Consider the following 60,948-nt stretch of genomic DNA (forward strand, 5'->3'; position numbering starts at 1 on the left):
TGGTTGAGAATAAATTAAATTTATTACAAATTATTATAAAAATCAGTAAAATTATATAGATCAAATAATTGGTAAACGCAAAGTAACATTAAAATACTTATTTTATGATGTAAAAAAATTATATATATAGAAAGATATGTATCACAAATTTTAAATGTACTTATATTTTTAATATGTAAATAGGTTTTGTTACAATAAAATAACTTACTAATATCACATATTAAAGAAAACTATTATCATAATCACATATTAAAGAAAACTGTTATCATATAGCAATTTTTTTAATTGATCAATTTAATTAAAAAATATGATATAACTAATTTTGAGATAAATCTCAACTTTTAATTTATGATTGTTATTAAAACATTTTAGAATATTACTATTCCATATAAATTAAATTATATCATCAGTCTAATAAATTATTGATAATTGGATTAAATTTTAGAAAACTTAATCTAAAATAAACCTTTTAAAAATTTAATAAAAAATATAAAATATTTAACTTAAAATTAAATATATTACTATTAACATCTGCCAAATTAATTTCAGTTTTAATTTAAATATCCTAATAATAATAATAATAAAACTAAACCATATAAATATATATATATATATTATTATACCAAAACTTATAAATATTAATATTTTTTTTTAAACAAATAAATTTATCCCGAATAGATGGTGAATTCCATATTACAAACATGTACACAAAAGTCAGCTCCATATTCGAAAATAGTGACTAGTCCACCAAATCAGGACCACTACACTAGTCCACCAAATCTGTCACGTCCCCAAGCCTGCGGTAGTCTTTCAACCGCTCTTAGCGAGGTGTGGCACCACCGAACACTTTCTTTTCACCAATACTTATGTTCGTGGACTACACCTAACCACTTACTCCTACTTAGTTTGTGTTTCGCAACCAAGTATTATTACGTTATCCTTTATACCAATGAACACCCATACACATTCATTAACATCAGTAATTATAAACGAGAACACAATTGCACAGTATAAAGGGAGGGGAAACTCCCTGAACAATGAGTTTGCCCAATAATATATTATACAACTTTACAAGGTTACAATGCTTTACAAGTATACTTGGAAACCCCAAGTTTCATACTTAGCCAAATTTACAATCCAAGGCAAAACTCGGTTGCCTAGCTCGTCGATGCCTCCGCACGGTCGGCACACGACTCACCAACGCTTCATTTGCCTTGTCGCACAATCATGTTGTTTGCCCAACTTGGGCGCGCCTCCAAGTCGCCACACACGGGCGCCTCTGCCCGAGACACACCTTCATTCACAATCTCAACACTTCAACAAGTCACCATGCACACTTGCATGACGGGCGGGCGCTCACCTGAGTCACCCAAGAACCCGTACCAAGTCGTCGCACAAACCGGGCGCTCTTTCGTTTCACCGTCGGGCACCTTCGCACAAATCGAGCGCCACACACCCGTGCATGCCCTCAACCAACCGCCAAGCACTCCTGCCCGCACCCTTCACCCACAACCGAGTTAAGCGTTCTTTCACCGTGCAACCAAAACCAAGAATGGGTGCATCCAAATCTGCGCCTTCTTCTCCTTAGTTCTGCGCACTAGAACTGCGCCTTAACTCCTTGAGCGAAGATGTTGAGTGAGTGATCGATGTCAAAATGACTCAATGCATCACCAACATATACCCATGGCAGGGCGAGTTGGCTCACCCGGCCGACTCGTCCACCATGCTACACATGCCATCAAATATCATGTCGGCCCCTTTATCAATGTAGGTCGGCCTCCATATGTTTACCGCCATGCCACCATGCATATAAACACTCGCTCGCCCTCCACATATGCGCATAACACTATCGCATCCTCAAGAGAGAGCTCGCACATCGTCCAACCGCAACTCGTTCAAGCCTCACCCGTGGTCGCACTTCAACTGGTAGAACGCAGGTCGTTACATCCTCCTCCACCTAAAATCGTTGTCGTCTTCGACAACATACCATCTTGGTAGCCATCCACCAAGATCATCATCAATGTCTGTCTCATCCTCGGTCCATGATGTCAACTCCTCCACATACTGCAAACATCCCTGCAACATATGTAGAACTCCATCTCCACCATGTGTCGTCCTCATCCTGTGAACTGTCCTCCTTGTCTGCCTGATGCCAGCATTCCTCCGTGCACTTCCGGACCCCATGTTTGAACTAGTTGGGTAGCTAATCCAACTGTCACGCTCGAACCATGAGAGTGAACATCCTTATGCCTTCACCAGTCTATCTCGGATTCTGCCACATCCCGGACTCACCAAGAATCTCTCCACCATGTTCAGGTCCATGGAAACTCCATCCCATCTGCAACATGTCATGATGCTTGATGACAAGCCATCCCTGCACCATCTGCTATACCTGTTCAACCTGTTTTAAGGACTCACTTCCATGAGCAACTAACAATGAGCCCCATCTTCTTGTCATCTAAGAAGATGTGGAGGGGGTAGAGCCTGAAGGCTCACCCTCACTAATCATCTCAATCCATCTGTCAGGATCTTCTATCTCCATCCTCTGTAGATAAGTGACCGGGTCCTCCTCCCGGACATTCGGCCTCACATAAGCCTCATCATCATCATCATCATCCTCGACCACTTCTAGTCTTTTTGACAAATCCAAGATACTATCTGAAAGTGTCTTGATGACCAATGACTGCTCGGTAAGCTTTGTCTCAACTGTAGACAACCGCTTACTCATGTCTTCCATCCACTTCTCATCCTCCATTTGCATCACTTCCAACTTACAATCAGGCCTTGTCACTCCAATGGTTGGTACACCAATGGGTACATCTTCCCTTCCATCGTAAATGTACAGCTTCCTCAAATGTGGAACAATCATAGCATCAAACTGTTTCATGAATTCCATTCCCAGCACAGCTTCGTAGTCATCTATCCGCACTATAGTGAAGTTGACCTTCCCTGTCCACTCACCTAGTGTTGTGTCCACTTTTTCAGCTACACCAAGAACATTGTCAGGAGGATAATTGACTGTCTTCATCTGTGCCTTCACTGGTACAAATTTCAGCCCAATTCTTCTCGCAGTATCTTCTCCCATGAAGTTGTGAGAAGCCCCACTATCCACCATAGTGAGTATATCAGCATCTCCAACCTTCATTCGAACATACTCCAACCTGTTCCTCTCAGGATCCCTCCGAGAGACCACCTCCGTAGCAGCAGCACCACCAAGTATCTGCATCATCCCCACAGAAGCTTCTTCATTCTTCGTATTAGATTGTGCAATCACAACCACTTTCAGTTTAGAAGGACAATTCTTCACCGTATGTGGTCCAGCACATATCCAACACTTCAAGGCTTTCTTCGTCTTCGAATTATCATCTGATTTCGAAGCATCATCCTTCTTCTTATCTTTCGGCTTATCAGACTTCTTCTTCCTATCATCAGAAGTCTCATCATAATGCTCCACCAACCTATCCACAGCAGCAAAAGCTTCTTCAAGTGTTCTAATCCTCTGCCTCTTCACTTCATTGCATGCCCAAGGCTTCAACCCAATAATGAAGTTGAACACCTTGTCCCTCTCCGCCATGTCAGGAAGTTCTAGAACCGCACTTGCAAACTCCCGCTGATATGTCTGAAGGTTCCCGATCTGCTTTATGAACTTAATTTTCATCCTTTCTTCGCACGTTTCATCCTGAGGACTGAAATGGGTCTGCAAAGCTTTCTTCATCTCATCCCACGAAGTAATGTCACCAGCAATGCCATTGGCAATCTGATCCATCCATCTTCACCACCACATCTTAGCATCCTTTGTTAAGAACTGAGCAGCTACCTTGACCTTCGTCTCATCATCAGATAGACCCAATCGTTCCAAGTATTTCTCCATGTCCCATAGAAAGTTTCCAAGGGTCTTTGCACTCCTTGTACCATCGTAATCTTCCGGTTCCTTGATTTTCACATGAGGCACTCCTCCACCTGAGTTATGCCTCACGGCCTTCTTCAACACCGTGATCTCATCTCTGGCTTCGTCAAGAGATTTTCGCAAGCCCACGATCTCTGCAAGACCTTGGTCTCTTTCCTCTTCAACCTCCTTGACCCTTACTTCAAGTTGTGTACACATAATATCAGTGTACTCGTGTTGAGTCCGAAGTTCATCGAGCTCTTCCTTCATCTTCGAATTGGCCTCTTGCTCCTTATCGAACAAGTCCAACTTCTTAGCCCAGAAAGCTTCCAAGTCCTCCATCCTTTCCAACACTTTTTCCATAAGTGCTATAGTAGCATCCTTCACACCGTGACTAGACCCAGCCTGAGATTCAGCTACCATTGCTAACAGCTTCCTTCTTCTTTGCGATCTAGTTTCGACCATCCAACAGCTTCACCAAGATGCCTGCAACCTGAACCAGCCCTTGTTCCACTTGTATGTGAAACAGCTTCCTTCACCTGCAAGTACCTGCTTCACTATCTTCAATTGTCACCAATTGTCAAGCTTCTTCAACCCTGAATCAACTTTTGGCTTCCTGCAAGACTTCTCCAAGTCTTCAGACTAGCTCTGATACCACCTGTCATGATAGTGCAGTGGGATCAGCACTTCATCGTCAACCCAATCATCAGCCTGCTCTAATACCAACTGTCACGCCCCCATGCTAGCGGTAGTCTTTCAACCGCTCTTAGCGAGGTGTGGCACCACCGAACACTTTCTTTTCACCAATACTTATGTTCGTGGACTAAGCCTAACCACTTACTCCTACTTAGTTTGTGTTTCGCAACCAAGTATTATTACGTTATCCTTTATACCAATGAACACGCATACACATTCATTAACATCAGCGATTATAAACTAGAGCACAATTGCACAGTATAAAGGGAGGGGCAACTCCCTGAACAATGAGTCTGCCCGATAATATATTATACAACTTTACAAGGTTACAATGCTTTACAAGTATACTTGGAAACCCCAAGTTTCATACTTAGCCAAATTTACAATCCAAGGCAAAACTCGGTTGCCTAGCTCGTTGGCGCCTCTGCACGGTCGCCGCACGACTCACCAACGCTTCGTTCACCTTGTCGCACGATCGTGTTGTTTGCCCAACTTGGGCGTGCCTCCAAGTCGCCACACACGGGCGCCTCTACCCGAGACACACCTCCATTCACAATCTCAACACTTCACCAAGTCATCGTGCACACTTGCACGATGGGCAGGCGCTCACCCGAGTCACCCAAGAACTCATGCCAAGTCGTCGCACAAACTAGGGGCTTCTTCGTTTCACCGTTGGGCACCTTCGCACAAATCGGGCACCACACACCCGTGCACGCCCTCAACCAACCATCAGGCACTCCTGCCCGCACCCTTCACCCACAACCGATTTAAGCGTTCTTTCACCGTGCAACCAAGCCCAAGAATGGGCGCATCAAATCTGTGCCTTCTTCTCCTTAGTTTTGTGCACTAGAACTGCGCCTTAACTCCTTGAGCGAGTGATCGATGTCCAAATGACTCAACGCATCACCAACATATACCCATGGCAGGGCGAGTTGGCTCACCTGGCCAACTCATCCACCATGCTACACATGCCATCAAATATCATGTCGGCCCCTTTGTCAATGTAGGTCAGCCTCCATATGTTTATCGCCATGCCACCACGCATATAAACACTCGCTTGCCCTCCACATATGCGCATAACACTATCGCATCCTCAAGAGAGAGCTCGCACTTCGTCCAAGCACAACTCGTTCAAGCCTCAACCATGCTCGTTCAAGCCTCACCCGCGGTTGCACTTCAACCGGTAGAACGCAGGTCATTACAAAATCAATCTCTAGCTCGAATTGAGATGATTAATTGAACAAATACACAATTATAAAATGATTAAAATTCATTTTGAACATTAATAATCTTGAAATGTGGAATTTTATTTTTCATCAAACAATAATAGTATTTGAAAACCTACTTTTTAAATGTTTGTTTTTTATACCATTTATATTGTGTTTATTTTTTAGGATTTTTTATTTTATTTTTTTTTCAATGGTCATTATTGTTTTCTGAAAATTTAGGTTGAATTTAAATTAGGGTTAGTCTATATATTAAATAGAAAAATCAGTGTATAAGGTTTTTATTATGATAGTTTATATATTTTATAATTAATTTCAATTTTCAATTTATTATTTTATATATGAATTTAATATTTGAATAAAACTAAATTATGTAGTCTAAGGTTGTTTAGAAGAAGCAAGTTGTGCTGGCACGATCTTAGCTAGGATATTGATCATCTTCTTGTCTATGTTGACGATATTGTTTTTCTCGCAAAGTGCCCATCTTATCTTAATAAGCAACTTAGACTTCTTAAAGATTTATGCTCTACCATGGGTATGATTGTTAACATTGACAAAACAAAATTTATGATTATCAAACCCAAGAATGACACTAATGTTAATTTTATGTATCACAATAGTAACTTGGAGGGAGTGTCTTCTTACAACTTGTTTCGAAGAAGCAGGTTGTGCTGGCACGATCTTAGTTGGGATAGTCATCATCCTCTTCTCTATGCTGACGATATTGTTCTTCTCGCAAGGTGCCCATCTGATTTTGATAAGCAACTTAGACTTCTTAAATATTTCTTCTCTCCCATGGGTATCACTGTTAACACTGACAAAACAAAAGTTATGATTATCAAATCCAAGAAGGACACTTACGCTAATTTTATGTATGACAATAGTAACTTGGAGGAAGTGTCTTCTTACATGTACCTAGGAATTGATATCCATCACAAGCTCCACTGGAACTATAGCATTGAGAAAAGGATTAATGGGGAGTGGAAAGCTTATTTTGGTTTTGAAAATAATTGTAAAACGGCAAACCTCATTATGTGGGAAAGAAAGAAGTTCCTCTTTGAAACTTTAGTCACTCCTGTTATCTTATATGGATGTGAGGTTTGGGGTTGCAATATCTCTAAAGAATGAGAAAGATTGAGCAAATCCAAAAGCGTTTTATAACGTATAACCTCAAAATTAAAAGCAATACACCCTATCATATTCTCCTTATAGAAGTGGGTCTTTCCCCCTAACGAGAGCCTAACTATGACTAGGATTTTGTTGTACAAGCACAAACTCAATAACATAGGAGACCATAGACTTCCTAAGCTAGCTTTAAATTCCAGTGAAACCCACCTAAGGCTCAAACCAGGTTGGTATAAAGACACCAGGGCCTGGTTAAACCATTGGGAGATCAACGAGAATGTTGCATTGCAAAACATTAATAACATTAAAAATATTGTTACTTCTAAGTTCAAAGAAAAAATGTGGTGTGAGAAAGATTTAGTAGCTAACAGAAAATTAAGATATTATAATGAAGTCATCAAACCCACCCTAGAAGATCAAAAGTACCTCTCGATTTTAACTAGCTCAAAGAAGAAAATTAATATAGCCAAGATTAGAACGGACTCTCATGAGCTCCATAGTGAAACGGGTCATTGGGCAGTTCCTAAAACACCATGGATGGAAAGAATCTACCATCTATGTGAGAATATGAACATCAAGGATGAAAATCACTTCCTCTTAGAGTGCCCCGCGTACAACCACATTAGATCTTAGTTTCATAATCTTTGTTGCAGTATTGACCTTCCTAGCCTTTTACGATGTCAAAATTATTGTGAGCTCGGGAGGCTTCTCGCTAAGCTTTTTGAGCATTGGAATAAAATCTTAAATCAAAATAATTAATTCGTTTTCTTTAGGTCGAATAGACCAAAGTTTGGTCTCAATGGACGTAAACACTCATCATCATCATGATATAATTAATTTAACTTTAAGTAGTATAATTAAATTAAATTATACTGAAATAAAATTTATTGAAGAAATATATACTTTATAATTAATAAATATTTATCATAAATAATTATATATATAATTATAAATCTAAAATATTAATATATACTACTATATATACGGAAGAAAATAGTATTCGATAAATTTTACATAAAAATATATTATATAATTTAAAATTTATATAAATGATGAATAATATATATATATATATATATATATATATATATAGATATAATTTACCATTTATATAAAAGACGAATAATATATATATATATATATATATATATATATATATATATATATATATATAACTTTTATTAAATAATAGTAAATTTTAATAAATTTAAAAATTATATAAAAAATAATATATAATAAATTTAAAAAGTTATATAAAAAATAATATATATATATATATATATATATATATATATATATATTTATTTATTTATTTATTTATTTATTTATTGATAATGTAGAAATATGAGAAAGACATACTACACAGTATTAGTGTAGTGTTGGAAGGCAGAAATATTATTAAAGTCAATTTCAATATGTGATTTTCATAATAATTTTTTAAAAATAATTTATATTAATTTTTTATAAGAAAATTTTAAAAATCAATTTTAAAATTAATCATTATTTTATAGTTAAACTTTCAATAAAAATAATAGATCTCTTAAGGCATTTCACAATACCTATGCAAGAAAAAGCAAAAACAACAACGATAATGATTCAGAAACAAGAAACAAGATACCGAAAATTGATGAAGTCAAAACATCCCCAAGAGATAGCAAAAACAACAACGATACTAATTAAAAAACAAGATACAGAATATTGATAATAAGGCTATGAAAGAGTCTGCCAGTGCTGCTATCTATCCATATAACACGCTTTCATAACGTTTTCCAGTCAAAACTTTTTTGGTTTTTTCATGTGTCAATAAATGAAAGAGTCTGCCAGTGCTGCCATCTATCCATATAACACGCTTTCGTAACGGTTTCCAGTCAAAAAACTATTTTGGCTTTTTCATGTGTCAATAAAACAGCTTCTTCATTTCCACGGCAATGGAACAGGCCCACTGTTTTCAGTAGTTGGCAAAACATGAAAGCATGCACAATGTCTAGCTCATCTGATTTCCAATGCATTGATTAGATGGTTGACCAGCACTTCTCACATTACAGGGGTTATCCTTTAAGGGTCAAACGACCTTCTGCCGCTGAATGCTGAATACCTTGCCAGCTTCATAGTCATTGGAGATTGCCCTTCCTCGGCGCCCACCCTTCCTCTTGCGCGATGTAATCGCGTCACCAACCCACCATGCAGATGTAGATGATTCTGAGCCAGAAACCTCCTTTTTCAGGAATACAGAAGAAAGGAAGCGCTCGTCCTCCATAAACAACTGAAAATTCATACACTGAAGCATGACATCCACTGCTTCCAAGTTGAAATTTACAAAACAACCATCTTTAATTATCTCACATAGTCCTGCCACTAAATCAGGAAATTCTACTAACAGACCATCCGAGACTACCTCAACAAAACTAGTGACAAACAACATCATTTCTTTTTTATTGTGAGGATGAGGTGTTTGTTTGAGGAAACGCTTTTTTTCCCTCTCCCATCGCACCATTGTCGTTGTTTTCACTTGGATATTCTCCGCTTCACCAGTTTCTCTTGCCAATGACAGAGAATATTCCATCATGAGGGGTTCATTCACTTCATAGACTGGACAATCCATGAGCGCTTTAACGAGCTGATGTCTCTTATCAGCTGGAATTTTGAGCGAAGGTTTTGCAAGATATGCAATAAGTATTTTGCACAATCCCATCCCCAATAACCCCTCTCTCGGTGTTGGCTTTTCCAAAAGCAGATTCTCAGGAGCAGAGATCTCTATTCTTCTCACCCATTGTGATAGATTTTTAACTCCAATATTATTATAAATTGAAAACAAAACATCCAAAGGTATTTCAGGATTACAAGGATTCGGCTGCAAAGTAAAATTTAATCTTGCTGAATATTCTTTGAATAATTCTTTCAGCTGCAAGTCATCAGGGACAAATGCTTTGTATTTGATACAAACACGAATATCTCCCTGATCTGTGCATACTGGCACTTTACAGACACCGTCGCTTTTAAGATATTGCTTCATCCAAGAGGAGGAACATGACCAGTTTTGTACAATATGCTTCCAGATCAAACAACATTCTGATTCCAATATACGATGCCTGGAATTCGCTACCCATTCCCGCCACAGGGAGCAGTAGTCTTCCATTCGTGGATGTCTAGGCACACCCAGAGGTTTCGAGAAGAAATCAAGCAGCGATGGCTCATCATACCAGCCTTCCAAGACCTTTAGCCTTGATTTGAAAATGCCATCCACATCATGCACAACACATGAACTTGCATCATGCCAACCATCATTTGGAATCCAAATTATTAACAGTTTGCTCTCGTGAGACTTCCATTTTGAAGCCTATAGATACTTATACAGCCTTTTTATCGCGTTAAAATCTTTATGCTTTCGAATATGATGACCCACAATTATGTCACATCCTTTTCCAAATTCAGTGACCACTCCCACCTTTTTAAAAGTGTCCTTGAATTCATGAATAGTTTCTCCATAGTAGTCCTCATCAATAAATGGAATATCATCATATTGAAGGGGAGAGGATTTCCCCTTGGAATCAAATAGCAAAGACCTTGATGGGAATTTCTGATAATTCTAAACAACAATGAACAGAGAACAAATGCTTTGTTTCTTAGCACAGGGAAGCTAAAAATTTGTTTGATGAAGACAGAGTTTCAGAACACACATAAAAGACTTGTATTCATTAATAGAAAACAACTGTTACATAAAAGATATCTTCCTCTATCAGAGAACGCTTCAGTTCCAACAAGAATTTACTCTATTTCTCCAAAAAACTAACACTGCTGAAACACTCTGTTTCTGCTTTCAAATTTTACACTGCTGTGTGTAAAATTTTACTCCTTACACTCACGCTGCTGCACATTACATTTTACATATTCTCCACAATAAAAATTGTGATTCCACGCTGCCCTGTTCCCTCCTTCGCACTGTTGTGCGTATTACATTGCATATGTAACTAAAACAAAAAAACAAAAAAAAGACATTAGATATTACATGTCCCATGAATAAAAATAAAATTAAAGACTTCACCTAAAATCGACCAACCACAGTAAATTTCCTTAATTACTTCAACATGGTGTTATATTAATTTCTGGAACGAAGGTACAGTCAGCGAACTAGATACGGCTTTTCAATCAGCGTACTTCAATGTACATTGCAGTAAACAAACAACATGTTGCCGCTAGCAAAACCATAGATTTGGTCCACTTTAATCGGACGGCTGTTGGTAATATCGCGCAGCCTTTTCTGCTGAAGTTTACGCGCCGGGGAAATGGTTTTTCCAAAACTACTCAGTACATGTGGCAGCTGATAACTGTGATCGCTGCCCTCCAAAAATTACCGATGTTCGTTGAAAGGCAGTGCAGGGAGCTGACGGTGGTTTTCTGCTACATGGTAGTTGAAATTACCATTTCAACACTCCTCTTTAATTTCAACTGTTGGGTTATCAGTCATACCCAGACATTTCCTCAAAAACTCAAAACTTTTATGCCCCAATGGTTTGGTCAAAATATCTGCAACCTACTCTTGAGTTCTGCAGTGTTGTAAAACAATTTCTCCATTGTTTACCAATTCCCTGATGTAATGAAACTTTGTGTCAATGTGTTTCATTCTCTTATGAAACACAGCATTCTTGGATAATGCAATAGCTGAACTATTTTCACAAAAAATCACAGTTCCTTTTACTTACTCTTGGCATAAACTCCTTAACATCCTTCTCATCCAAATTGCTTGACACGCTGTTGTTGTAGCTGCCACATATTCTGCCTCTGTTGTAGACAATGCTACAATAGGCTGTTTTTTAGAAGCCCATGAAATGGCTCATGAACCCATGTGAAAAACATAACCGGATGTGCTTTTCTGATCATCTACACTTCCAGCCCAATCACTATCAGTGTATCCAATTAAATATGAACATTCTTAAGCAGTGTATAAAATGCCAAATCTTTTAGTACCTTTAACATACCTCAAAATCCTTTTTGCTACCTGTCAATGTGCTTCTTTTGGCCTCTCCATGAATCTGGAAATTAAACTAACAGCGTGCATTATATCCGTCCTAGTTGCAGTCAAAGACATGAGGCTGCCAACTATGCTCTTGTACAAACTAGGATCAAAATACTTTCTATTGTCCTCTTTGTTGAGTTTTAATCCCATCACTGTGGGAGTGATTGTTGCTTTGCTCTCCTGCATATTAAATCTTTCCAACACTTCATTAACATATTTTGCTTGTGAGATAAAAATTTCATTTCCATTTTGTTCTACTTCTATTCCTAAGAAGTATCTCAGCAAACCCATGTCTGTCATTTCAAATTCTCCTTTCATGACTGTTTTGAAATTTTCAATAAGATAATCATCATTACCTGTGAAAATAACATCATCAACATATAACACAACAATTAGTAATTTACCATCATTTTCTTTGATGTAGAGGGTGGGTTCTCTCTCACACTTTTCAAATCCATTTTCCAGTAGATAGGAATCTATCCTACTGTACCACGCTCTTGGTGCTTACTTCAGCCCATAAAGAGCTTTCTTCAATCTACACACTTTGTGCTCTTGGCCTTTCTTTTCATAGCCTAGAGGTTGCTCAATGTAAACCTCTTCCATTAACACTCCATTTAGGAATGTTGACTTCACGTCCATTTGGTAAACTTTCCACTTGTTTTGTGCTGTTATGGATAGCACTGCTCTTACGGTTTCCATTCTAGCAACCGGTGCAAAAGTTTCCTCATAGTCTCTTCCATACTGCTGCTTGTATCCTTTGACAACCAGTCTTGCCTTGTGTCTTTCTATTTTGCCTTCAGTATTACTCTTGGTCTTGTAGACCCATTTAACTCCAATGACTTCTTTTCCTTTTGGTAGTTCAACTAAATCCCATGTCTTGTTTCTTTCTATGGCATTGATCTCCTCATCCATATCTTCTATCCATTTCCTATCCTTAATTGCTTCTTCGAAATGAATAGGGTCATCAACATGACAATATAAAGAAAACAAAGAGTTCATACCTTCATTTGTTGCCTCTTGTTTATAAATATCACTTAAATTTCTGAACTTCTTACCTCTTTCATTTGGTGTACAAGTGCTTGAAGAAGCACTTGAATTTCCTTCTTGTGGTGTACTTGGAGAAGCACTTTCATTTCTCCTCAAGGGTATCTCTTGCTGCCCTTGTGTTGGTGCTGTTGTTTGGGGATGTATTTCAGCCATCTCCTCATCATTTTCAACATGAGACAAAGAGTTTTTAACATTCACTGTTTTCTCTATGCTTCCATCCCAAGCTTCCTCCTCAGTGAACTGAACATCTCTACTCACAATAAGATTCTTGGTGGATGGGTTATACAACCTATAAGCTTTGAATTCCTCACTGTATCCAATGAAAATACATTTTTCCCCTTTGTTGTCCAACTTCTTCCTTAGCTGATCTAGAATGTGTGCATAAGCCACACATCCAAAAACTTTCATGTGGGTGACTCCTTGCTTTGTCCCACTCCATGCTTCTTCCGGCACTCTGTTCATGACTGCTTTTGTAGGGCATCTATTCAAAATGTACGCTGCACAATGTACAGCTTCAACCCAATAATCATTTGGCAAATGCTTTGCCTTTAACATACTCCTCGCCATATCCATGATTGTCCTATTCTTCTTTTTGGCAACTCCATTTTGCTGCAGAGTGTACCTAGTGGTAAATTGCTTGTGAATTCCATTTTCTCTACAAAAACGTAGAAATTCTTTGGAGATATACTCACCTCCTTTGTTAGTTCTTAGAACTTTGATATGCAGCCCACTTTGGTTTTCTACAAGTGCCTTAAAATTGTAAAACCTTTCAAACACTTCACTTTTGTTCTTAAGGAAATAAACCCAAGTTTTTCTAGTAAAATCATCAATGAATGTTAGTATATAGTGGTTGCCTGCAAGTGATGGAGTTTGCATCGGTCCACATAAATCTGAGTGGACAATCTCTAAGGGTGCTTTTGCCCTTATGCTTTTCCCAGACGGAAAACTTTCTCTGTGTTGTTTCCCAAAGATACAACCTTCACAAAGGCTGTCTAGTTTCTCTATCAATGGTAATCCTCCTACCATTCCTTTTCTATTCAAAAAATGAAGACCTCCAAAGTTGATATGTCCAAATCTCAAGTGCCACAACCAGTTTTCATCCTTGGGTTCGCTTTGGAAAGCCTCTTGAGTCACTGCTGCAATTTCTTCTTTATTTTTTAAATCTACTTTCATCCTGAGAGGGAACATCCTATTCCTTGTCATCTTTACTTCAGCAATACATTGTTTGCTGGGTTTTTTTATCCATGATGGTGCATAGATCATTCACAAAGAAAACATTGTACCCCTTTTGAATAAGTTGTCCAATACTTAAGAGGTTACATTTCATTCCAGGAACATAATAAACATCTTCTATGGTTTTCTTTTCACCTTTCTTTGTTAAGACATTTACTTCTCCTTTTCCCATAACAGAAACTTTATTATCAGTCCCTAGTGTGACTTGTGACTTCACACTCTGATCTAACATAGAAAACAGGGCTATTTTTCCTGTCATATGGTTACTGCAACCGGAGTCTAGAAACCATACATCTTCACTCTTTTCTTCAGCCATATCATAGACTAAAAACAAATTATCTTGGCTGATATTTTCTCTAGTGAAATTTGCACTAGTTCTATTATTCATATCATGCTGCTTCTTCCTACATTCATTTGCATAATGCCCGTATTTTTTGCAGTAGTAACATTGGACATTGGATTTATCATACCTTTGTCCTTGAGCATGATGTTGTCCACTTTGTTGGTTGTTGCCTCGACCTTGGTTCTGATTTGGATTGCTGCCTCTTCCTTGAGAATTTGTTGGACTGTTTCTTCCACCTCTATTTTGGCTTCTGCCTCTTCCTCTCTTGTTTCCTCTGCCTTGACCTCTTCCTCTTCCAAAGAACATTTGGGTCTTAAAAGCATTTTCTAGAGATGAGTTTTCATTTCTACTCAATCTCTACTCATGTGTTATCAGTGATGCATGTAGTTCATCAACTGAGAAGTTTGTGAGATCCTTTGTCTCTTCTATGGTGGTGACAATCACATCGAACCTTGAGGGTAGGATCCTCAATAGTTTCTCCACAATCCTTCTTCCTTCAAGAATCTCTCCATGAGACCTTATCTGTGTGACCAAACCAATCACATGTGTGAATAATGAGTCAATATTATCTGACTCCTGCATGCAAAGATTCTCAAAATCTCTCCTCAGCAACTGTAGTTTTGCTATCTTCACTTTCTCCATGCCTTGATAGGCTATCTTGAGAGTTTCCCATGCTTCTTTGGATCTCTTGGCTGCTGCTATCCTTGGAAACACATTCTCATGCACTGTTTCATACAAGAAGTAGAGGGCTTTAGAATCCTTCTTCTTATTGCTCTTCAACAGATCTTTCTCTGCCTGAGTTAAGTTATTAAACTCATTTTCATCTGCTAGTTCTTCAAAACCATCCTGAACAAATTCCCATAAGTCTTGGGAAGCAAGCAAAGCTCTCATAGTTATTACCCAATAGTCATAGCTTTTTCCATTAAATTGTGGGAGCTGAGTATTACAGATACCCATGCTAGTGCTGGCTCCAGCCATTCTTGCACTCTTAACTATGCTTTAAAATACTTGACTGTGTATTTAAAATAACTGACTGCCTTCAACAAAAAACTAATCTTGAGAAATACCTTGGATTTTTTCTTGACTGAGTCTTCACTCTGCTGGAGAAGCTGCTGCAATAAGAAATCCTTCCTTCAGCTTCTTTGACACCTTCAAAGAGCCTGGACAAGCTCTGATGCCATGATGGGAATTTCTGATAATTCCAAACAACAATGAACAAAGAACAAATGCTTTGTTTCTTAGCATAGGGAAGCTAAAAATTTGTTTGTTGAAGACAGAGTTTCAGAACACACATAAAAGACTTGTATTCATTAATAGAAAACCACTGTTACATAAAATAAATCTTCCTCTATCAGAGGGATTACAACCAGAACGCTTCAGTTCCAACAAGAATTTACTCTGTTTCTCCAAAAAACTAACACTGCTGAAACACTTTGTTTATGCTTTCAAATGTTACACTGTTGCGTATAAAATTTTTACTCCTTACACTCACGCTGCTGCACATTACATTTTGCATATTCTCCACAATAAAATTTGTGATTCCATGCTGCCCTGTTCCCTCCTTCTTCGCACTGCTATGCGTATTACATTGCATATGTAACTCAAAAAAAAGACATTACATATTACATGTCCCGTGAACAAAAATAAAATTAAAGACTTCACCTAAAATCTACCAACCACAGTAAATTTCCTTAATTACTTCAACATGGTGTTATATTAATTTCTGGAACGAAGGTACAGTCAGCGAACTGGATACGACTTTTCAATCAGCATACTTCAATGTACATTGCAGTAAACAAACAACATGTTGCCGCTAGCAAAACCGTAAATCTGGTCCACTTTAATCAAACAGCTGTTGGTAATATGGCGCGGCCTTTTCTGCTGAAGTTTACGCGCCGGGGAAATGGTTTTTCCAAAACTACTCAAGACAGGGCAGTTGATAACTGTGATCGCTGCCCTCCGAAAATTACCGGTGTTCGTTGAAAGGCGGTACGGGGATCTGACGACGGTTTTCTGCTGCACGGCAATTGAAATTACCATTTCAACAGACCTGTTTGGAGATTCGAAGCCTCTGGATGTTGCTTTCCATTTGCCTTCCGAAATACTATGTAGAAAAGCATCAGGAAACTTGCGTTTTTTTTTCAAATATCAGATCCACTCTAACAGAAGAAATGCATTCTCCTTTTCCAAAGCATGGGAAACAGCAGGAAGCTTGGCATTCAGAGGAAATAGCTCCGGAATATCTACAACATCGAGATCTCTTCTAAAAAATGTAACCAAATCAATATTTGAATACATCGAACCTCTTCCACAAGGTGGGAGCATAATGGAATCTCCAGAAACCAAATCATTGCCCGAATACATCAAATCTTCTGCACAATGTAGTAGTTTAAGGTAATCTTCAGAAAGTGTTTCAAAATCCAGAGTCCAGGGATTCTTTCCCATTAAGTTGGCCCAGTTACCCGTTGAGGCAGGCAAGAGAAACTTTCGTGATTGTCGTTCCCTGATTAGATACCCATCCTCAACAACCAGGGGAATATTCTTGCAAAGGCTGACAAGCTGTTTGTACAAGATTTTGTTATTTATATAGGAATAGTGCAAAAAATGTGCAGTGGTGATAGCAAGTTGACTGTCTTTCTATTTTGATACAACATCCAGTCGCTGCTTCGCAAACTTTAAGGTAGAAAGTTCTATAATTTCAGGATGTTGTTTCAACCACTCACACGGTTTCTTACTTTCCTTGGGATTAAGATTTGTGATTGCTTTCTGAGTAGATTCGGGCATTAAGTAATATTCAACAGCACTTCCAAGTTCTCCAGACCATTTTGTAAGCCATGATATGTGCGATTCCTTCAACGAGAGATAAATTCTGGTGTGGCCTGCAGCATCTAATACACTAGCAAAATATGTGGTTTTGGAGGAACTTATATACTTCAACAAAGGAGTGTCTTGTAGGTGATTTGAAAGTCCCTCCCAATTTTCAGCAATAAAACAAAGAAGTTCAACATACAAATCTTCAAGAAGGCCTTCCAACCAACCAGACAACCGAATACAGGGAGCATACCAATTATAAGAGACCTAAACTACGCCCAAGAACTTTAAACCATTATAAAACTTTTCTTTATCAAGGGAAGGATGGACTATGTGTACATTACAACAAAACAGATAGGCTTGTTCACTTCGCTGACCTTATTTACTTGCTCTCTCAAGAATGTGTTTAAACGCCAGGAGTATTGTCCGAGCTTCTACTGGCTTACATAAGATTTTACCCCCAAAGCTGACGTCGCATAAAATCACATCCTCTGCTTTTAATTGTGCCTAAATGGCATCTCTGACTTGTGTTAGCTGTGGATAGCAAGAAATATCACATGGAAGGTACCCAAAACCCCAAACTTTTGAAGATAAGGGTGACTTAGCACTTATCAGAGTACGGAATGCTGAACAAAATGCTAACGGGATACAGTGAAGGATTCCCTGGTTCCAATTGTTATTGAAAATGATGCTTCCTCTTGATGAAAGCAGTAGAAAGTCTGCTTGTATAATAAATGGAAATCCAGTGACCATTTCGGTGGGATGTAAGGCATAGATACCCGCAGCTATCATATTTTTTCTTGTAAAGCGTTTGCTCAATGGAAAAGCTAATGTAATGGCCCATTTTGCAACATCTTTCCTCTGCTCAACTCGATACTCATTTTCCACGGGAAACCATTGCCTCCACATATAATAACTTCATTTTCTCATCGAAAATTGATCTTCTTCTCTTACCAAATGCAGAACAAAGGATTTGGTGTCATTGGTCCGAGAGCTTCGAATGTCATTTTCTCAAAAAATAGAGATTTTATAAGTTCTGTTAAGATCACCGTGTTTCAGTTCACGAACTGAGAGCTTCTTTATCTTATACATAAACAAGAGAACTTCAGGATGAATACTCGAGAGCTGTTGCTTTACAGCTTCAACCTTCTCAGGACGTAGGGGTAGAACTATAACAGTATTGGAAGTTGGCAACCATAAATTTCTTCGAGTTGTGCAGTGCATGTCTTATCTTCTATCCATTCGGGGATAATATATCCAATATTAACATCAGGGGGAGGGATTTCATTGAATATTATCTTATATCTGTTGCTGAATATGCAAGGTTGGCTTGTGACCAAGAAAACGCTCTTCATTCCAATGCCTAAAATGAAAACAATAATTTTCCTTTCAAAAACGAAAAACCACACAATCATCTAATTGGACTGATGTCTAATTTAGAAACAAGGCAGATGTCTATTTCATTGCAGGAACAGAGTGACTAAAACATATGTTTAATACATTTTTCTCCAATATAACCATCTCCCTTGTCATTCGTTTTGGTAGATCGTCTCACGCTGCACATGAGATCTGACGGTGGAAGATATGTTTGATTTAGGGTTTTTTTCCCTAGAAGTCAATCCTTCTCTATATACGAGGGAATTATATTGCGTCTATGTAGATATGTATTCTGAGTGAGAAAGAGAGAGGAGATTGTGTGAGAGCAAAGAGGGAATTACAACGGATCCACTGTAGGTTGTATCTCTTCAGTTTGTTGGATAATATAAAAGGAATGACTGTTTTTCTGTGGACGCAGCCCAAATTGGATGAACCCGTATATCTGTGTCTCTCTTGTTTTATGTGTTTTCTTTGTTTATATTTCTGCAATATATTTTGTGTGTTCCATTGTTCTGTAATATATAATTTTCTAACAATTTGTATCAAAGTTGAAGGTCTATTTGGTGGATAAACTCATAGAAGAGAAGGGTTCCTGGTTGGGGTGGGAGCAATGGCGGAAGATGGTAGGTTTAGGGTCGAAAAATTTAACGGCCAAAACTACCAGCTATGGAGGATGCAGATGGAATATTATATTTTTCATAAATATCTATAACTTCCATTGAGCGGAAAGACAAAGAAGCCGACGAATATGACAGACACAAAATGGGATTATCGATACAAAGGCACTTGGAACAATACGGCTATGCCTAGCAGCGTCGGTAGCCTTTAATATTTCAAAGGAAAAGACAATAGAGGGTTTAATGTCGACATTGGCCAAACTATATGAAAACCCTCTGTCTCAAATAAGGTATTTCTTATGAAACGTTTATTTAAGATGAAGATGCTAAAAGGTGGATCTGTTGTTGATCATTTAAATGAATTTAATACAATTATCAGCCAATTAAGTTATGTAGGGGTAACTTTTGATGATGATGTTAGGGCTCTGTTATTTCTGTGCTCATTGCCAGAAAGTTGGAATGGTTTAGTTATGGCCATTAGTAACTCTGTCTCTGGATCTAGTACTTAAATTTTTGATGATGTCGTCAATGCAATCCTTAGTAAGGAAACGCGACGGAAAAACTCTAGTGAGACATCAGGTAATGCTTTGACTGTAAAGACTAGGGGAAGAAAAATGGAAAGAGGAAAGAGCCCAAGATATCACAATAAGTAAAGGAAAGATAGATCCAAGTTCAGATCGGGGATAGTGTGCTGGAAATGTGGGAATAAATGACACCTGAAGAAAGACGACAAGTCTCAAAAGGGAAAATAAGGAAGCGCACAACAAGAAAACAATCATAAAGCGAATGTGACAGGGGATGTGTTGCAAGATGCTTTGATTCTTTCATTAGAAAATATTATTGATGCCTGGGTGGTAGATTCAAGGGCCTCATTCCATGCCACACCTAATAGGAAACATTTTCATGATTATATTCAAGGAGATTTTGGACAGGTTCGATTGGGTGATGATAAACCCTATAAAATCATCGGAATGGGTACAGCTTTCATAAAACGGAAAAATAGAAATCAATGGCTATTGAAGGAGGTAAGGCATATTCCATATTTGAAGAAAAATCTAATTTCAATTGGGTAGTTGGGAGGTGAACACTGTGAAACTACTTTTACAGATAAAACCTGGAAGATCACTAAAGGAGCCCCGGTAATAGCAAAAGGAGAAAAGGTTGGTACATTGTATTTATGCAATGGTATTTCTAATTCTGTTAATGTTTTAACCTCTACAGGAGAAGATATGGCATTGTGGAATCATAGACTTGGGCACATGAGTGAGAAGGGGATGTAGATTCTTCACTCAAGAAATTCGTTGTCGGATTTGAAGCATGTTGATTTAAAATTCTGTGAGAATTGTGTTTATGGAAAACAAAAGAGATTCAGATTCCTCTGAGTTGGGAAAGAAAAGAAGAGCGAAAAATTAGATCTTGTACATACAGATGTTTGGGGACCTACTCAGGTATCATCTCTCGATGGCTCTTGTTATTATGTTATTTTTATTGATGATGCAACCAGAAACCTAGATTTATGGTATTCGAAACAAATTTGATGTATTTAATACTTTCAAGAAATAGAAAGCTTTGGTTGAAAATGAGACAAGAAAAAGGTTGAAGTATCTTAGATCGGACAATGGAGGTGAATATTGCAGCAAAGAGTTTGATAGGTATTGTTCAGAGAATGGAATTCACAGAGAGAAGACAGTTCCAAAAACACCACAAGAAAATGGTGTGTCAGAAAGGATGAACAAGATAATCATGGAGCATGCAAGGTGCATGAGATTGCATGCAGGATTGTCTTTACAATTTTGAGTAGATGTTGTAGATATTGTTGTTTATCTAATAAACATAGGGCCTTCAAGTTCCTTAGATGGGGATATTCCAGAGGAGGCATGGATAGGTAAAAATGTAAACTACTCATTTTTAAAGACTTTTAGTTGTGAAGACTTTGTCCACATTAATAAAGAAAATAGAACAAAGCTTGAGGCAAAATCAAAGAAATGTACCTTTATTAAATATGGTATTAATGATTTTGGTTATCGCTTTTATGATTATGAAAAACTCAAGATCATTAAGAGAAGAGATGTCATATTCAATGAAAAGGTCTTGTATAAGGATCAAATGCAGGAAAAGAAACAGGAAAAAGAAAACAAAGAATACATAGTGCTTGATGAGATCACAAAAAAAGTGAAGGTCCATGAAAATCATAATGATCAACAATCAGAAAAACAACAACAACAAGCACCTCAAACACCTGAAAGTGGTATTAGAAGATCTAACAGGAGAAGTAAACCCCCTGAACGATATTTTCCTTCATTATATTATGTATTGTTGACTAATTCTGGTGAACCAGAATGTTATGAAGAATCAGTACAGGTAGAAACCAGGAAGAAGTGGGAGAAAGCCATGAAAGAAGAGATGGACTCCTTAGCACATAACCAGACTTAGGACTTAGTCAGGTTGCCTGTAAGTAAAACAACATTGCAAAATAAATGGGTTTACAGGTTGAAGGAAGAAGATGGAGGTAAAAAAGGTATAAAACTAGACTTGTGGTGAAGGGGTTTGCACAGAAAAAGGGTATAGACTTTGATGAGATATTTTCTCCTATTGTTAAAATGACTTCAATAACAACTATTTTAAGTCTAATAGCAGCTGAAGATTTGCATCTTGAGCAGCTAGATGTAAAGACAGCCTTTCTCCATGGGGATTTGAAGGAAGAGATATATATGCAGAAACCACAAGAATATGAGGTAAAAGGGAAGGAGAAACTAATGTGCTGGTTGAAGAAGAGTTTGCATGGCTTAAAACAGGCTCCAAGTCAGTGGTATCATAAATTTGACAGGTTATGTTTGAACAAGGTTATACTAGATGAAACTCTGATCATTGTGTTTATCTCAAAAGGAAAAATGATGGCAGTTATATTATATTTTTATTGTATGTAGATGACATGCTTGTTGTAGGTTTTAACATGCAGGAAATAAAAGTGCTCAAAAGAAAATTGGAAAATTCATTTTCAATGAAGGATTTGGGTGCTGCAAAACAAATCCTTGGTATGAGAATAACTAGAGACGGGAAGAATCGAAAATTAACATTGTCTCAGAGTGAGTACATAGAAAAGGTGTTAAAAAGATTTAATATGCATAATGCAAAACCTATTAGTATAAATTTGGCTAGCCATTTCAAACTAAGTAAAGAGGCGTGTCCCAAGACTCAGGAAGAAATGGCTTATATGTCTAAAGTTCCATATGCATCAGCAGTTGGAAAATTAATGTATGCAATGATTTTCACGAGTCCTGATATTTCACATGTGGTGGGAGTTGTAAGAAAGTACATGAACAATCCAGGAAAAGAACATTAGATGGCGTTGAAGTGGATTCTCAAGTATTTGAGAAGTACCACAAATCAATCATTATGCTTTGGTGGTTCAAACATTGCTTTACAAAGATATGTTGATGTAGATATGGCGGGTGATAAAGATAACAGGAGGAACACCACAGGGTATGTGTTTACTGTAGGTGGAACAATTGTCGGTTTGGTTTCAAAACTGCAAAGTGTTGTTGCACTCTCAACGACGAAAGCGGAGTATGTTGCTGCTACAGAGGCTAGTAAAGAAATGATTTGGTTACAAAGGTTTCTGGATGAATTGGTTAGAAACAGGTGTTGGGCAGGTTATACAATGATAGCCAGAGTGCCATACACCTTGCAAAGAAATATGCATTTCATTCCAAGACTAAACATATACAGCTCAAGTACCATTTCATACGATTAGTGTTGGAAGGTGAACAGTTGACGCTGGAAAAGATACACACTAGCCAAAATCCTGCAAATATGTTAATAAAAGTTGTAACAAGAGAGAAATTGAGATTCTGCTTGGTTTCAATTGGTCTTCAAGTTTGATGACGAAGATGAGAAACAAACAAGTCCAAAGTGGAGTCATTGTCCAGCAAATGAAGCAGCGTCGGAGTTGCTATAATCAGTCTCTAAGTGGGAGATTGTTGGGCGTGGAGCCTAATTATCTTCTTTATTGATAGGTATCGTTGCATTGGACCCCATTTTGTAATGTGGCGGAACCTCCACCCGTCTATGTACACTGCCAGGGGGGTCCAAGGGGGGCGAAGACGATTATTTGGAGCTCCCCCTTGGTGGGGGATCAAGGGCAGGGCCCCCAAAGCTAAAAATAGATGTAAAGTTGCCTTGTAAAATGTTGTAATTTCGTAGTCAATCTGGATCGTTCATTAGGCGAAGATCTGACGATAGAAGTTATGTTGAATTTAGGGTTTTCTGCCTTAGAAGGCAACTCCTCGCTATATATGAGGGAATTGTATTGCGTCTATGTAGATATGTATTCTAAGTGAGAAAGAGAGAGGAGATTGTGTGAGAGCAAAGATGGAATTACATCAGATCTGTTGTAGGTTGTATCTCTTCAGTTTGATGAATAATATAAAAGGAAGGATTGGTTGTTTCTCCGTGGACGTCGCCCAAATTAGGTGAACCACGTATATCTGTATCGCTCTTGTTTTATGTGTTTTATATATTTATATTTCTGCAATATATTTTGTGTGTTCCATTACTCTGTAATATATATTTTTCTAACAAATCTTTCCCTCACTATCCTCAATACCATTATCAATGTTATCCATACCATTCACCTCCACCACAACATCAGTTTCACCCTCAGTTGACCTCAATTCAACCTTTCCCATTACCACCCACACAAACACCCCAAAGATCCATTCCCACTCCACTACCTGCACAACCATTTCGAATTCCAAACAAAAAAACACCTCAATCCACTTACAATGATGAGGTATTGCAAAATGATTCTCTAGGTTTCATTGAAGAACAAAACCAGAAGAAGAAGATTCAGATAAGGTCCAAGAATCATGGATGCATGTCGATAAAGAGTAGTTGTTGTAACATGAGATTGAAAAGTTTCAGGCATGCCTATCACCAAATTCTATGAACAGGGATCACATCTATGAAGACTTGCATGGCGTGAGAACAAGAAGCCAAGGAATACAATATTACATAGAATATTGGTTGAAGACATCCATTGGAACTAAGTATTCCATTCTTCAGTATCTTCTGACATCATCTCAATTAAGGCAGTTGGTCTCTCATACACTGGCACATATCAAAGAATATATTTCAAACTTGCATATGAGTTTATATTACACGCATGGTTCCATTGGAAGTATTCATATACTTGAATGGGATTTATTTTTCAAGTAGATTAGGATATATAAAAAATAAATAAATAAAAGTAAACAGAAAAATAAGTCCTACTGTGAAAACTAACTTGCTGGCGCAATTGGACATGAGCTTTGCTTGAAAACCAGGAAACTAGCGAGCAAAGTTCACAATAAGTTCTGCAATTTTATGATGGTTTCAATATTTTATTATGGTTCTTCAAATCATTTTTGGTTCTATGCTCGAGTTGGCTGATGTGGGATTCCTTAAGACCCACCTTCCAACAGAACTTGTGCCATCGACCTCAACACCTTATCTGGGATCAAGATTAGAGATTGTTTGGAGTGCCTTGGAACTTGCATACATCAATTTCAAGCCTTCTCATTGACAACATTAAGAATACAACAATGTATCTTGATTGTCAGATCTTGCAGGTGATTCGACTTCAACACATCCATTCGTCCCTGTCAAAATGCACTCAGGTACCTTGACACTTATTTACATTATCGATGAGTTGTCTCAGATTGGTTAACGATTTTCATCAGTGATTGGTAATCCAATGATTTCTTTCCATGCTTGACTTTGGCACATTCATTCGCATGGTAAGAATTGTACCATGAATTTTGGTTTTGGATGAAGACTATATGGTTTTATGGAATCAACAACAACTTGCAACAATATATTTTATTGGTTTCTTGTAGCAGCATGTTCATCTTTTTATCATTCAACAGCAACATGATGACACCATTACAATGTTTTTTCATTCATTTCATTTTCAATAAAAACAATAAAATTGGGTCTATTTCAGTCAATATGCATTATGTTTCATGGTTTTTACTTCATCATGTCGTACACAATCCAAATTAGAAATTCAAACTCCAAGAAAACAACTTTCTACAAAAATTGACATTTTCTGCAACAACTACGAAAAGTTACAGTTTATGCATCTATTGCTCTAGCAACCCTTTTTTTTATTGTAGCACCTTGTTCCAGAGGCAATTTTGGCACAAGTATTACAAGAGATTGGAGCAAAAAAAAAAAACTGAAGTTTCGGGTTTTTTTAGAGTATGATAAATTGAGTAAGATGTGGACAGAATTCCAAAAAAGTGCAATTTTCCAGGACTTTTCAGTGGATTTTTAAGGTAGATTTTCAATTTTTATCATTGTGCACAAATTAAGACAAAATTTGGTATTTTTTCATAGCATCTCCTGTTCATCATCAAAAGAGGATTTTGAAGGCATGTAGCATAAAAAAATGTAAAAAACATTGTCCTTTTGAATCACAAAATTTGGCCTTAAAATTAGTTCATGGCATATGTTTTTTTTGCAACATTGGGCAACGTGAAGGCTAAAACAGAGCAGAAATTGATTTGTGTTAGAAAATTATCTATTACGGAGCAATGGAACACATAAAATATTGCAGAAATATAAACACAAAAAACGCACAAAACAAGAGAGACATAGATATACGTGGTTCACCCAGTTTGGGCTACGTCCACCCCGAACAGCCAGTCCTTCCTTTCTATTATCCAGCAAAATGAAGAGACACAACCTACAGCAAATCCGTTGTAATATCCTCTATTTTCTCTCACAATCTCACCTCTCTGTTTCTCGCTCACCGAATACACATCTATCACACAGCCTCAAAATACAATACCCTCATACAAAGAGAGGGGTTTCCTTCTAGGGCAAAAAACCCTAAACTAAACATAAGTTCTACCGTCAGATCATCCGCCTAATTAATGGCCCAGATTGACTAGAAATTATTATACTTTTACAAGGCAATTTTACAGCTGTTTTTAGCTTTGGGGGCGCTGCCCCCGAGCCCCCGCGGGGGGGACAAGTCCCCCCCGCGTGGAGGGGTGTACAAGACTTCCTGGGGTATACATCTGGCTGAAACGAAGACCTTTGAACAATCATGCTCCACACACAACAATCTCCCACTTGGAGAATGATTATAGCAACTCCACTGCTGCTTCATTTGCTAGACAATGACTCCTCTTTGGACCTGGTTGTTTTTCATCTTCATCGTCATCCCTGAAGACCAATTGAAACTAAGCATATTCTCAGTTTCTCCCTGGTTACAACTTTTGTTAGCATATCTGCAAGATTCTGGCTAGTGTGTATCTTTTCCAGCTTCAACTCTCCATCTTCCAACACTGATCATATGAAATGGTACTTGAGCTGTATGTGTTTAGTCCTAGAATGAAATGTTGAGTTCTTTGCAAGATGAATGGCACTTTGGCTATCACTGTATAACGTGCCCATATCATGCTCCTTACCCAATTCACCCATAAACCTTTGTAACCAAATCATTTCTTTACTAGCCTCTGTAGCAGCAACATACTCTGCTTCTGTTGTTGAAAGTGCAATAACAGTTTGGATTTTTGAAATCCAACTGACAGCTGTTCCACCAACAGTAAATACATATCCTGTAGTGCTCCTCATGTTATCCCTATCACCTACCATATCTACATCAACATATCCCTGTAGAGAAATGTTTGCATCACCAAAGCATAATGCTTGATTTGTGGTACCTTTCAAATATCTGAGAATCCATTTCACTGCCATCCAATGTTCCTTTCCTGGATTGTTCATGTACCTGCTTACAACTCCCACTGCATGTGCAATATCAGGCCTTGTGCAGACCATTGCATACATTAAGCTTCCAACTGCTGATGCATATGGAACTTTAGACATATAATCCATGTCTTCTTGGGTCTTTGGGCACATTTCCTTACTAAGTTTGAAATGGCTAGCAAAAGGTGTACTAACTGGTTTTGCATTGTGCATATTAAATCTTTTCAACACCTTTTGTATGTACTCATTCTGAGACAATGTTAATTTGCGATTTTTCATGTCTCTAGTGATTCTCATACCAAGGATTTGTTTTGCAGCTCCCAAATCCTTCATTGCAAATGAATTTGCCAATTTTCTTTTGAGTACATTTATTTCCTGCATGTTAGATCTTGCAACAAGCATGTCATCCACATACAATAACAATATAATATAGCTGCCATCATTTTGCTTTTTCAGATAAACACAATGATCAGAGTGACATCTAGTATAACCTTGTTCAGACATAAACTTGTCAAATTTTAGATACCACTGCCTTGGAGCCTGTTTTAAGCCATACAAGCTCTTCTTCAACCTGCACACTAGTTTCTCCTTCCCTTTCACCTCATATCCTTGTGGTTGCTGCATATATATCTCTTCCTCCAAATCCCCATGGAGAAAGGTTGTCTTTACATCTAACTGCTCAAGATGCAAATCTTCAGCTGCTACAAGACTTAAAATAGTTCTGATTGAAGTCATTTTAACAACAGGAGAAAATATTTCATCAAAATCAATACCTTTCTTCTGTGCAAACCCCTTCACCACAAGTCTAGCTTTGTACCTTTGTTTTCCTCCATCTTCTTCCTTCAGCCTGTAAACCCATTTATTCTTCAATGTAGTTTTTCCTGCTGGAAACCTGACTAAATCCCAAGTCTGGTTATGCATTAAGGAGTCATCTCTTCTTCCATGGCTACCTCCCATTTCTTCCTTCTTTCAACCTGCATTGCTTCTTCATAACATTCGAGTTCACCAGAATCAATCAACAATAAATAATATAATGAAGGAGAGTATCGTTCAGGGGGTCTACTTATCCTGGTAGATCTTCTAACACCACTTTCAGGTGTTTGGGGTGCCTGTTGCTGTTGTGGTGGTCATTGTTGTTGATTATTATTATTTTCAGGCACCTTTACCTTTTCAGTGATTTCTTCAAGAACTGCATATTCCTTGTTTTCTTTTTCCTGTTTCTTTTCCTGCAACTGATTCTTATACAAGACCTTTTCATTGAATATTACATCTCTGCTCCTAATGATTTTGTGATTTTCGTAATCATATAAGCGATAACCAAAATCATTAACACCATATCCAATAAAGGTACATTTCTTTGATTTTGCCTCAAGCTTTGTTCTATTTTCTTTATCAATATGGACATTTAAGGCCTCACAACCAAAAGGCTTTAAAAAAGAGTAGTTTACCTTTTTACCTATCCATGCTTCCTCTGGATCAGCACCATCCAAGGAACTTGAAGGCCCTCTGTTTATTAGATAAACAGCAGTATCTACAGCATCTGCCCAAAACTGTAAAGGCAATCCTGCATGCAATCTCATGCACCTTGCACGCTCCATGATTGTTCTGTTCATCCTTTCTTACACACCATTTTCTTGTGGTGTTCTTGGAACTGTACTCTCTCTGCGAATTGCATGTTCTGAACAATACCTATCAAACTCTTTGCTGCAATATTCACTTCCATTGTCTGATCTAAGACACTTCAATTTCTTTCCTGTCTCAATCTCAACCAAAGCTTTCCATTTCTTGAAAGTATCAAATACATCAGATTTATTCTTAATACAATAAATCCAAGTTTTTCTAGTTGCATCATCAATAAAAGTAACATAATAACGAGAGCCACTGAGAGATGATACCTGAGCAGGTCCCCATACATCTGTATGCACAAGCTCTAATTTTTCGCTCTTCTTTTCTTTCCCAACTCTGAGAAATCTGACTATCTTCTTTTTTCCATAAATGCAATTCTCACAGAAATCCAAATCAACATTCTTCAAACCCAGCAACAAATTCCTTGAGTGAAGAATCTTCATCCCCTTTTCACTCATGTGTCCGAGCCTATGATGCAATAATGCTGCATCTACTCCTTTGGAAGTTAAAGCATTAACAGAGTTAGAAATACCATTGCATAAATACAATGTAGCAACCTTTTCGCCTTTTGCTATTACCACGGCTCCTTTGGTTACCTTCCAAGTTTTATCTATGAAAGTTGTCACACAACCTTCACCGCCTAACTGCCCTGTTGAAATCAGATTTTTCTTTAGATCTGGAACATGCCTTACCTCCTTTAATAGTCATTGGTTTCCATTCTGCTGTTTTACAAGAACCTTACCCATTCCAACGATTTTACAAGGTTTATCATCACCCAGACGAACTTGTCCAAAATCTCCTTGAACATAGTCATGAAAGTATTTCTTATCAAGTGTGGCATGGAATGAAGCCCCTGAATCTACCACCAAGGAATCAGCAATATTTTCGAAAGAAAGAATCAAAGCATCTTGTAATACCTCACCTGTCACATTTGCTTCATGATTGTTTTCTTACTGTGCATCTCCTTCTTTTCCCTTCTGAGATCTACAGTCTTTCTTTAGGTGTCCTTTCTTTCCACATTTCCAGCACACTATCCCCAATCTGGACTTGGATCTGCCTTTCCTTGATTTACTGCGATATCCTGAGCTCTTTCCTCTTTCCATTTTTCTTCCTCTAGACTCTGCACTCAAAACATTTCCCGCTGTCTCACCGGAGCTTTTTCATCGCATTTCCTCGCCAAGAATAGCACCGACAACATCATCAAACTTTAAAGTACTAGATCTAGAAACAGAGTTACTAACAGCCATTACCAAACCATTCCAACTTTCTGGTAATGAGCACAAGAATAACAGAGCTCTAACTTCATCATCAAAGTTTACCCCTACAGAACTTAACTGACTTGTAACTGTATTAAAATCATTTAAATGGTTTGCAACAGATCCACCTTCCGACATATTCATATTAAATAACCGTCTCATAAGAAATACCTTGTTTGAGGCCGAGGGTTTTTCATATAGTTTCGACAACGTTTGCATCAAACCCTCTATCGTGGTTTCCTTCGAAATGTTGAAGGCGACTAACGCAGCAAGGCACAACCGTATTGTTCCGAGTGCCTTTCTATCGAGAAGGTTCCATTCTTCGTCTTTCATACCAGTCGGCATCTTTGTTTTTCCGCCCAATGGTAGGTATAGATCTTTCTGATACAGATAATCTTCCATCTGCATCTTCCACAGCGAGAAGTTTTGGCCGTTAAATTTCTCGACCCTAAACTTACCATCTTCCGCCATTGCTCCCACTCGAACCAGGAACCCTTCTTTCCTGCGATTTTATCAGCCAAATAGACCTTCGGCTCTGATACCAGTTGTTAGAAAATTATATATTACGGAGCAATGGAACACATAAAATATTGCAAAAATATAAACACAGAAAACGCACAAAACAAGAGAGACACAGATATACGTGGTTCACCCAGTTTGGGCTACGTCCACCCTGAACAGCCAGTCCTTCCTTTCTATTATCCAGCAAAATGAAGAGACACAACCTACAGCAAATCCGTTGTAATATCCTCTGTTTTCTCTCACAGTATCACCTCTCTGTTTCTCGCTCACCGAATACACATCTATCACATAGCCTCAAAATACAATACCCTCATACAAAGAGAGGGGTTGCCTTCTAGGGCAAAAAACCCTAAACTAAACATAAGTTCTACCGTTAGATCATCCGCCTAATGAATGGCCCAGATTGACTAGAAATTACTATACTTTTACAAGGCAATTTACAGTTGTTTTTAGCTTCGGGGGTGCTGCCCCCGAGCCCCCGCCGGGGGACCGCTAGCCCCCGGACCCCCCAGCCGGGGGGATCGGCCCCCCGGACCCCCGCGGGGGGACAAGTCCCCCCGCACCCCCCTGCGTGGAGGGGTGTACAAGACTTCCTGGGGTATACATCCGGCTGAAACGAAGACCTTTGAACAATCATGCTCCACACACAACAATTTGACCATATATTGCAAACCATGCATCCGTTGGTCCTGAATTTTTTATGGTAAATGCAATGAGGTAGGGTAAATAATACACAAATTTTCAAGAAATTTCAGTGTGTATTTTTCAAGAAGTTGGTCACTTTCACCTACAACCATTTCTCAATTTTCTCAAGATCTATGTACCCATTGGCCGAGATCTTTTGTGGGAAGATGAATATACATTTTGTGGAGCAAGGTCAAAGTGGTAGTCAATGCATCATGGAGTAGAGTACCTGAGCCAAGTCAACAACAAATCAGAAATCGGTTCGTGTTCTCTTCTCCAATTCCAAAAGGTGAATTTGAGATAAAACTAACCTTAAACTTTTTAATTTGTTAAAAATTCTAGAAATTTTGATGAAAAGCTATTGTAAACATGTAGTTCCAATTTATCTCTCATTATGTTTTGTCATACCCTTTAACAACCAATTCCACAAGCTATGATTGATTCTTTATCAAAAAAAAATTCCACCCATGCAATCATCTCATTGTTTTCCATGGTCATAATGATGTTCTTCTATGATTTCACCACTCTCTTGTTTGAAATCTCTCTTCTTGTTAATCCATGTTTTCCTTAATGTTCCATCAACATGATGTTCTTGAGAACAATAATTATTTTACAAATAGAAAAACTAGACTTCAGGGTACATGTTTGTAGCACATGATCAAAAGGTACATGGAGCACTTAAATTATGTGTCATATTGTTCATCTTCAAATTTTTAATGGAAGCCAAAAAATGATGAATACAAAGCCACAAGAAGAAGAAGGTTGCAACAAGACTTTATTCACACACTCTTGAAATCACTTGGAAGCATATTTTAGGCTTTGATAAGTTGTATAACCCTCACCAACAATTCTTATTTTTTTGTTACGTGCAGCTAATCTTGTCAAAGCTTCACATTGGGAAGTCTTCTTCATTCATTAGTTTGTGAGTTCTTGAAGAATCTATTTGAAAACATTGTCGAAATAAGACTGGTTTCTATGCATGGATGATAAGAAGACAATCATTATGGGCTTCAATCTATGAGCATTTCCAGCCATACTAATGGGATGAGATTCACAAGGATGGAAAGCACATTTTATAGATGGAGTAAAAATCTTGATGTGTTTTTCACAATACGGTATTGTACCAAGGCTTGAACAATTTGAGAACAATTAAGTAGTAACAAGAAACTTGTAAGTTGTCACCAAGTTATTGAAAGAGTTATATTTGCAAAGACTTAAAATAGTGACAAGTACTTGGATGTGCTACTAGGTGGGCATCCTTTCCTTTCAGACATGTTGCATATAATAAATAATGAAGGGTTGCTTTTATTAAGAAAAGAGCAAATCAGCAGGTATCACTTCTACCTCTATAGCATCCATTAGTAACCTCGTATGTGAAGACTTCAAGTTGTTTGACTTTCATAGAAGGGTGGATAACTCTTTTTTCTTACTATAATGACACAACAAGCAAGTGTAAAAGAGTTATGCTACTAGATTAGTAATCTTGAAAAACAAAGAGAGAAAAGTGCATCTTACTGAAATAGAGGGTTAATATTTCTCTCCTGGAGCTTTGGTCAAGGTTTTAGTTGAAATGACAGAATAAAGGAGCACAAGGACCCGGTTGGATTATGAAACTTTTCAATGGTTTGTTTTCATGAGAACATACAAAATCTCCGATGTGGGAGAATGTTGGGCCTCTAATTTTTCATAATTTTGTTGACGAAACTATCCATTTTCACATCATTCCATTCACCCATTGTCATCATTTTTAACCATATTTCTTCATAAACACACCAAATTCCCACATACATGTTTACATGGTTTATTATTATTATTTCCATTATTTTTAATGAATTCAGAAGAATTTTGCATGGTTTTACTAATTACAGTTTAGCAAGTTCGAGTTGTTGCAGTTTTGGCAAGTTTCTATAGCTATTTCCATGGTTGATGTAGTAGCACCACTCTAGAAGGAAATCTGACATTTGGACTTGGTTTCTAGAATCTCTAATATGGATTTTTATTTGTCAAATTTCACCCAGTGCACACGTGTGGACCTCCAGCAAAAGATCAAGGGAAAAACGTAGCAGTTTTGACCAGTCAACTTCAAACGCGTTTTTAGAGAAAATGAAAGCGAATTTTGAAAACCAAAAACATGGGTTTTATTCAAAACGGGCCCAATTAAGTTGTCAGTGATAATTTTTCTCAAATTTGTTACCATTTGAGAGATTTTCGAAGTTCTTTGGAGCTTTATTTTGCATATTGCATGGATATACTGTTTTTCAATTTTTGATTTAATGCATAGTCAACAAAAAGGCCTAAACGAGTTGTTATTTAGCAAATTCATGGCATAGAGATAAGTTTGATCATATTTCGGCTGATCTTTGATCCAAAAATCCATGGAATTTTATTTGATTTGATCTCATGACCAAAACTCAAGCAAGAAAATTGTGAACTTGGAAATTGTCTCAAAATTCTATAAATCGCAGTCTCTTTGATGAGAGGAGAGATGATCAGAGATGTCAACGATGATCTTAATTTGTAATTGTTGCTGCTTATTGAAGGAGAAGAACTCTATTTTTTTCATTAAATGTAATTTTTTTTAATATGACACAACTCTGAATGAAAATGGTGATTGAAATATCTTCTCTTGATTTGAGTTTTCAACACCTTGCAGTCCTCAGGAGAGCCCCCTGGAGATCTGTGAGAATAGTATAGATGCTTTCCATTTCTTTCATATTCTCACGAATGGTTTTTTTTACATAGATTAATTTTTTATGTTTATCATAGATTAAAAACTTATGCTTTCCACAAATTAAATGTTTATTCTTTCTTAGATTAAAATGTTCATGATTCCATAGATTATAATTTGTAAATTTTAGAAAAAGATCTCCATGCTTTCATAGGATAAAATCTCATTTTTTCTTAGATCAATAATATTTATGATTTATTTTAGTTTAAGATTAATTTCCTTTTCAAAAAAATTGTACTTTCATAGTTTATATTAAAGAATCTATTTTCCTTTTGAAGTTTCCAATTCATTTAAGTTATGCATAAATATTGAAAGTTAATCTCCTAGCACATACAGTGTAGTCTACTTTGCAATCTCACGTACCCGGATTGACATATAAATGCAAGTAATATAAAAGTAAATTAAATTACCCAACACCTTGTTTGCCCACAAGGAAAATTTCAGCGTTGAATCCCAGTTTTTCTTATTCTGTGCAATAGTTTTCTTAAGTATCTTCACTAGAGCTTTAGTTGAAGACTCTGCTAGTCCATTCCCTTTGGGGTGATAAGTATTAGAATGAGAGAGTATCACATTATATTTATGACAAAAATAAATTAGCTTTGCAGACCTGAAAACCTGTGCATTATCTGCTACTACTTTTTTTGGAGAGCCAAACCTGGTGAAAATATTTTTTCCAAAAATTCAATTACCATTGAATCATTAGCTCTCCTAGTTGGAACAACTTCCACCCATTTAGTAAAATAATTTGTACCTGTCAAAAGACATTTATGTTGTCTAATACAAGGTGGATTTTTCTCCCCTATAAAATCTAGATACCATTGTCTAAAAGGTTCTTCAACAAACACATGAATCGATGGTAATGGCGTTAATTTCTTCTTTTCAGCAAACATTTGGCACTTTTAAAAACTTCTCACAAGTCTATAAACATCAGAAAACAAAGACGGCCAAAAGAAACCAGCCTTCAAGATCTTATGTGATGTGACCTTCCAACTGCAATAGCCACCACAAAGACATCCATGGTATTCATTGACAACTTTTATAGTCTCTCCTTCTATCAAATAAAGCAGTAAAATACGTGCTAGATCTCTCCAATACAACTTTCTATCTACTATTACATACTTCTAAACTTTGACTCTAAGAGCTTTATATTTTGTTTTATCTAAAGACGCAGAACAACTAAGAAACGCAGAGAATAGACAATGTCTTTATACCATTGGGAAAAAAGATACTTGTATTGAATTTTGTTATCATGTTATTTATTGTTACCTTGTTCTTCTTTAGCTTTGGATTCAGCAACTTCTGCGAGCAAATTGATTCCCATAAGCTTGATAATTAGCTTCTGTTAAAAAATTTTCTAATCCTTCTCCCTTTACCAACTTGGTTCGATGTCCATATCATACTCTTGGATTTTCACTATCCACTTTTCTCTCTTTCCATCACTATCACTCAGAGCCAGCACATCTTTGACAATAGCATTAGGAACATAATAAATGATTTCAAACTCAAGAACATAAACTCTAAAATCCTTTAGTGCATTTACCATAGCATAGGCTTGTTTTTCCAAAATATTATACTTCAGCTCTGCATCCCTTAACACCCTGCTGAAGAATGCTACAGGTTGCTTCTTATTGTCTTGATTTCTTTATAAAAGTATTGTTGCAAGAGTAAAAGGAGAAGAAAATGGAAATATCTGAAAATGTTTTTCATAATCAGGACTCACCAATACAGGGGCTTCTTGAAAATATTCTTTGATCCTTGAGAAATATTTCCTGGAAACTGTGATCCACCTTACTTGTGCATCCTTTTTCAACATGCAAGTGATTTCTTTTACAATTTTTGCATTATTTGGGACAAACCTTCTGAGAAAATTTAACTTTCCCAAAAAACTTTGGATCTCCTTTTTGCTCCTTGGAATAGGTATGTTTTTAACTGCTTCCTTCTTTAGATACAATATGACCAAGGAATTTTCTTCTTTCAAAACAAAATGAGATTTCTTGGGGTTTAAAGGTAAGCCATACCTTCTGCATTTTTCAAAAGTCTGTTGTAAATGTTTCAAATGCTCTTCGTCTAAGCTAGAGAAAATTTTAATATCATCCAAATAGATTACCATAAACTTCTCATTTTCACCTACAAAGGTTATATCCAAAGCCCTCTGGAATGTAGCACCTACATTCATCAATCCAAAAGGCATATTTTCATACATGAAAGCGCCCCATGGGGTTGAAAAATGTTGTCCTTTTATGATCTTCTGGTTGCACTAAAATTTGGTTATAACCTGAAAAGCCATCAATCATCGATAATCTAGAAAAGCTTTTTAGTTTTTGCAAAATGTGATCCATTTTAGGGAAATGATAATTATCCTTCAATGATGCTCTGTTCGAATTCCAAAATTCAATACATAACCGGATTTCCCCATTCTTCTTCCTCACATGTACTAAATTAGCCACCCAATCAGAATATCTAAGAGGAACAATTATTTTGGCTTGTAACAATTTATTAACTTCTTTCTCGATTGATGGCAACAACAAAGGATTAATCTTCCTCAATCTATGTTTATATGGCGTAACCCCTGACTTTAAAGGAATTTTATGTTGAATAATGTTGGTGTCATAAGTCTGTAGGTCTTCATAAGGCCATGCAAATATATCAACATATCTCTTGAAAAGATCTACATACCTCTGTTTGAATTCTGTTGGAATATCCTTTGTCAATCTCACCATCTTTGGTTGTTGCTCTGTTCCAAGGTTGCAGTGTTCAAGTTAATCTTCCAAGTTTGTTTACTTTGTATTGAGAACAACATCATTAGCATTAAACAGTATCTCCAAGGTCACCAAACCTTTAGGTATCACATTGTTCTTCAACTGCATTATCTTCTGATCACCTATAGAATCTTTTAAAGACAATTTTCTGCTTGGTTCATCTTCTTGAACTTCTTCTGTTTCATCCTCTTAGTCAATATCCAAATTTGAAAATTCACCTACCATTTCCAGAAATCTTTTGATGTGTTTTTCATCTTCGAACACCTGCCAATACTGTGTTATCTGGAGACTGGAATAGAAGGTATGTCCCTGATTTCCACTTCATACCTGAGCCTAGGATTTAATGGAGGCTTAAAAGTACTAACTGCAACTACGAATGAATTAGCTAGTATTTTGCCTTCCCTAGGTAGGAACTGTATATTAAAAGCAGAAAATAAATTATCCACTAAATCCCATACTTCATTCCTATATGCTTTCAGCCTCAGAGGATTGGTATGGCATTGATTTGTGATTTTTTAACCACTAATTTTGAATCCCCAAAAATAGAAATACATTGTATTCCTAATTTTTTTGTAGCTTGTAAAACAAAAGCCAAGGCCTCATATTCTGTGATATTATTAGTAGAGTCAAATTCTATTTTATAAGGGAAGGGAATAATATGACCTCTTGGAGAAAGCAGAAGAGCTCCAGCTCCATTTCCTTCTTTTGAATATGCACCATCAAAATACAACTTCCAGACTCCATTAACTACTATCTCCTTGCTTTTAATTGGTGAAGGGATTTGCACTTCTATGTCTTCAACAATTTCAGGAGATTCTTATAACATAAAATAGGAAAATTCATCATTTTCCTGACTGTAAACATGATAATTACTTGGACCCTCCTTTGTGATAGTCTTTACAAACCTGGTCTCTTGATATAACCTCCTTTCTTTTCCACCAAAAACTAGAATAATAGCATATGTGAAATCCAATTTGAGCACTCCTCCCAGCGTGGCTCCCTAGGATCTAGAAAGCAACATTCCAAAACGTGTTGGAATATCTGCAGCAACCACATCCATTACAATACTCATGGCTGAAATTTGAGCCAATGAAACCACCAAATATTTAATTAATCCCACACATTTGACTCTTTTTGGATCAAAAGAATAAACTTCTTTATAAACTTTTGTAATTTTCATGTTTCGCTGCTTCATAACTAATAGAAGCATTAAATTGTGAGAAGCTCCTTAATCCAACGTACAGTTATAAAGAATGAAAGTATTCATAAGAAGTGAAATATAAAAAGGAGGTGTAGAAGAATCTTGTTCTTCCATGTGAGGGCCAAACATCACCACTGGCATTTCCTCCTACAAATTGGTTGCATCTGCTAAATGATTATCATGTGAGAGATTTATAAGATAAGAGACTTTGTTTTTTATAAGTATGGGTTTTTACTAACTCAGCCATAGGAATTGGAACTTTATTTTTTTCTAATTCTTTTAATAAATTAAAATAATTACCCTCTTTCATTGTTCTCAATTGTTCCTTTTCATTTAACTTTTGATTTGACACATTTTGAAAACTAACAACAGGTTATTGAACAGATTTGTGCAACACCCTTGAGTCATGCTTATTGTTGGACTTTCCCCTTGTTGATTTGTCACCGTTGGGATTGTATTCATCTGTTGTTTTCCTTTATCAACCTGCTTTGGTGGCTATTGTTGCACTGTGTGATTGGTTTGCTCCTCTACACTGTCTTGAACTCTTGATCTCTTTATTGACCTAAGATCATATTTTTTAAGTAATTTTTCTTACATAATATAAACTTATTACATTTTTCTTCAATTTCTTCATCATCTAGAGAGATCAGAAATTGCAAATTTGTATCTTCATTTATGACGGGATGACGATGATGCAGTGACAGAACGGATAGATAACAACCACACTCGCTTGCCGACGTATTACGGGAGCACACTCTTGTACGGAGGAAATGCGATGGAGTCCCCCCGTAACGCATATGCACCATTGATCTGTGCCCAGCAAAGATCTGCAAAAATGTTTACGAAGGCACTCGGTAGGCTAACCGTCAAGTATGTAATGCCATCGGGTTTACTCCATCCGATGGGCCCCATTTGTACTCTCCATCATGCCCAGCAAATCAAACGACTTTTAAACCCTGTCGACTTTGGTGGATGGGGACCGACCGAAGTCTGTTTTTTAAGTCTACATTAAAACTTGATCAGTGTCGCTTAATTCATGATTAAAAAAAAATAATATCCAGAATCAAAATCTTTGCAGTTGAACAATTTGGAATCAACATTTATTTTACATAATGGAATCACATTGCCACTTCAATGTTCTTTTACAAATGCATCAATTTTCGCAATGTCTACTTTTCTTGAGAATATAGGAAAGGAAGTGTTTATCATCAAACAACTAAAGATGTCTTCACTCGAGAATGAAATCCCATTGCTTCGAAATTAAACTCTAAAACACGTCAGAAGTTAATTATCTCACATAAACCTACAACTCAATCTAGAAATTTTGTTAACAAAACCAACTCCTAAATTACATCAACAAAAGAAATGGAAAACAACACATTTAGGTTTGGATTGTCTTGATCACATGTTTTTATCAATAGCCATTTGGAGTTCATTTCCAATCACAACATTATTCTTGTTTTTACACGAATATTTCTCACTTTAGTTTCTCTAACTAATAAAAGGGTATTCCAATATGGGTGGTGCATTCACTATAGGTTGGGCATACTATAAGCACTCTGACAATTCATGTATATCATCAAAGACGGATTTTAAGAAAGGATTTGCAATATATGCAACAAGAATTGTGTAAGCATGTCTCTAACACCCTATTCCTTAATTGAAGATTTTGCAAAGAAAACTTTTCTTGCAACATAAAGATATCGATTTTGCTTACTATTGATAACATTTTTAACTTTGAGATGTTTATGAGTTGAAGGAAAATAAATGTTGGATTAACGGGGGATGAAAGTGGGTAGTTAATATAGCATCCATTAAGTTTAAAGTCTTCCCAAATGATATGGTAATGCTTTTGCTTACACTTGTGATTTGTGTACCACCATACACAACCACAACTACACCCACATGGGATATTTGGAACCAAGTGCAAATTCTAGGTGACCTCATGAGAATGGAAGTCTAACTTGTAGTTGCTTAGCCAATGATAACTGCAACAAATAGTGCCAATGGCTTCCCCGTAATGCTAATAATGTTTAGGGATAAATATGAATCTTGAATAACTTTGGTGGAATATATACGTCTGACCATTATTTAACAAAATGTAATAAAATTAAATGGTGCTAATAATTACTTATAATAATAAATATCAATATGTTAGTCTTTATTAAGATAAAAGAAACTCAATACAAATATAACAAATCTAAATAGACATATCATTAATGTCAAAATTATCATTAATGTCAAAATTACCTGGGCAAAAAGTATAATACTCCTTGAAAGATTTCCCTCCCTCATAGAAATGGAAACTAGATAAATGGGATAACATTCCATTATCCAACCACTTGATCTAAAACAACAAAATAATTAATAATAACACAATAACATGTCTGCAAAAATGTTATTATTAATAAAAATATTGTAACAAATATAAAAATATTAAATAATAATTAATCATAACTAACAAAAATTCTCCATACAAACCTCATTCATTTATAAGGACATTGTATTATTTTTACTTGTTTATCTGTACATTTATAGATATTATTAATTTATTTTAAACAAATATTAAATAATTCCAATAGCGTAACAAAGATGAATATATTCATTCTTTATGTATGCCAAGCCTTCCAAAGACTACCTATGCCAATATTGTTTATTTATAAGGAGGTACAACTAAAAAGGAAAAGTGCACATTGCTGAGAAATTGCTTTCGAATATCCATCTCACTGAGGTGTTGTCTATGCATAGGCCAACTAAATACTTAGGACCCATATCAACTCTGATGAGGTGTGTACCATTCTATTAATTTGGCCCACTTCCTCATTAATGCAATAATGAAATTCTTTACTTAGCCAGGTTGCCTGATAATGCTTCCACCTTCATCTAATATTGAAATTTGGAAGCAAACATTGGAAAGATCTCCCGTATCAATATGCTTATTCACAAAAACAAATCGTGCAGTATAAAAGTTTCCATTAAAAATTCAACTAGGAGAGAGCATAGAATTCAAAAAGCAATGACACTGAGCACCTCATATATCATATATAAGGAATATAAGTTGGGTAAGAATGGGAAGATTAAAATGAGAAATTTTACATATAATTTTTTCTATAACAATCATAAAAAGATGTATTAACAGTCCATATTAAATCATAAAGGGGTGTTGGAACTTGATACCTTATATAAAAGATTGATTGTTCATTCCAAGCAAATCCATATTAAATCATAAAGGGGTGTTGGAACTTGATACCTTATATAAATGATTGCTTGTTCATTCCAAGAAAATCCAATATTAGTGTACAGAACGGTTTCAAATAAGTAGGATCGATGGTTGAGAATATATCAAATATTTTATAAATTGCTGTAAAAATCAGTAAAATTATATAAATCAAATTTATTATAAATTGCTGTAAAAATCAGTAAAATTATATAAATCAAATAATTGGTATATGTAGAGATATTAAAATACTTATTTTATAATTTAAAAATAGATATATATATAAAAAGATGTGTATCATTTTTTTTTGATATTGTTAATATGTAAATAAATTTTGCTAAAATATTATAATCTATTAATATTATAAGTTTAAAAAACCAATTATCATATGGCAATTTTTTTAATTAATTAATTTAATAAAAAAAAATGATATAATTAATTTTAAGATAATTCTTAACTTTTAATTTATAATTACTATTATCACATTTTAGAAAGCTTAATTCAAAATAAACCATTTCAGAACTTAATAAAAAAATACAAATATTTAACCTAGAATTAATTATATTGCTATTAGCATCTATCAAATTAATTTAAATTTCTTCTCTAAAAAAATAACGACTAAATAGTATAAAAATAAATTGTATTATTATATCATAACTTCTAAATATTAATAAAAAAATTTAAAACAACTAAAATTATCTCGAATGGAATTCTATATTCCAAAATGGTGACCAGTACACAAAAGTCAGCTCCATATTCGAAAATTGTGATTAGTCCCACCAAATCAATCTCTAGCTAGAGTTGAGATGATTAATCGAACAAATGGACAGTTATAAAATGATTAAAATTTTGAACATTAATAATCTTGAAATGTGGAATTTTATTTTTTATCAAACAATAATAGTAGTATTTGAAAAGTATTTTTTAAATATTTACATTTTTTATATCAAAAATATTGTGTTTTGTTTTTCATATAAATTAATTTAAGTTATTATTTTTGTAGGATTGTTTCTTTTCTAAATTTTAGCTTGAATTTAAATTAGGGTTAGCTTGTATATTAAATAGAAAAATCATTGTGTAATGTTGTTATTATGATATTTTTTATAATTTATAATTAATTTTCATCCTCAACTTGTTATTTTAATACATGAATTTAATATTTGATAAAAACTATGTTAATTAAATTAAATTATACTAAAATAAAATTTATTGAAAAAATATTTACTTCATAATTCATAAATAATTTTATATATATATACATATAAACCTAAAATAACAACTAAATAATAATATATACTACTATATATTGAAGAAAAATAGTATTCAGAATTATATAAATTTTACCAAATAATGAAAACATATATAAAGTTTTAAATTTATATGAATGATGAATAAAAAATAGTTTATGATTATAATAGAAATGAAAAATATATATATATAAGTATAGGTTTAAAAAATAATAATTATACATATTATATAACATTTATCTAAATAAATTTAAAAAATTATATATATATATATATATATATATAATGAAAAGGACAGATACTACACAGTATTAGTGTTGAAAGGCAGAAATATTATTTTACATTAGAATCGATTTCAATGTGGTTTTCATAATAATTTTTTAAAAACCGTTCATATTTACTTCTTATGTATTATAAGAAAAATTATAAAATTAATTATAAAATTAATCATTAATTTTATAGTTAAACTTTCCTATAAACGGATAAAAATAATATTGATCTCTTCAGGCATTTCACAATTCCTATCCAAGAAAAAGCAAGAACAACAACGATCATGATTCAGAAACAAGATACAGAAAATTGAAAAAGTCAAAACATCACCAAGAGATAGCGAAAACAACAACGATACTAATTAAAAAACAAGATACAGAATATTGATAATAAGCCTATGAAAGAGTGTGCCAGTGCTGCTATCTATCCATATAACACGCTTTCATAGCGGTTTCCAGTCAAAACTATTTTGGTTTTTTCATGCGTCAATAAAACAGCTTCTTCATTTCCACGGCAATGGAACATACCCACTGTTTGCAGTAGTTGGCAAAACATGAAAAAAATTCAACATGTCTAACTCATCTGATTTCCAATGCATTGATTAGATGGTTGACCTCCACTTTTCACATTACAGGGGTTATCCTTTAACTTGAAGGGTCAAACGACCTTCTGCCGCTGAATGCTGAATACCTTGCCAGCTTCATAGTCATTGGAGATTGCCCTTCCTCGGCGCCCACCCTTCCTCTTGCGATATGTAATCGCGTCACCAACCCACCGTGCAGACGTAGATGATTCTGAGCCAGAAACCTCCTTTTTCAGAAATACAGAAGAAAGGAAGCGCTCGTCCTCCATAAACAACTGAAAATTCATACCCTGAAGCATGACATCCACTGCTTCCAAGTTGAAATTTACAAAACAACCATCTTTAATGATCTCATATAGTCCTGCCACTAAATCAGGAAATTCTACTAACAGACCATCCGAGACTACCTCAGCAAAAGTAGTGGCAAACAACATCGTTTCCTTTCTATTGTGAGGATCAGGTGTTTGTACCATTTCTTTTCCTTTCCTTTTCCCATCGCACCATTCTCGTTGTGTTCACTTGAATATTCTCCGCTTCACCAGTTTCTCTTGCCAATAACAGAGAATATTGCATCACGAGTGGTTCTCTCACTCCATAGACTGGACAATCCAGAAGCCCTTTCACAAGCTGATGTCTCTTATTTGCTGGAATTTTGAAGGCAGGATTTGCAAGATATGCAATAAGTATTTTGTACAATCCCATCCCCAATATTCCCTCCCCTGGTGTCAGCTTTTCCCAAGGCATCATATTGTCTGGAGCAGAGATCTCTATTCTTCTCACCGCTTGTGATAGATTTTTAACTCCAAGATTATTATAAATTGAAAACAACACTTCCAAAGGTATTTCAGGATTACAGGGATTCCGCTGCCAAGTAAAATTTAATCTTCCTGAATATTCTTTGAACAATTCTTTCAGCTGCAAGTCATCAGGGACAAATGCTTTGTCTTTGATACAAACACGAATATCTCCATTATCTGTGCATACTGGCACTTTACAGACACCGTCGGTTTTAAGATATTGCTTTATACGAATGGGGGAACATGACCAGTTTTCCACACCAAACAACATTCTGATTCCAATATTATACGATGCCTGGAATTCGCTACCCATTCCCGCCACAGGGAGCAGTAGTCTTCCATTCGGGGATGTCTAGGTACACCCAGAGATTTCGAGAAGAAATCAAGTAGCGATGGCTCATCATACCAGCCTTCCAACACCTTTAGCCTTGATTTGAAAATGCCATCCACATCATGCACAACACATGAACTTGCTTCATGCCAACCATCATTTGGAATCCAAATGATTAACAGTTTGCTCTCGTGAGGCTTCCATTTTGAAGCCTGTAAATACTTATACAGCCTTTTTATCGCGTTAAAATCTTTATGCTTTCGAATATGATGACCCACAATTATGCCACATCCTTTTCCAAATTCAGTGACCACTCCCACCTTTTTAAGAGTGTCCTTGAATTCATGAATAGTTTCTCCATAGTAGTCCTCATCAATAAAGGGAATATCATCATATTGAAGGGGAGATTTCCCCTTGGAATCAAAGATGAAAGACCTGGCTGGAGATTCGAAGCCTCTGGATGTTGCTAGCCATCTGCCTTCCGAAATACTACGTAGAAAAGCATCAGGCAACTTGCGTTTTTTTTTCAAATATCGGATCCACTCTAACAGAAGAAATGCATTCTCCTTTGTCAAAGCATGGGAAACAGCAGGAAGCTTGGCATTCGGAGGAAATAGCTCCGGAATATCTACAACATCGAGGTCTCCTCTAAAAAATGTAACCAAATCAATATCTGAATACATCGAACCTCTTCCACAAGGTGGGAGCATAATGGAATCTTCAGAAACCAAATCATTGCCCGAATACTTCAAATCTTCTGCACAAGGTGGTAGTTTAACGTATTCTTCAGAAAGTGTTTCAAAATCCAGAGTCCAGGGATTATTCCCCATTAACTTGGCCCAGTTACCCGTTGATGCAGGCACGAGAAACTTTCGCGACCGTCGTTCCCTGATTAGATACCCATCTTCAACAACCAGGGGAATATTCTTGCAAAGGCTGACAAGCTGTTTGTACGAGATTTTGTTATTTGTATAGGAATAGTGCAAAAAATGTGCAGTGGTGATAGCATGCTGACTGTCTTTCGATTTTGATACAGCATCCAGTAGCTGCTCAGCAAACTTTAACGTAGAAAGTTCTGTAATTTCAGGATGTTGTTTCAACCACTCACACAGTTTCTTACTTTCCTTGGGATCCAGATTTGTAATTGCTTTCTGAGTAGATTCGGGCATTAAATAATATTCGACGGCACTTGCAAGTTCTCCAGACCATTTTGTAAGCCATGATATATGTGATTCCTTCGACGAGAGATAAATTCTGGTTTGGCCTGTAGCATCTAATACACTAGCCAAATCTGTGGTTTTGGAGGAACTTATATACTTCAACAAAGGAGCGTCTTGCAGGTGACTTGAAAGTCCCTCCCAATTTTCAGCAATAAAACAAAGAAGTTCAACATACAAATCTTCGGGAAGGCCTTGCAACCAACCAGACGACCGAATACAGGGAGCATACCAATTATAAGAGACGTGAACTACGCCCAAGAAGTTTAAACTATTGTGAAACTCTTCTTTATCAAGGGAAGGATGGACTATGTGTACATTACGACAAAACAGATGGGCTTGTTCGCTTTGCTGACCTTGTTTACTTGCTCTCTCAAGAATGTGTTTAAACGCTGGGAGTATGGTCCGAGCTTCTGTTGGCTTACATAAAATTTTACCCCCAAAGCTGATGTCGCATAAAATCACATCTTCTGCTTTTAATTGTGCCTGAATGGCATCTCTGACTTGTGTTAGCTGTGGATAGCAAGGAATATCACGTGGAAGGTACCCAAAAACCCCGACTTTTGAAGATAAGGGTGACTTAGCACTTATCAGAGCACGGAATGCTGAACAAAATGCTAACGGGATACATGTTGAAATCTAATTTCAACTCCGTGCGTAACTCACCCAAAACCGCCAAAGCGAAACCGGAAACCCGCTTAACTTTCTCGGACCGCCTCCCAGCGAAAAGCAGTTTCCGTATACTTGGCTCCGATGGGATTTGGTACAGACGCGTGTCACACACCTGACATCAGCCAACGTCATTTTCTCGGGCGTTAAAGTCCTGCTGCAAACTGCCTTCCGATATCCACTCCAGCCGTCCGATTTGCTTCTTCATCCTCCACCGTCGATCTCCGAAGCTGCATACGGCCTGCGGCAAATCAATGGTTTGCGTGGCGTGTGAGGATTTCTGTTGACCGCCGCAGACAAGGAAGTTAATGAATTTTATTGCTGCTCGTAAAAAGGAGGTATGGGCATATGTCAGAGGTATGGGGCTCATACGTAAGATATCCTTTTGTTTTGATATACACGTAATGTGTTTTTTTTGTATGGCATTCATATCAAAAATGGGTTAACGTTTTTGGTGTGTTGACTATTTGTAAGAGGTGAGCGTGGGTTATAATATTTTTTTACATATGTGTTGGCCATCGTAAAAAAGCCAGAGGGGCAGCGAAAAGCCAAGAAAGATTGCACAGCGGTGCATATAAAAAAAACTGTGGAGCGTATATATTTTTGAGTTAACATTGTATTATGGGAGATATGTAAGAGTGCAGCAGCGAAAGAGAATAGTGTGAGCCAAATGAAAAGAGCTCGTGGGTTGAATTTTTTTTGTGTGGAGCATTGTAAAATGATGGTGCAGTAAAAGGTGAAACACGCAGCAGTGTGTAAAAAGACAAGAACTGGGTTGTAATGTTTTGTGTGGCATTTTTGTAAAACAGAGGTGTAAGAAAAACCATGTGTGGTTTTGCACAGCAGTGCATAAAGAAAATGGTGGAGCGTTTTTTTTGTAAGTCTGTGTAAAAATTTGTTTTACAACAGTAATGTAAAAATGGGTTTTACAGCAGTAAACCCAGCACAGTGAACTCTCAGGTGGAGAGAAAAGACAGAGTTTTTGTTTTTGATGGGTGAATGTAAGTTTTGGTAAATCCCTCTCAGCAAAGAGGATGAATGTTGTTTCAGGCTTTATATCTTAATTAATAGAAATGTTTTATGGCTGTGTAATACTCTGTTCTGAGTAATTTTATTTAAAAGCTTCCCTGTGCATAAAGATCCTGAGGCAGAGAAACAGAGCATTGGCTCTGTGATGTCTAATTTGTTTGGTTTTGGTATTTCCCATTGCAAAAATACCCAACAGTGGTATCAGAGCTAGTCCAGGCTCTTTGAAGACTCAAAGAAGCTGAAGGAAGGTGTGGTTGCAGCAGTCAAACTTCTCCAGCAGTGTGAAGACTCAGCCAAAAGAGTTAAGGTATTTTTCAAAGCTTTCCTTTCTGTTACTGTGAAAGGAACAGTCAGTGATTTAAAAAAAATACAGTCAAGTATTTAAAGCCTAGATAAGAATGGTAAGGTCAAAGAAGAAAGCCTCCAGGCCTGTTAAAAATGTGTCTCCCTCCTCTACTAAACTAGAAGGCAATCCATTAGAATACATTTTATTTGAAACCCCAAAGTTTGATGGAAACTTTGATGTATGGGAAATAATGATGAGGGCTTTCCTAATGTCTGAGGGGATTGAAGTTTGGGAGTCAGTGATTGATGACAGCAAGATGGATAAAGAATCCATGGAGTATGATGCACAAGCAACAAAACTAATCTTGGATGGACTGCCTGATTCTGTGAAGAAGAATCTTGGAAAATATACATCAGCAAAGGATATTTGGGACAGACTGCATGACCTTCATGCAAAGGGAGCACTGACCATGACAATGAGTCAAGAAGAACCCATCATAGAAGCTGAGAATGAAAAGCTTGACCTCATCAAGCTTCAGGTAAGAGAAAGGGATGAAGAGCTTGCCAAGCTCAAGAAGGATCTTGACCAATGCAAGAAGAAACATCATGAAGAAGTCATATCCATGACAAATCAGCTGAATAGTGCAAAGAAGCAAGCAGATGTCTTGACAAGTGAACTTGAACAAAGACACAAGAGAGTGAACAAACTTGTGGAAGAGATTGGACAGTACAAGGTAGAGGTCTCCTCCCTTAAGTCTGAACTACAAGAAGCCAGGAAGCAGGCACAAGAAGCTGAGAAGAGGATGGAGAGCAGTCAAGCAGAAATCTCCAAAATGAAGACAGATATTATCTCCTTCAAAATAGTAGCAGCTGAAGCTACTCGTAGCAAGGAAGAAACTGAGGGACAACTAGCAAAGAAAAATAATGAATGTGAAAAGTTAGAAGAAGAGATTGTCCTCCTCAGGAAGAAGGTTGAAGGGATGAACAAGATCATGAAGAGCTCTCAAGCTTTGGATGACATGCTCAGCTATCACAGATCTCCATCTGATAAATCAGGACTTGGGTATGTAGGTGAACCCTCAAACAAGCATGAAGATGCTTTAAGCAAAGGAGATGTGAAGAAGCCAGAAAGAGATTGTGATGCTCCTAGTTCCAGCATAGGCAAGGAGAAAAATGAAGGCAGCAATAGAAGAAATCCTGCTACAAGAAGAAAACCAGCTCCAAGAAGAAATGTAGCTGATGTCAAAGAGGTAAGAGGCAATGGTGATCATCAAAGGATCTCAAGGCAGCAAGGCTTCAGAAGTGCATCAAGGAAACCTCCATCTCACAGGTACCAAAGTTCATTTTATGGTTATTGTTACTCTTGTTCAAACTTTGGTCATATGGCAAAAGACTGTAGAGCATTTCATAAAGATAAATGTTGTGGTCTCCGAAAATCTCCAAGAGACAATTTTAGAAGAAATCATGAAATGTCATTCATGAAAAATGTAGAATGTTTCAAGTGTCATAACATTGGGCATATGGCACGAGATTGTAACTTGACATGGGCTCTTACACAAGCTAGACCCATGCAAAAGAAGAGAGTTACACAAGTATGGAGAAGGAAGGAAAGGCAACCTGAAAACCCCTTGAACTCCCCAGTGGATCTAAATTTGTTTTGAGAAGAGTCTGCCAAAAGAAGACAAGCATACACTAAAGGGGAGCTTGAATTTTTGTTTGCTGAACTGTATTAACAGTCATTTGTTGATGGAGGATGTATTGCAGCGCAGCAGTTGCAAATGAAATCTTTGTTAATCCCTCTAGAAGGAAATATGCAGCAGTGATGAAATCAACAATGTTTTTGCTTTGTGTTTATGCAATATGCACAGAAATGCATAAAGAAGAAAAGATGGCAGCGCTGAAATGTAAAGAGCAGTAGCGAGATAAAAGAAAAATGCAAAGCATGGAAACCCTCACAGCAGTGGGAAGACAGAACATAAAACAGCAGTTTGGAATTTTTTTATGGAGCACATGGATTAGAATGAACAGCAGTTTGAATTTTTTTTGTGGTGCACATGCATTGAAATGCATAGCAATGGAATGTAGTTTTCCTTTTATGTAAAGTGAGAGAATACACTCACAGCATAATGAGTGTAATGCACTGCAGATGAAATGTTTTGTATTGTGAATGAAAATGCAAAGCAATGAGAAGAAAATGAGAAGAAGGAAAAATGCAGCAGAACGTAAATGCCCAGTGGCTGAGAATGCAATGAAATTCTTTCACACAGCAGTAAAAAAAATGTAATATTTTTTTTATGCAATGCAGCATGCAAAGAAATGCATAAAGAAAAACAAGGACAACAGATTTTTAATGCACACTGGATGTATAAGAATGTGTGTGGCAGCAGAAAGCCAAAGGAATTGCACAGTAGTGCATTGTGTAAAAAAAATGAAGACTAAGATTGTGTGAAGCAAGGGTGCATGAGAAAAGGCAGCAGCCTGTGTTATTTTTTTGTGGAGAATGAAGTGCCAAGAGTATGGGCACACAGCAGTATGATGAAACAAAAGGCAGCGACAGTGAAAATTGCAGAGGCAACGCAGCAGCAAATAAAAACCCAGAGATGACAGTCTATGGTTATGGGTATGGACAACAGCAGCTTGAAGAAAAGTTTTCCCATCGTGAAGAAGGAGAAGCACACAGCAATGCAAATGTGAAAAATGCAGCAGCGAGAAGTTATGGACAGCAGCATGATGGCAAGAAGGAGAAGCACACAGCAATGCAAATAAGAAAATGCAGTAGCATGAAGTTTTGTTGAAGAAATGAAAGTGAATGTAAGAAATGTTTACACACAGCAGTGTAAATTTGTAAGTTGGGACGGTGAAATTGTTCCAGAAAAGACAGAGTATTTTGTCTTTGAAAAGTGCACAAGCAGTGCAAGTGTAGACACAGCAGTGTGGGATAGACACAGTAAAGAAGATGGCACAACAGTGCAGCAGAGAATATGCAGCAGCATAAAAGAACAATGTAATGAGTTTGCACACACAGCGGTGCAATGATTGTTTGTTTTGGAACTGCATTTGAAGCAGTCATTTGGTGAAACCCTCTGTTAATGAGGAAGGTGTTTTTCAGCACAATGTCATGGTGAATCCCTCGGTCAAGAGGAAGGTGCTCTTCAGCACATTATTATGGTGAATCCCTCTGTCATGAGGAAGGTGCTCTTAAGCACAGTTTCAGGTTAATCCCTCTATTAAGAGGAAGACAACTTTGTTTGTTTGTGAACTGCATCAGAAGCAGTTGGTGAATCCCTCTATGTGAGGAAGTGTCTGGGTATGTTTGAACGCCCAGCAGTTGAAATTAAAGGGGAGTGTTGAAATCTAATTTCAACTCCGTGCGTAACTCACCCAAAACCGCCAAAGCGAAACCGGAAACCCGCTTAACTTTCTCGGACCGCCTCCCAGCGAAAAGCAGTTTCCGTATACTTGGCTCCGATGGGATTTGGTGCAGACGTGTGTCACACACCTGACATCAGCCAACGTCATTTTCTCGGGCGTTAAAGTCCTGCTGCAAACTGCCTTCCGATATCCACTCCAGCCGTCCGATTTGCTTCTTCATCCTCCACCGTCGATCTCCGAAGCTGCATACGGCCTGCGGCAAATCAATGGTTTGCGTGGCGTGTGAGGATTTCTGTTGACCGCCGCAGACAAGGAAGTTAATGAATTTTATTGCTGCTCGTAAAAAGGAGGTATGGGCATATGTCAGAGGTATGGGGCTCATACGTAAGATATCCTTTTGTTTTGATATACACGTAATGTGTTTTTTTTGTATGACATTCATATCAAAAATGGGTTAACGTTTTTGGTGTGTTGACTATTTGTAAGAGGTGAGCGTGGGTTATAATGTTTTTTTACATATGTGTTGGCCATCGTAAAAAAGCCAGAGGGGCAGCGAAAAGCCAAGAAAGATTGCACAGCTGTGCATATAAAAAAAACTGTGGAGCGTATATATTTTTGAGTTAACATTGTATTATGGGAGATATGTAAGAGCGCAGCAGCGAAAGAGAATAGTGTGAGCCAAATGAAAAGAGCTCGTGGGTTGAATTTTTTTTTTGTGGAGCATTGTAAAATGATGGTGCAGTAAAAGGTGAAACACACAGCAGTGTGTAAAAAGACAAGAACAGGGTTGTAATGTTTTGTGTGGCATTTTTGTAAAACAGAGGTGTAAGAAAAACCATGTGTGGTTTTGCACAGCAGTGCATAAAGAAAATGGTGGAGCGTTTTTTTTGTAAGTCTGTGTAAAAATTTGTTTTACAACAGTAATGTAAAAATAGGTTTTACAGCAGTAAACCCAGCACAGTGAACTCTCAGGTGGAGAGAAAAGACAAAGTTTTTGTTTTTGATGGGTGAATGTAAGTTTTGGTAAATCCCTCTCAGCAAAGAGGATGAATGTTGTTTCAGGCTTTATATCTTAATTAATAGAAATGTTTTATGGCTGTGTAATACTCTGTTCTGAGTAATTTTATTTAAAAGCTTCCCTGTGCATAAAGATCCTGAGGCAGAGAAACAGAGCATTGGCTCTGTGATGTCTAATTTGTTTGGTTTTGGTATTTCCCATTGCAAAAATACCCAACAATACAGTGAAGGATTCCCTGGTTCCAATTGTTATTGAAAATGATGCTTTCTCTGGATGAAACCAGTAGAAAGTCTGCTTGTATAATAAATGGAAATCCAGTGACCATTTCGGTGGGATGCAAGGCATAGATACCCGCAGCTATCATATTTTCTCCTGTAAAGCGTTTGCCCAATGGAAAAGCTAATGTAATGGCCCATTCTGCAACATCTTTCCTCTGCTCAACCCAATACTCATTTTCCACGGGAAACCATTGCCTCCACATGTAATAACTGCATTGTCTCGTCAAAAAGTGATCTTCTTCTGCGACCAAATGCAGAACGAAGGATTCCGTGTCAATGGTCCCAGACCTTCGAATGTAATTTTCTCGAAAAACAGAGATTTTATTAGTTCTGTTAAGATCACCGTGTTTTAGCTCACGAACTGAGAGCTTATTTATCTTAGATAAAAACAAGAGAACTTCAGGATGAATACTCAAGAGTTGTTGCTTTACAGCTTCAACCTTCTCAGGACGCAGGGGTAGAACTATAACAGTATTGGGAAGTTGGCAACCATAAATTTCTTTGAGTTGTGCAATGCACAGCTTATCTTCTATCCATTCGGGGATAATATATCCAATATTAACATCGGATGGAGGGATTTCATTGAATCTGATCTTATATCCATTACTGAAAATGCAAGGCTGACTTGTGACCAAGAAAACGCTCTTAAATCCAATACCTGAAATACAAAATAATAATTTTCCTTTCAAAAACGAAAAAATAAAAAATAAAAATCACACAATCATCTAATTGCACTGATGTCTAATTTAGAAACAAGGCAGGTGTCTATTTCATTGCAGGAACAGAGTGACTGAAACATATGTTTAATACCTTTTTCTCCAATATAACCATCTCCCCTGTCATTCGTTTTGGTAGATCGTCCCACGCTGCATATGGAATCAATATTATGTTTCTGGAATCCCTTTTCATTGTTAAAAACCAGCAATGTCGCAGGAGCGCCTACGCCAGCGACATCTTCCGTTGTAAAGACCAACTCCAACGAAGGTTGCACATCTGGTGCATAGTCATTATCCTCCGCATTCTGTACCCAAATCAAAACACTAAACTTAACGTGAAAACAGAGAAAACACATAAAATTAAGAACGACTAGAACTTTGAAACTCATTAATTACCTGGATGAGATCCATAAGAAAACGCACATCCTTGCTGTATAATTCCTCAGATAATTGTTTCCTGATCTTTTCAATGTGTTCCTTGGGGGTCGCCATAAATATCTCCAAACACAGACAACTTTAATTCCAACTCCTGTAAAAATCCCCAAACATACTAAACGACCACTCCACTGTAAAAATCCCCAAACATACTAAACGACCACTCCACTGTAAAATTCCCCAAACATACTAAACGTCCACTCCACTGTAAAAGTCCCAAAACATACTAAAACCCCCAGAGACACTTAACTTCAATTACAACACAGTAAATCACGATTCCCTCTGTAGAACGGCCAAACTAACCCTTGATCACAGGAGGGAATTTCACGTGAAGCTCTAAATTGTCAGGAATAGAATAAACTCAAAGCCGAACGAAACGATTTGTCGGATCAGATCAGGTCAAATTTGGGGAATACGAACACTAATATTGTCATAAATACCTCGGTGGCTCCACAAGGCAACAAGTAACTGGCATTGGGAGTCTGTGTATGTTCGTAGTGGGATCACTGTTCTGCCAAAATCCAACGAAAATAAATAATTAATACCGTTAGATATTGACAAGCCAGTAATCTAACAATGGGCTCGGCATTTTCTGTTAATTGGCATGCCAGTTATTCGTTTTCTTGCAGAGCCACCGAAGTCTTTGTGACCATTAATGTTCGTATTCGTTTTCTTGCGCAGCCAATGGAGATCTTAGTGTTTTATATTATAACAGTAATGGCTTCTTCGTACCAGTAATGGCTTCTTCGTACTTGCTGCGCCTCCCAAGATATCACAGTAATGGATTTTCATTAATTGCTGCGCCTCCCAAGATATCAAAGTAATGGCCTCGCCATAATTGCTGCGCCTGCAAACTCCATACTTCAAAATAAAACCTTAGTATTAATTGTTGACGAGAAATGTTCGTGTGGGCTGTTATCACATTAATTAATGGCTTCCTCATATCTCTGACATTTAAGCTATTTTTTATTTTATTTTTTTAATTTTGTGAAAACACATATAATTAGCAATTGCACCATAGTATCGTACCTCACTACACGGAGTGGGAAAATATGGAAGGAAATTTTGGCCCCATATATTAAGTTACAACATCTTAAGATTGATTATGGATAAATTTGATGATGATTATGTTCAGTAACTATGTTTGAATATGGTTAATTATGGTCACATTATGGTTGATCATGAATATAGTACTCTATTTTCCTTCATTGAAACATAATACAATGATCAAGTACACTTAGGTAATCTAAGCATTTTGATCGCCATTAGTTTAGATGAATACCGATTAGATGGATGTATACCTAAGGAATTAGGTTTTTGTGGAAATATCACTCACTGAACGCTTTCTCAAGACCAGCGCTCTAGCTTTTGTTAAGGCTCTTGCAACAACTTAATTTGATATAAATATACGACAATAGGCTTACAGAAATATAAATGAAAAGCTTACCATTTAAAAGGGAGGACCTTCATTAAGTATGACATTCTTACAGGGATATAAATGAAAAGTTTACCATTTAAATGGGAGGACCTTCATTAAGTATGGCATTCTGCTCAATGGCAAAACCTGAAACAAGTTGATGACCAGGATAAACGAGACTTAAATTACGCCCAAGTTCTTGAAATCTAGATGTAAATACGCAGTAAATCAATTGTAAATACTACTAAAAACAATAAAAAGCAATTGCAGTTGCATAAATCAACTCCTAACTCATGTTCATTTATAAGAATTATTTCTTTTGTGCTTTTTTCTTTCAACTTTTGTATTAAATTGTAACTTGAATTTAACTGAAAAAGTAGTTTGGTATGATGTATTCATCAGTTTTACCGTGAAAGAACAATTAATTAAAAAAAAAAGGTATACCTTTACAAGAAAGTGAACATTATAGGCCATGGATCAATAACCCTTGATCTTATTCCTCATATGTATCACATATCTGTCATGATATTTATACTTCAGATACATCCAATGTCGGCCTCTCCTCTGGAATCTGAATGGCCATAGGCCCAATTATGAACATGAATATCTTTATGAATAACAAGATCCTACCCTATTAGCCTTATTATCATCGTATGGAGTTAAAGCCAGTCTTCTTCCTGACATAATGCACCTAAGCCCAAGCCCATCATCATGGCTTGTAGTGAAGTCCTTTTTACTCACCACCTTGTAGACCTCACGAAGAACAGTGAGAAATGCATTCTCAACATTGGTGGCATCAAGAGCGGAAGTCTCAAGAAAAAACATGCCCTCCTTCTCTGCATATTGTTTAACATCGTATGTTGGGACTTCCCTCAAGTTCCCTAAATCAGATTTATTGCCAACAAGCATGATCACAATGTTGTTGTTTGCATGCATTCTCAGCTCTTTAAGCCACCAAGGTACGTGCTCAAACGAGTACCATGTGGAGATATCGTACACTATTAGTGACCCTAGAGCTTCTCTATAATAAGTTCTTATGATTGTCGGGTACCTGCTTTTGTTTAATTCCTAACAAAACCAGTCAATATGTGAATATCAAACTTAATAGATAACTATATCTTAGTAAATTTTAGATTTCTGTTGATTTCAGTTCTAGGAATTCTATCTTGAAATTTTAAAAAAATTATAAAACCTGAACCTTATTATAAAGCAAACATCTCTGCAATTTTCAATGTTCAGTGTTTCATATTCAAAAAGAAGAAATAGTGGACAATGTCTTGTTTTGTGGCCATGCTTATTTGCAAATGCTTGTTGGGTATGACTCATCCAAAATACAATTATGTGTATACAACTTTTAAACATAAATGATCAAGGTTTGTTGCAAAGAGATTTGAAAATGAGAAATAGTGGAGCATGCCCTGCTTTGTGTCCATGTTTATCTGCAAAAAAAACTTTTTTGGTGGGCAAAGTTTCAACCATAATACAATTACTTATATATTATTATCAAACTTAACTGATCAAAGGTTTGCTGCAAAGAGATATGATAAACCACATAACTTTTTGTTATTGCATTTCCTCAATAAAAGATATGCACAACTCTCACTCTTGAGGAATCAACTTTCAATTCACACTTCTAATAAGGAGAATTCAGAGTGTTCAAAGATCAACAAACACTCCATGTCAAAATTCAAATTAATATGCTTCAAAGCATGAAAACTCCTTATTGCTTGGGGTATTGTTCAAGACCATATATATTCATGTCTAGAACTTACAAAGAAGATCTTCATGCAACTCTTATGTCTATTGATATAGGTTGTAACTAGTAATATCTGAAATTAACAATTTTTTAGGGATTATTTTTAAGGTGGTTACCATAACATTGACAATCATTTTTATTTGAATTCAATCAATTTCCCTACCCAATCTACATCTTAACTTTTCCAAGGCAGTAGATAAAATTCAATGGATACACAATTGTTCAAGAAACTTGAATAAGCAACCAAAAATCATTTACAATTGTTTAAAGTAACATAGATGAAATAAGAAAACAATTTCAGGTTCCATTCATAATTTACAAATTACGATAAACTAAATATATTCAACAAAAGGGTTTTTCAACAGATTAAACCAACAACTCCAATTCTTGTATCATCAAATAGAGTTAAATCAGTTTTGCTTTGCCATAAATTTGTATAATTGTCCCCAAAATGAGGAAAATATATATATCAACCAAATAAATGTATACATAAGAAACAACTTTGAGCAAACTAGAAGATTTAAAATTTAGTAGTTTACAATTTAATATGTATAAAACATATCTTCACAACGCAAATTGGAATCAAATTGATGCCTTTTATAGTTTTATTAACCCATCTAGAAAACAAATTTATTTTCTTTGTTTATGCCGCTTTTGAAAATGCGTTAGTTGCTCTCTCACATCAACTAACGACATCAGGTAATATAAACCATATATTTTACCAGGTCTCCAGTTCAATCAAATAGATCACTAAACAGTTTCCTAGAATAATGATTGTGTATGGTAGGGCTAAATAGAGAATTGACTACTACACATCCTCCAAGCCACAATATATATGGGAATCATGTGTTGGGAATGAGCTTAGTCACATCATTACCAGTGATCCAGGTGGATGTTGGTGGCCACCCACCTATCCCATTTGGACCCACACAACTGTCTCTTTCAGTTTTTCAGTTTCCTTAATTATACCACACTTTACTATTTTTAGCAGTTTTTCCGGTCCTAAACTTCCGGAGCTGTTTTGAGGCCCTAAACGACGTTTTTTGGGAAATCCACCGCCAACGATTTTTTTGATAAAAATCGTCTTTTCCGTCGTAGTCCTCGGAGAGATCTTTCCAACGGGCTATCATGCGCATCAAACGGAGATAATACGACCAATTCGTGACCCCGGGAAGTTGGTTGTCCAACTCACCCCAAAACGGGGCCCACAATTTGGCGTTTCATCTTCTAGGGTTAGGTTTTGGAATGTGAAGGGTTTTCCATTATTTCTCAATAATAAATAGGCCTTCGAGCCTCATTGTAAACACAGTTCGAAACAGTTCAGAGACATGTAGCCGACACATCTCTTCTCAGAGATAAGCTACCATCGCCCTAGCTGGGTTATTTCTATTTGTAAGCATATTTTAGTATTCTCCATTAATGAAATGAAGTATTATTTCCGCTGCATCTCTGTTTTTATGGTTATCGCATCTCTGTATTTATGGTTATCTCTATAATCTATTGCGTTCCTACTTAAATCCGGATCAACCAGATAGGTTTCAGCTTGATGTACGCATTCTTTGGGTTGGCTGCTCAACAAGCCATACCGAATAGTTCAGCAGCAAACAACATGGATTTGTAAGTAAACCAAGTAGATAAACTTTAGTGGGTGAAACGAATTTAAGAACCAAAAATTATTTGTGAATTTTCATTATATAGGCAGGGCACACATGGTGCAGGGCCTACAACATGAAAGTTCACTTCTATGGTTCATGAAATAGATCAATGCATGACAACCCAAGCCAGCTTGCCATTGTTTTCTGAGGGAAATTCCAGATATTATAATTTGGGATTACAAAGAAGATTCACTAACTAGTGACCACATGAAGGACTATATTTTATTGTTCTAAGAGTGCTTTTAGGAAGAACTTGTTAAAATAAGGAATTTATTGTGCCTTTCTTGGCAATCATAAAATTTATGGTGGGTGCCTTTACTAAGAATCCAAGAGAATTTGTTATTTAAATAGATATGCAATGCAACACAACAAATTTCAGTTCTTTTAGAGCATAAGTAATCACTAAATACCTGCAGCTGCTTACTACTTCACTCTGGTGATATTATGTCAATTTATCACTGCATAGAAATTTGGAAGATGAACTCGTAGATTCAAACATCAAAGAACAAATAATAGATAGACTGACCAACTTAAATGCATATTATTGAGCTCCTCAGTAGTTGACAACTGGAAGAAAAAAATGCATAACATCGGGATGATACCATTTGGCTAAACATTTATGAGCAGATTTAATTTCCTCTTTGCCGACATCTCTATCCAGTTCTGCCAATGCCACAAAGATATCATAATTTTAGATTAAATACCTCTCTCTCTCCCTCTCCCTCGACCTTCCCTCTCTCTGTCTTTCCTACACACACAACACAAACACATACATTGCTCAGCACATTGGCACAATTAAAATAGAAAGAATAAATTGCTTAGCACATTGGCACATACATCTCTCTGTCAGTCCCTGCATGGCATGAGAATCAATCAGGATTAAAAAAAATATATAGAATAAACAAAGGAGATATTCAAAGGGTTCTCTTTTGTCCCCAACTTCACCAAGTCTATGAATTCCCAAATCTTATTGAAGAAGGTACAAAATTACAAACCCTACACTCTACTTATGAATCATATGGAAAGATGAGCATTTAGAGAAACAAAATTTCAAAACACTTGCAAGTGACCAAAATGAAATCACTGTGGCATTGTGTCAAGGCTAGTCGAAAGCCATAAAACTCATCTACCTAGACAAAAGAAAGTAATTTTTCCATTCCCAAGCATAGATGTGGAATGTGGGAGCTGTGGGCATGGATTCTTGAACCCTACTCTTTCCATTGTACTGCCTTCCCACTTATTTATACACATCAATTAATGTGCCCCACTTTCTCCTCTACAAAAACTAGGCACGAGTCCTCACTATTTCAAAACTGAGGAGACATTTGGTGCACATATGAGTTATAGCCCAATGCCACAAACCACATATTTCTTTGTGTTTTTTTTTTCCTTTTCCTTTTTTGGATGTTTGTGAGGGTTAAAAGTTGGATTTTCTTTTGCCAACCAATGAGCAAACACTCCCTTCAAAGCACACAGAGACAAACTAATGGGGTTTACATTCAACACTCATCTCCCCTCATGCAGTTTTGTTGGATACTTTTGGGGAGAATGATTCAGAGAGTGTTTGGGGTCACCAAAACCACTATAAGCGAAATCATCATAAATGGAGAAAACCAAAATAATTGAAAATATGTGAGTGATAGGTGTGGGCTTCCCAAACCATAGTCTGAACATGGATGCCTAATGAGCATGAAATTACTTAACCAAACACCCCCACTACATATTTGTTTGTTTTTTTGCATTTTCCTTTTTCAAATGTCTGTGAGAGTTTACAACTAGACTGACTTATCAAGTTAGGTTAACCAAACACCTCCATCACATATTTGTTTTTTTTTTTCAAATGTTTGTGACAGTTTACAGTTGGAATGACTTTTGCCAACCAAGGACTCATGAGTTAACGCACATATGAGGAGGCCCTGCTCTCTCTTCAAAGCCCACAGAGGCAAACCAACTGGGTTTTATGTTTAACCCTCCCTCTCCCCTTAGGAAGTTTTGTTTGATCCTTTTGGATAACATAATTCGGATAGTGACGCAGAGGCAGACCAATGGATTTTAACTTTTTATGTTCAACAATCCCTCTCCCATCATGCAATTTTGTTTGATTTTTTTGGAGAGCATGATTATGAGAGAGCTTGGACTCACCAGAACCACTATAGGCAATTATTCAGTAGTCATAATATCTACAATATATTTATATTTATGTATCACATGTGAAAGAATGCATATTACGAATTTTGTGAGCATTATTGATACCCAAAAAAACTTGTTCGCATTGTCATTGAGTCCTTGGGAGAGAAGTCAGGATCCATAGAATTCTCTCATTTCTCAATTGAAATTAACAGTGACATCAATGATTCTACTGGTTCATTTCCCTTTGCCCTTTTGACTTGCAAGTTCAATATTACCAATGGGCTTTTTCATCTCACAACCAAATACGGCTTCATCTCAGGAACAGATTCTAAGGCCTCTAGGACTTCAACATCGAGGACTTTTATCTTCTTTTTTCTCTAGAGGCAAGGTCATTTTCTCCAGAAAACTCAAGGCATGTTATATTAGTATCCAAGGGAATAAACGTGGCGTATAAAAAAAGCACTACGTTCTACACATGTTTTTATTACCAAACCAAGTGCACCAAACATTTGTTAAACCTCGAACCCTAGCAGTAAAATTGTAGCATTTCATAGTAAGCCTCTAAGTCCTTTGTAGCTGATATCAGAGGAAGAGATTGTTGCAGCAGCAGAAAGAGAGAT

At 36.7% G+C, this 60,948-nt stretch overlaps 1 protein-coding gene across 1 annotated transcript; it reads right to left on the reverse strand.

Annotated features, from left to right (window-relative positions):
- Positions 1-43,679: 43,679 nt before the first annotated feature.
- Positions 43,680-53,427, reverse strand: LOC149201055 (uncharacterized). Its single transcript, XM_089401183.1, has 5 exons — positions 53,332-53,427; positions 53,030-53,240; positions 52,164-52,877; positions 44,330-46,173; positions 43,680-44,243 (listed from the first exon to the last, which is right to left on the reverse strand). The coding sequence occupies exons 1-5, from the start codon at positions 53,425-53,427 to the stop codon at positions 43,680-43,682; spliced, it is 3,429 nt and encodes a 1,142-aa protein (XP_089257309.1).
- Between the last annotated feature and the right edge of the window lie 7,521 nt (positions 53,428-60,948).

The sequence above is a fragment of the Pinus tabuliformis genome, chromosome 2_1, assembly GCF_031772625.1.
Source record: "Pinus tabuliformis cultivar Carrire ecotype Pingquan chromosome 2_1, CPIR1, whole genome shotgun sequence".
NCBI classification, from domain to species: domain Eukaryota; kingdom Viridiplantae; phylum Streptophyta; class Pinopsida; order Pinales; family Pinaceae; genus Pinus; species Pinus tabuliformis.

Coding starts and splice junctions, on each gene's coding strand:
- LOC149201055 (XM_089401183.1), bottom strand. CDS start 53,427: ATGGCGACCCCCAAGGAACACATTGAAAAGATCAGGAAACAATTATCT. Junction 46,174..52,163: donor GAACCAGGGAATCCTTCACT/GTATTGTTGGGT, acceptor CATTTTGTTCAG/CATTCCGTGCTCTGATAAGT. Junction 44,244..44,329: donor GCTCCCTGTGGCGGGAATGG/GTAGCGAATTCC, acceptor ATTCGTATAAAG/CAATATCTTAAAACCGACGG.